Genomic DNA, 72,089 nt, shown 5'->3' with positions numbered 1-72,089 from the left:
GAAAATAAACTGGACTTTCTCTGTCTCACTGAGACCTGGCAACAACCACTGGACTACTACACGCTCAACCTCACCACACCCAATGGATATTCTTACATCAATAAACCACGCTCGGAGGGCCGAGGTGGTGGAATTGCCGTTATTCACCGACAAGACATCAAGACCAACCTCATCTCCATCTCATCTGCTCCATCATTTGAACACCTGGCTTTTAAACTCTCTGGTCACACACAGTCAGTCATGGCTGTTGTCTACCGCCCTCCCAAACCACACCCATCATTCCTGTCTGACTTCTCCTACTTTCTGACCCAGCTATGTTCCCTCTCCCCCTCAATCCTCCTCCTTGGTGATTTCAATATCCACATGGACTCCACTGACTCCACGCTAACCACTGACTTCACTGATTTACTCACCTGCTTTAACCTCACTCAACATGTCAACTTTCCTACCCATAACCGTGGTCACATTTTGGACCTTGTCTGCTCTACTGGACTAATTTTGCACCATCTCTCTGGCTCCGACCTCACTCTCTCTGACCACCTAGCCATCACTCTGACCATCAACATCCCCACCCCAGCACCAAGGCATTATCGCACTATCAACTTCCGTAAGCTAAACGCTCTTTCACCTGCCTCATTCTCATCGACCCTCTCTGAAAAAATGTCCACTTCTCCCTTCGTTGACCTCCACACCCCTTCTGACCTCACTGACTACTACAACCACACTCTCTCCTCCTGCCTTGACCAACTTGCGCCTATAAAAACCAAAACAGTTTCTTTCACCCATTCTGCTCCCTGGTTTACCCCTGAACTCCGCCTGATGAAAACTCGTGCTCGCCAACTTGAAAGACTCAGCAATAAAACAGGTCTCACAGTTCACTCCCAGGTCTACAAGGACCACATACAACACTATAAAGATGCCCTCTCCCACGCCCGCTCCGCCTACTACTCTCAAATTATCCACTCTGGCTCCGGAAACCCAAAAGCACTCTTCTCTACAATAAACAAACTCCTCAGCCCCCTGAACACCACCACCCAGTCATTCACAATAGACAACTGCATCTCCTTCCTTTCATTCTTCCAACGCAAAATTGAAAACATCTACAACAGCTTGACCACCGCCGCACCCGCTCCCCCTCAAACCACCTGCCCCCCCTTATCCTGCCATCCCCTGTCTCAATTCTCCCCAGTCTCCCCTACTGACCTCTCTGAACTCCTCATCGGAATGAAAACTGCCACCTGCACTCTTGACCCCATCCCCTCCAGCTTTGTCAAGGCCTCCCTTCCTGCTCTCTCTCCACTTATCATTGCAACAATAAACTCCTCCCTGTCTACAAGCATCGTCCCACCATCCCTCAAAATTGCTGCTGTTACCCCCATTCTGAAAAAACCTGGACTAAACCCTGACACCCTAAATAACTTCAGACCCATCTCCAACCTACCCTTTCTGTCAAAGGTTTTGGAACGCGCTGTAGCCACTCAACTCAAACATCACCTCTCTGCCAATAACCTGTATGAAACATTCCAATCCGGATTCCGCTCCAACCACAGTACTGAAACTGCTCTCCTCAAAATCACCAACGACCTTCTCCTCTCCTCTGACGCTGGCAACCTCAACATTCTCATCCTCCTCGACCTCAGCGCCGCCTTTGACACCATCGATCACACCATCCTCCTCACCCGACTTGAAACCACCTTTAACATTACCGGCACTGCCCTCTCTTGGATTAAATCATACCTCTCTGACAGACGTCAGTTCATCTCCATCAATAACTGCAAATCCCCCACTGCTCCCCTCCCCCAAGGTGTCCCCCAAGGTTCAGTTCTTGGCCCCCTCCTCTTCATCCTTTACCTGTCCCCCCTCGGTCACTTAATCGGCCGTCATGGTCTCCAATTCCACTGCTTCGCCGATGACATCCAGCTTTTCATCTCCACCAAGTCCATCTCCACCGCCACCCACTCTATCCTGACAAACTGCATCACTGAAATAAAATCCTGGCTTCAAATCAACTTCCTCAAACTTAACTGTGATAAATCTGAAATAATCATCATTGGCCCAAAAACGCTCACCAAGTCCACCCATAACTTTGCCCTCAACATCGACGGTTTCCCAGTATCCACCTCCCCTCACATCCGGAATCTTGGCATCATCTTTGACCAAACCCTCTCCTTCGACAAATACACTAAACAGATCACAAAGACAGCCTTCTTTCACCTGAAAAACATCGCCCGTCTCCGTCCATCCCTCTCCTCCATGGCTGCAGAAACCGTCATCCACGCCTTCATCACTTCCCGTCTGGACTACTGCAATAGCCTCCTTTATGGTTCACCCTCAACAATCACCAATAAACTCCAATACATTCAGAACTCCGCTGCCCGTCTACTCACCCATTCCCAGACCCGTGACCACATCACCCCCGTCCTTTACAAGCTTCACTGGCTCCCCATCTCCCAGAGAATCCAGTACAAAATCTTCCTCTTGACCTACAAAGCCCTCCATAACCTGGCCCCATCCTACCTGGCTGACCTCCTCTCCAGACACACTCCCACCCGCAACCTCCGCTCTGCTGGTACCAACCTCCTGACCCCCCCCCCCATCCGGACCAAATTTAGATCCTGGGGGGACAGGGCCTTCTCCATCGCTGCTCCCACCCTCTGGAACTCGCTACCTCACACCATCAGAGACTCCTCCTCACTCACCACATTCAAAACATCACTCAAGACCCACCTGTTCAACACTGCATTCAACATTTAACCCACAGCATCTAACCCCTGACTATCTCCTCTCCTCATCCCTCCTTTGTGCTTTGAATATTTCCCTATTGATTCTTCTTTTTTTGCAATTGTCTTTATGTTTTGCTATGCATTATGTTTTGCACTCTGTCAAAGCGTCTTTGGGCTTCCTGAAAAGCGCTATATAAAATAAATGCATTATTATTATTATTATTACAGCAGTGAAGATTTTACAATTTCACTGAACTCGGACGATCGTGATGATAGTATTTCATTGAACTCAGATGATAGTTATGATACTAATAGTTTGTGCTCAAATGATAGTTATGAGAGTAGCTTTATTGATGACTCCGAGTATGATTCTGAGTATTCATGTGGTAGTTATGACTCAGATGATTCTGAGTGAAAAAGTGTTTTAGTTTAAGCACAGTGATATATATATATAACAGAGCTGTAAAGCTCAAAAGTGTTTTATTTTAAGCACAGTGATATATATAAAACGGAGCTGTAAAGCTCAAAAGTGTTTTATTTTAAGCACAGCGATATATATAAAACACCACGTTTTCTCACGCTATAAATATGTTTATTGTGATACTTGCGAGAAGGAGGTAAAATATTATAAACAACATATTCTCACCGCAAAACATACATTTAACATTCTTAACAAACTTTCCCCTCTTCCACCTAAAACAAAATATTGTAAGGTCTGTAAAACAACCATCCTCAAGAAGGGGTTTAAAGCCCATCTTAAAACAAGCAAACACTTGTCAAAATTGTTTACTATTAAGAATACTGATGGTGCTTTCAAAAATCATATCAGAATACACATATTTGACTTTCATCCTCCTGGCACCAACTCAATTGTTGAGGGTGTGGATATCATCAAACCCTCTGTGAAAGATTTTATTGAAAAGACTCTTATTGAGTTAAAATCAATCAAGTTCTATATGGGTATTAAAATGAAAATCTCAAAAGAAGATCCATTCACTGGTGATGTTTTCACTGATACAGCTTACATGAGAACAGGCACACACTTTATAACAACATACAATCAGGTTAATCCCGTTTATGACCAACTGATCCAGCAAGAACAAGAACTTGAGCATACTATTACTGGAAGTGGTTTCAATATAGATGGGATACAATTTATTGACATTCATGTTCTTAAATCAGATCCTCTAAACACTTCTTCTTACATTGATTTACCTAGTGTTATCAAAAATAGAAAAGCAGTTATCAATATCAAAAATAAAGACAATAAATGTTTTCTCTGGTCTATTCTAGCACATCTACATCCACAAGATAGTCATGTTGAAAGAGTATCTCATTATAAAAAATATGAGAATACGTTGAATACAAAAGATCTAAATTTTCCAATGACTTTAAATGATATTCCTAAATTTGAAAAGATAAATAATTTATCAGTTAATGTTTATGGTCTGACAGAAACAAACAACATTCAGGTTTTAAAGCTTTCTGAAAATTATAATCAAACTCATATTAATCTTCTATATTTTAATTCAGAGGAAAATTCACATTATACATACATCAAAGATATTACAAAATTAATAAAACCACAAGTATGTAAAATAACAAATAAAATATATATTTGTATGCGTTGTCTTAATTTCTTCCATACACAAGAAAGATTAGATAAACATTCAAATTATTGTGGTGATCATAAATCAACGGTAATCAATATGCCTAAAGAAGGCTCAAATATCTCATTCAAAGATGAAAAGAAAACAATAAAACATCCATTTGTTATATATGCTGATTTTGAAAGTATTCTAGAAAAAATAGATACTGCTTCTCCAGATCCAAAATAATCATACACAAATAAATATCAAAAACATACTCCTTGTGGTTTTTGTTATTATATCAAATCATCCGTTGGTGATAAATATAACAAGTTAGAGATGTATAGAGGCTCAAATACCCCAGAGGAGTTTGTGAAACGACTAGAAAAAGACTGTGTTCGATTAACCAAGATAATGAGAGAAACCAATAAACCAATGTTCTTGATGAGTGAAGAGAAAAGGGAATTTAGAAAAAACAATGTCTGTCATATTTGTGAGGAGAGAATTGGTGAAGGCCTAAAGGTTAGAGACCATTGTCATCTCACTGGTAAATATAGAGGTCCGGCTCATCAAAGTTGTAATATTAATTATAAACTCCCCTCTTTCATTCCTGTCTTTCTTCATAACAATGCTAATTATGACACTCATCTATTTATCAAGGAACTCTCAAAGACATCTGGACACATTTCAGCAATTCCTAACGCGGATCAGAAATACATTTCATTCACAAAAACAATTCATACATCTCCTATAACTCAGATCAGATTTCTTGATACATTTAAATTCATGGCAAGTCCATTGTCTAACTTGGTTCAAAATCTAAAAGAGTTTCCATGTTTTTCAGAGTATTTTTCAGACAAAGATTTACTAACACAAAAGGGAAATTATCCCTATGACTATATGGGCTCATTTGAGAGATTCAATGAAACACAACTTCCTTCAAAAGAAAATTTCTATAATAAATTAAATAATAGTCATATATCTGATAAAGATTATGTACATGCACAAAATGTTTGGGAAAAATATAACATCAAGAATCTTGGTGAGTATCACGATTTGTATCTCAAAACTGATGTGCTTTTGTTGGCTGATGTGTTTGAGGCTTTCAGAACAATCTGTCATTCTGGATATGGATTGGATCCTGCTCACTATTACACTGCTCCTGGATTGGCTTGGAGTGCTATGTTAAAGATGACTAAGCAAGAGTTGGATCTTATAACAGATGTTGATATGCTCTTGATGATTGAGAAGGCAAAGGGAGGAGGAATTTCACAAGTCTGTTCAAAGAGATATGCTAAAGCAAATAACAAATACATTCCAAATTATTATCCATCGGTAGAGAGCTCCTACTTGATGTATTATGATGTGAATAACTTGTATGGGTGGGCAATGTCTCAAGCACTTCCTTATGGTGGTTTGAAATGGGTTAAAGAGAAATATCATAAGAAAGTTCTACAAAATCTCTGTATATCAACACAAAAAGAATTGGATGAAACAAAGAAGGGATATTATTTTGAGGTTGATTTGAAATATCCAGAGGAACTCCATGACCTACACAAAGATCTCCCGTTTGCTTGTGAAAAGGAAAGTCCAAAGAAGGAGTGGTTAAGTGATTTTTTCAACAATCATTTAATGTAAAGGGTAAAGCGTCAGAGAAGCTTCTAACAACACTATACAACAAGAAAAATTATGTGCTCCATCAAAGAAATTTGAGACAATGTCTTTCAAAGGGTCTCCGTGTTGAAAAGATACATAGGATTCTCAAGTTTAATCAGTCATTGGTTGAAAGAGTACATTGATTTTAACACACAACGCAGGATTGAATCAAAGAATGATTTTGAGAAAGACTTTTATAAGTTGATGAATAACGCTGTATTTGGAAAAACGATGGAGAATGTTAGAAAGAGGCAAAACATTCGTCTATCAACATCATGGAAACAAGCATCAAAATTAATCAACAGACCAAGCTTCTCGAGAGTAGAAGTTTTTATGGAAAACTTTTGTGCGATACATTTGATGAGAGAAAGCGTTGAGATGGACAAACCTATTTACATTAGTACCTCAATACTTGATTTATCAAAGTCCTTGATGTATGATTACTTTTACAATAACTTGAGGAAGAAATATCAAAATGATGTTAATCTACTTTATATGGATACAGATAGTTTTATTTATAAAATTAATACTGATGTTTATTCAGACATGAAAAAGGACATTAATCTATCTATAATTCCAGTAATCTCTGTGTGTATGTTTGTTTGTTTGTTTGTTTGTCTGTGACCGCTGTTTCTCGACAACTACCGGTCCGATATACTTGAAACTTGCCAGGTATATTGCTGGGGACCCGAGGATGTGCCTTTTCAAGGTTTCATATTAATCGGACAATTACTTACCGAGCTATGTCCAAAAAACGATTCAACCAATCAGAGAGCAGCGAGCTATCGCGTGTGCCGAACGTGGCGAACACACTCTGCCTCGGATGGCACATTTGAGAGCGTATTCATTTATTTCCCGTCGGCAAACTATGTTGGCGCTATGTTGGCGTTAAACGATGTTTTAAAACTAATTAAAACTAATTTGCGATTCTTTCGCTTTCCTGCGATATGCGACCTTCCGGAGCTCCTGTGAGAGCGTGCGCCATTACGGATAGTACGGGTACGGGCATGCCATATGTTGGCGTTAAACTATGTTTTAAAACTAATTAAAACCATTTCATGTAAATAGAGGGGGGGGGGGGGTTGTCACTGTACTCGCAAGCCGTTCGCCGTTCGCTTTGGCGTTGCGAATGGACCAAAACATTTCATGGACCAAACCATTTCATGTAAAGCGTTCGCCGTTCGCTTTGGCGTTGCGAATGGACCAAAACATTTCATGGACCAAACCATTTGATGTAAATAGAGGGGGGGGGATATAATGTTAGATATATATATAGTACGGGCATGCCCTAGTATCTATGATACTCGTAATTACAGTCCAGAGAGTGAGTTGTTCTCTTCTAAAAATAAAAAGGTGATTGGAAAGTTCAAGGATGAATTGGGAGGAAATGTTATGAGTGAATTTGTGGGATTGAGGTCAAAGGCTTATGCTTATAAATACATTGTGAATAACGTTAAAAAGACTGACAAGAAGTTGAAAGGTGTAAAGAAAAATGTTATTAAAGAAACAATGAACTTTAAGGATTATTATAACTGTTTGACAACAAAGAAAGAAGAGTTTAGAAAGATTAATGGAAAAAGAAGTTATAAACATCAATTATATTCAGAAGAGGTGAATAAGAAAGCATTGGGGGCTCCGTCTACTGTCCATTGTGGCAAAGTGACGCAGATCGCCTCTGAGAGGTCTACTGTCCATTGTGGCAAAGTGACGCAGATCGCTTCTGAGAGGTCTACTGTCCATTGTGGCAAAGTAACGTAGATCGCCTGCGAGAGGTTTACTGTCCATTGTGGCAAAGTAACGCAGATCGCCTGCGAGAGGTTTACTGTCCATTGTGGCAAAGTGACGCAGATCGCCTCTGAGAGGTCTACTGTCCATTGTGGCAAAGTAACGTAGATCGCCTGCGAGAGGTTTACTGTCCATTGTGGCAAAGTGACGCAGATCGCTTCTGAGAGGTCTACTGTCCATTGTGGCAAAGTAACGTAGATCGCCTGCGAGAGGTTTACTGTCCATTGTGGCAAAGTAACGCAGATCGCCTGCGAGAGGTTTACTGTCCATTGTGGCAAAGTGACGCAGATCGCCTCTGAGAGGTCTACTGTCCATTGTGGCAAAGTAACGTAGATCGCCTGCGAGAGGTTTACTGTCCATTGTGGCAAAGTAACGCAGATCGCCTGTGAGAGGTCTACTGTCCATTGTGGCAAAGTGACGCAGATCGCCTCTGAGAGGTCTACTGTCCATTGTGGCAAAGTAACGCAGATCGCCTGCGAGAGGTCTACTGTCCATTGTGGCAAAGTGACGCAGATCGCCTCTGAGAGGTCTACTGTCCATTGTGGCAAAGTAACGCAGATCGCCTGCGAGAGGTTTACTGTCCATTGTGGCAAAGTGACGCAGATCGCTTCTGAGAGGTCTACTGTCCATTGTGGCAAAGTAACGTAGATCGCCTGCGAGAGGTTTACTGTCCATTGTGGCAAAGTAACGCAGATCGCCTGCGAGAGGTTTACTGTCCATTGTGGCAAAGTGACGCAGATCGCCTCTGAGAGGTCTACTGTCCATTGTGGCAAAGTAACGTAGATCGCCTGCGAGAGGTTTACTGTCCATTGTGGCAAAGTAACGCAGATCGCCTGTGAGAGGTCTACTGTCCATTGTGGCAAAGTAACGTAGATAGCCTGCGAGAGGTTTACTGTCCATTGTGGCAAAGTAACGCAGATCGCCTGCGAGAGGTTTACTGTCCATTGTGGCAAAGTGACGCAGATCGCCTCTGAGAGGTCTACTGTCCATTGTGGCAAAGTAACGCAGATCGCCTGCGAGAGGTTTACTGTCCATTGTGGCAAAGTGACGCAGATCGCCTCTGAGAGGTCTACTGTCCATTGTGGCAAAGTGACGCAGATCGCCTCTGAGAGGTCTACTGTCCATTGTGGCAAAGTGACGCAGATCGCCTCTGAGAGGTCTACTGTCCATTGTGGCAAAGTGACGTAGATCGCCTCTGAGAGGTCTACTGTCCATTGTGGCAAAGTGACGCAGATCGCCTCTGAGAGGTCTACTGTCCATTGTGGCAAAGTGAAGTAGATCGCCTCTGAGAGGTCTACTGTCCATTGTGGCAAAGTGACGCAGATCGACTGCGAGAGGTCTACAGCATTGTAGCAAAGCAACGCAGATCGCCTGCGAGAGGTCTACTGTCCATTGTGGCAAAGTAACGCAGATCGCCTGCGAGAGGTTTACTGTTCATTGTGGCAAAGTAACGCAGATCGCCTGCGAGAGGTTTACTGTCCATTGTGGGAAAGTAACGCAGATCGCCTGCGAGAGGTTTACTGTCCATTGTGGCAAAGTGACGCAGATCGCCTGCGAGAGGTCTACTGTCCATTGTGGCAAAGTAACGCAGATCGCCTGGGAGAGGTCTACTGTCCATTGTGGCAAAGTAATGCAGATCGCCTGCGAGAGTTTTACTGTCCATTGTGGCAAAGTAACGTAGATCGCCTGCGAGAGGTCTACTGTCCATTGTGGCAAAGTAACGTAGATCGCCTGCGAGAGGTTTACTGTCCATTGTGGCAAAGTAACGCATATCGCCTGCCTGCGAGAGGTTTACTGTCCATTGTGGGAAAGTAACGCAGATCGCCTGCGAGAGGTTTACTGTCCATTGTGGCAAAGTGACGTAGATCGCCTGCGAGAGGTTTACTGTCCATTGTGGCAAAGTAACGCAGATCGCCTGCGAGAGGTTTACTGTCCATTGTGGGAAAGTAACGCAGATCGCCTGCGAGAGGTTTACTGTCCATTGTGGCAAAGTGACGCAGATCGCCTGCGAGAGGTCTACTGTCCATTGTGGCAAAGTAACGTAGATCGCATGCGAGAGGTCCACTGTCCATTGTGGCAAAGTGACGCAGATCGCCTGCGAGAGGTCTACTGTCCATTGTGGCAAAGTAACGTAGATCGCCTGCGAGAGGTCTACTGTCCATTGTGGCAAAGTAACGTAGATCGCCTGCGAGAGGTCTACTGTCCATTGTGGCAAAGTAACGTAGATCGCCTGCGAGAGGTCTACTGTCCATTGTGGCAAAGTAACGTAGATCGCCTGCGAGAGGTTTACTGTCCATTGTGGCAAAGTAACGTAGATCGCATGCGAGAGGTCTACTGTCCATTGTGGCAAAGTGACGCAGATCGCCTGCGAGAGGTCTACTGTCCATTGTGGCAAAGTGGCGCAGATCGCCTGCGAGAGGTCTACTGTCCATTGTGGCAAAGTAACGTAGATCGCATGCGAGAGGTCTACTGTCCATTGTGGCAAAGTGACGCAGATCGCCTGCGAGAGGTCTACTGTCCATTGTGGCAAAGTAACGTAGATCGCATGCGAGAGGTTTACTGTGCATTTTGGCAAAGTGACGCAGATCGCCTGCGAGAGGTCTACTGTCCATTGTGGCAAAGTAACGTAGATCGCCTGCGAGAGGTTTACTGTCCATTGTGGCAAAGTAACGCAGATCGCCTGTGAGAGGTCTACTGTCCATTGTGGCAAAGTAACGTAGATCGCCTGCAAGTGGTCTACTGTCCATTGTGGCAAAGTGACGCAGATCGCCTGCGAGAGGTTTACTGTCCATTGTAGCAAAGTAACGTAGATCGCCTGCGAGAGGTTTACTGCCCATTGTGGCAAAGTAACGTAGATCGCCTGCGAGAGGTCTACTGTCCATTGTGGCAAAGTAACGTAGATCGCCTGCGAGAGGTCTACTGTCCATTGTGGCAAAGTAACGCAGATCGCCTGCGAGAGGTCTACTGTCCATTGTGGCAAAGTAACGTAGATCGCCTGCGAGAGGTCTACTGTCCATTGTGGGAAAGTAACGTAGATCGCCTGCGAGAGGTTTACTGTCCATTGTGGCAAAGTAACGTAGATCGCCTGCGAGAGGTCTACTGTCCATTGTGGCAAAGTAACGTAGATCGCCTGCGAGAGGTCTACTGTCCATTGTGGCAAAGTGACGCAGTTCGCCTGCGAGAGGTTTACTGTCCATTGTGGCAAAGTGACGCAGATCGCCTGCGAGAGGTCTACTGTCCATTGTGGCAAAGTAATGTAGATCGCCTGCGAGAGGTCTACTGTCCATTGTGGTAAAGTAACGTAAATCGCCTGCGAGAGGTTTACTGCCCATTGTGGCAAAGTAACGTAGATCGCCTGCGAGAGGTCTACTGTCCATTGTGGCAAAGTAACGTAGATCGCCTGCGAGAGGTCTACTGTCCATTGTGGCAAAGTAACGCAGATCGCCTGCGAGAGGTTTACTGCCCATTGTGGCAAAGTAACGTAGATCGCCTGCGAGAGGTTTACTGTCCATTGTGGCAAAGTAACGTAGATCGCCTGCGAGAGGTTTACTGCCCATTGTGGCAATGTAACGTAGATCGCCTGCGAGAGGTCTACTGTCCATTGTGGCAAAGTAACGCAGATCGCCTGCGAGAGGTCCACTGTCCATTGTAGCAAAGTAACGCAGATCGCCTGCGAGAGGTCAACTGTCCATTGTGGCAAAGTAACGCAGATCGCCTCTGAGAGGTCTACTGTCCATTGTGGCAAAGTAACGCAGATCGCCTGCGAGAGGTCTGCTCTCCACGCAGCAAAGTAATGCAGATCGCCTGCGAGAGGTCTATTCTCAATTACGGCAAAGTGACGTGGATCACATGCGAGAGGTTTTCTTTCCATCGCGGCAAAGTAACGCAGATCAGCTGCGAGAGGTCTACTGTCCGTCACGTCAAAGTAACGCAGATCGCCTACGAGAGGTCTACTCTCAATCACAGCAAAGAAATGTGGATCGCATGCGAGAGGTCTTCTCTCCATCGTGGCAAAGTAACGCGGATCGCATGCGAGAGGTCTTCTCTCCATCGTGGCAAAGTAACGCGGATCGCATGCGAGAGGTCTTCTCTCCATCGCGGCAAAGTATTGTGGATCGCATGCGAGAGGTCTTCTCTCCATCGTGGCAAAGTAACGCGGATCGCATGCGAGAGGTCTTCTCTCCATCGCGGCAAAATAACGCGGATCGCCTGTGAGAGGTCTTCTCTCCAAATCACATCGTCAATGCAATCCGCTCGTGGACATAAAGTGAGAGACGTCATGGCAGATGACCGACATGTCAGTCGGAGCCCAGAGTACATGAGTCTTGAAGACTTCAGTCTGCGAATACCAGTTCAATATGAATCAACTCTCATGAGCCCGCGGGGACAAGTGTACAACAGGGGTATGAGAACTCGGCACGACCCTCCATCTGTCGCCTTTGTCACCTCGATGTCATTCCTTTGGAGGCCAAACGTTCTGAGAACTCATGATGTTCCTGAACCGAGAGCTGCAATAATACCAGATCCACATTTCTACATTGCGAACCTGCAAGGCATGACACGTTTTACTCTCCTCAATCTCACGCACCTCCTCGTTTTCTTCCTCCACCAGCTCCTTCTTTCTGATAGATATGTTGATATCAGTCGCTTCCTCGATGTCATCCTCGAACAGGTCCATGTTCCCGCTGGAAATAAGAAGGTCCTCTCTTTCATTGAGAGGATCAATGTCTCCTGGGGGTACGTCCATCTGTCTCAGCGAATCCAATTTCGACTCACCCGGATAGAAGAGGTCCACCTCTCGTTGCACTATGTGAACGACGAAGACTTTCGAGGAAAATAACGAAGGTTAACAATCATTATAAATAAATAAATATTTATATTCTTGGTGCTTGTTGTTTTTTCCCAAAATTCTGGATATTGCTCCAGGGTAATATGGGGGATAGGTTAGAATAGTTATTTCATACATGTGCATGTTGGCGTAAGTGTGATGTTATTGTTGTAATTTGGAAAAGGATTTAATGTTTCCCTCTCTCTCCCCCTCTTGTCTCCTGCTCCCTTTATTATATGTTTGATGTGTTAGCTCTTACATGAGCCTCGACTTAGTATACAAAAAATATTTTAAAAAATTAAGATCAAGTGACAAATTTGCAATTCGATCTGTTTACCGCCCAGGACAAGTGTTTGGGTAAAGAATAATTACTCAGATAGAAATTTCTTTCTTAAAATACTAATGCTATTATAGTATTGGCCAATTTGTAGATCAATTTAGTAAAGTGGACCCAAGGAGTACTTTTTGGAGTATACACTTTAATTTGAGAAGCATTCAAACTATTATTGATTCTATTGTTGATTTTCTAAATCTTCTGAACTCCCAATTTAATGTTATTGGTTTCTCTGAGACATGACAGATACCAACACATTATTGCAGTTTCCTGATTATTTGTTGCTATGTAAAAATACATGTGAGAATGGTGGTGGTGGAGTAGCAATATACAGTGCCTTCAGAAAGTATTCACACCCCTTGACCTTTTTCACATTTTGTTGTGTTACAGCTTGAATTTTAAATCGATTAAATTGAGATTTTTTTTGTCACTGATCTACACATAATGTCCAAGTGAAATTTTAAAAGAAATTTATACAAAATAATTAAAAATTAAAAGCTGAAATGTGCTTCTAATTTGAGCTCCAAATTGAGCTCATGTGCCAACTCAATGAAAGGGAGCTCTAATAGAGCCGCTCTATGGTAGGAGACCCAGGAGGACCTCACTGCTGAGAGAGAGACATAAGAAAGCCCGACTGGAGTTTGCCAAAACACACCTGAACAAGCCAAAATCCTTCTGGGAGAATGTCCTGTGGACAGATGAGATCAAATGAGAGCTTTATAGTAAAGCATATCATCTCTATGTTTACAGAAAACAAACTGAAGCCTTCAAAGAAAAGAAGACCTTCCATACAGTCAAACATGCAGGAGGTTCAGTGATGTTTTGGGGTTGCTGTGCTGCCTCTGGCACTGGGTGCCTTGAATGTGTGCATGGCATCATGAAACCAGATTATCAAGGCATTTGGAGCGCAATGTTCAACCCAGTGCCAGAAAGCTGGGTCTCCGTCGAAGGTCATGGGTCTTGCAGCAGGACAATGACCCCAAACACTTCAAAAAGCACCCAGGAATAGTTCAAGACAAAACGCTGGACTGTTCTGAAGTGGCCAGCAATGAGTCCAGATCTAAATCCCATTGAACACCTGTGGGGTGATCTGAAAACAGCAGTTGGGAGAAGGCACCCTTCAAATCTGGGAGAACTGGAGCAGTTTGCACAAGAAGAGTGGGCCAAACTGCTAGTAGAGAGGTGTAGGAAGCTCATTCATGGTTTTAGGAAGCGCTTGACTTCATTATTTTGTCCAAAGGCTGTGCTACCAAATATTAAGAGTAGGATGTCAATAATTTTGTCAATGCCATTTCTTTTTATTTTCTGATTTAAAAGGATAAATTAAGTTCTGAATCAAAAACAAAGGTCCTGTAATATTAACAGTGAAATAAAGAATTGTGAAGACCAAATAATTTTGTCAATTTCAACTTATTTTTGGAGAAAATTCTGAGTTATTTGAAAAAAGTGCAAGGGTGCCAATATTTTTGGCCACGACTGTATACATATAAAGCCATGAATGAGCATGCACATGCACATACACACACACACACACACACACACACACACACACATATATATATATATATGCAGTATATATATATATATATATATATATATATATATATATATATATAGTGGCGTAATGATGGTTTGTGGCGCTCGGGGGGAAATCAAAAATAGCGCCCGCCCCTGCAGGTACTGACATGGTCAGAAATTCCTATTGAGGGGCTATATGAAAGAGCTCTAAGCTTCCCCAGCAGGCTGAGCAGCAGAGCCCTGGAAACTGTTCAAAATGAGAATAGATTTAGTTATGATCTCCTGAGATGATTAGGGTAATTAAATGCAAAGAATCTGGAAAAATTCCTCTGTTTCGAAACACGCCATATTAAGGTGCATGGAACAGTTTAATAGGTCCTTCCATGGCATGGTATTCCTATTACAAAATAAAAAATAAATACAAAAACAATGATAACATTGTAACAAAGCATTTATTAATACTCATCTATCTATAATTCCAGTAATCTCTGTGTGTATGTTTGTATGTTTGTATGTTTGTATGTCTGTGACCGCTGTTTCTCGACAACCACGGGTCCGATATACTTTAAACTTGCCAGGTATATTGCTGGGGACCCGAGGATGTGCCTTTTCAAGGTTTCATATTAATCGGACAAGTAGTTACCAAGCTATGTCCAAAAAACGATTCAACCAATCAGAGAGCAGCGAGCTATCACGTGTGCCGAACGTGCCGAACAGACTCTGCCTCGGACGGCACATTTGAGAGCGTATTCATTTATTTCACGTTGGCAAACTATGTTGGCGTTAAACTATGTTTTAAAACTAATTAAAACTAATTTGCGATTCTTTCGCTTTCCTGCGCATTTGTGCACGCTATGGCGATTTCTTTACCAAACTCCGCAAGCCGTTCGCTTTGGACCAAACCATTTCATGTAAATAGAGGGGGGGGATTGTCACCGTACTCGCAAGCCGTTCGCTTTGGACCAAACCATTTCATGTAAATAGAGGGGGGGGGGATATAATTTTAGATATAGATATAGTACGGGCATGCCCTAGTAATATTAACAGCAATAATAATATTAGTACCATTTGGCAACAATAAAACGAATGTATAATCCCCGCCCTGGTCCAATCAGACCTGGCTTGGTGAAAGGTAAATTAATGTTGAAGCAGTAGAGCAAAAGCGTTAACAAAAGCTACATCAAACATGCATGCGGCATGGTGTGGTATTTCATTGGTCTGGAGACTAGAGCTGTTGAGACAGAGCAGCAGAGGAAGACAAGGAAGTTAAAGAACTCACTTGACACGTGATCCTGGTCGTTGCCGCTTTGGACATACACAGTGATATATCTAGATTTGATCGACGTAATTACATAACAAACGTCCAACAGTTACACCCCTCCATCCCTTGGGCGGTCTCCACGAGACACTTGGGCGGTCGTTACGAGTGCATATTAAACGTCATTATACAAGACAAGAGATGCACGCAGCAGCAACACCGTAACACGGATTTATTTACTGTGCGAGGTGATAGAAATAGAAATTAGGAAAAAACGTAAATCCGGATGAAAAAGGAGTTTGTAAACATCGACCTGACACATTGACACGTAGAACGGAGTTTAAACTGTAAAACGTGGTTCTGAAAGTTTCTTCTCGTAACCTCACGAGTTCGTTGTATTATAATTTACATACAATAAACAAATGGAGCATGAAAACATTTATTTGAGCATGTCATTTGGCACCCCATGCACTTCACGCCTGGTGCGGTCGCCCCCACCACCCCATCAATACACCACTGTATATGTATATATACATATACAGACTTTTTTTTTTCTTTTTTTTTTTTTTGTATACAAGATCGAGGCTCGTGAAAGAGCGAACATTAATCACACAGAAAGACAAACCGACACATAAAACATATAACATCGGGAGCGGTAGACAAGATGGGGAGAGAGGGGGAAGGACACAAACACAACATTTGAGAGCAGGGACCGAGAGACATGGAGACATCGAGAGATCTGAGAGAGGGCGAGGGCTTTGGGGGGGGGGGGGGCATGGGAAGGGGGCGGTGGGAGAGGTATAAAACATATGGACACTGCCAGGACTTCCAGGAAAGAAGTTGGAATTTCAAACAAGGTGGATCTGGGGTGAATTAGCGGGGGTAGAAAAGATCAAGGTTTTGGATGGGGGAAGATAAGAGATGGTGGTGAACAGCTGTTTTAAAGACCTGGAGGGAGGAGTGGGATTGAAGGGAGTGAGGGAGTTTGTTCCAGAGGCGGGAGAAAAGAGGAATGAAAGAGTGAAGGTGAGCAGAGAGCCGAGATTTCGGCAGTTTAACCATCAGAGGGTTGCTGGCAGATCTTGTGCGACCTGTAGGAATATTTGGGGGACAGAGCACAGAGAGAGCTGGGGGTGCAAGGCCGGAGAGGAGTCGGTAGAAGACAGAAAGACCACCTACCTGTCTGCGGTGAGTGAGTGAAAGGCCCTCAGAGATAGCTTCATCGCGGGAGATTCCAATAATTCTGAAAGCTTTGGTTTCAACAGCGTGAAGCCGAGCTAGGTGTGAGGCAGGAGCACCGGCCCATAGGGGAGAACAGTATTCCATTGAGCTGCGGATGAAAGCCTTGTATGTGGTGAGGAGCTCAGGTGTGCCGAGGAAGGACTTCGCACGACGGAGGATGCCCAGTCGGCGACTGGCTTTGGAGGCCAGCTTGGAAATGTGGTTTTCCCAAGAAAGATCATGGCAGATAGTGAGACCCAAAATCTTGAGCAACAGAACTTCTTGGAGAGGATTGTTGAGAAAGTAGATGGGAGGGTTATGGGAGGGACTTGGCATTTAATATGGAATTTTTTTTTTTCTTGACTTGGGTTTACTTTCTTAACTCAGTATATCAATCTGGTGAATTTCTTTTACACTTTGGTGATTTATTTGTTTAAAGAACCATGTCACCGATTGTCTGTCACAGCAAGAAGTCAACAACAGGATTATATCACAGGTGGCGTGGCAAAATGTACGGACAGGTGCATTTGATGATTGGCTTCACAGTCGGGTATACAAGGGTTGTTGCGTTCTGTATTAGTGGAAAACAACTGCTGCACTTCTCCAAAGGTTATTGCCGCATCCTCTGGAGATGGTCCATCAACTCGACAATGCTGTTTGTCATGGAGTGGTGGCTTTACGAAATTACGGCATGAAACAGCGTGCTATTGCTCGGCAGTATGGCATCACTCAAGGTCAGGTGTCAAAGATCCTGAAATGAAATGCTCAGAGGGGTGTCCCTACTCCAATACCGAGGCCAGGACGTCCCCGCAGAACCACAAGGAGGGATGATCGCCAGCTGCACCGATTAGTCCGCAATGGCTGTACCAAGTCAGCTAATCGGCTTATGGCTGAGTGGCAGCAACTGACAAATGTGCCTGTATCCAGAAGGCTAGTCAACCAACGACTGGTTCAAGCAGGCTATCGTGCCAGGCGTCCCCTGAGAAAGCCACGCCTGACCAGACAACACCGCCAGCGCCGATTGCAGTGGGCCAGAGAGCACCGTCAATGGCAGCCAGGGCACTGGAATCATGTGATCTTCAGTGACGAGTCTAGATTTCTGGTCTATCGTCAAGATGGCCGCATCCGAGTGCGCAGACAAGTGCATGAAGCCTACAACGAAGATTGTATAGTGCCAAGAGTCCAAGCTGGAGGTGGTGGGGTGACTGTTTGGGCTGCTTTTCATGCAGGGGGAAAAAATTGACCTGGTTGTTCTGAATGGAAACCTGAACCAGTTCAAGTACAGGGCCATTCTGGAAGAAACATTGCTTCCATTTGCTCGTGCAGCCTTTCGAGGAAACTTTGTCTTCCAAGATGACAATGCACGGCCTCATCGTGCTCGCATGATCCAACACTTTCTTTTGACCGTGGTGTAGAGCATATGGAGTGGCCTGCCATGTCCCCGGATATGAATCCGATAGAGAACTTGTGGGCAGAATTAACGCGTCAAATCGACCACTTGGACTAGCAGCCGACCTCTGTGCGTGAATTGCAGCAGGCTATTGTCACTGCATGGCAAGCGATTCCTGTCCAAACCTTGGCAAATCTCGTGAACAGCATGCCTCAACGTGTACGTGCTCTCCTGAATGCTCGTGGGGGTTACACGAAGTACTGAACTGTAATTTTACTGTCCGTAATCCGAGTCGTAATTTAACTTTTGTTTTTGTTAAAAAAATTTTTTGGCTAATGTGCAAAATAAAGAGATACTTCTGGAAAACGTACAGAAGTTTAACACAGTACTGTCCATGAATTGCGTTCGATATCAGTTTACATCACTTTCAAGGATCAATTTATTTGTTTCGAAATGTCAAATGTGGTTTTTGTTTCTTTTAAAGGTGACATTAACAAAATCTAGAATAATTTCAACATAATTCCAATGAACTTTTGGTTCTAAGATATCTTGAAAAGTAAGTTCAACCCCACAAAAAAATATTCCATATTAAATGCCAAGTCTGTATATATATACATATATATACATATATATACATATATATACATATATACATATATATACATATATACATATATATATATATATATATATATATATATATATATATATATATATATATATACATATACATACATACATATATACATATACATACATACATACATATATATATATATATATATATATATATATATATATATATATATATATATATATATATATATATATATATTGTAACGAATATGAGAAGTGTAACGGTTTTGGAGAAGTGTAACAATTTTGGGAGAAAGTGTAACGAATGTGAAAAGTATGGTTTTGTTGTGTGTAACACCCTCGTAATGTAAATAATGGTCGCAGCCGTCCTCCTAGTTAATTCCATGAAACTTACACACAGGCCACGATATATCTTTTTAAATAGTTTATTTCCTTATTCTATGTAGGCTAAATATGTGTTTCCCACTAGATTGACTCTGCATTGCATCAAACGAAATAAAGCGTAGGCCCCTCCGATGATCCATGAAAGCTCAAGTGCCAGGGATTCCCCCACTTGAGCTTTCACAGCAAACGTTTATTGCAGTACTGAACTGATGAGCAAAGTGACGGCGCCTTACCTGCAGCTGCTGACCGGTTTTCGCCATTTGCGGCCATTAAGAACAAGGGGAGTGGCTAGAGAAGACGGGTCGCCCCCCTCGTCATAGGGGGGAGGAGTAAGGCGGCCCCGCTCATCCAACCCAGAACAAGGGGTTTGGCTAAGAGAGGGCGGAGCGGGAACCCCCGAGAAAGTGCACGAAGGTTCGGGGAGGAAACCAATATAAGTCGCCGCGGGACGCACTCCACTCTCTTGCCCTCCAGCTCTTGCTCCTCTTGCTCTTGCGTCCTCCAAGCTCTTGCTTTGACCCCGTCCTCTTGCTTGCTGTCCCTCGTTGTTGCTGGAGAGAAGGAAGACGCCTGAACGAGCAGGTGTGTGCGAGCCATCGTGCGACCAGCTGCGCTGCAGCTAAGGGGGCAGCTAAGGGGCCACAGGCCACGAACAGGACGCGCCAGGCAGCAATCGACGCTGGACCCTCCATTGCCTCCCAAAAACAACCATCCATCCTCAAGCTATACCTGCCTGCAATATCCCCCGTGTAAGTGTGAACGTCGTCTGTCCTAATCGTTGTCCTGGGGTTAAGTAAATAGACTAGTATAAGCTAACGATGCACTGTGTGACTGCTTCTTCCAGTTCCATCCATTGCTTGTAAATAATTTTGATCGCTCCTTCCATTCGCTGAATATAACCGATTGCTCTCGTTGCTCTGGCTTGTGAAAATACATAATAAATCCTGTTATTCCTCCGTACTCTGTCTTCTTCTCTCTTCCTTCTCGTTCGGTCGCTTTAGAGGTTTCCAAATTGAATATCTGTGGTGCGATCTGTTCAACGTTTGGGGAGTCGGGCCAATCGGGGATCCTGTAACGGTCGCGGTAATACACCACTGCTCGGTCAATATAACATCTAAACCGCGATCCGTAACAATATATATATATATATATATATATATATATATATATATATATATATATATATATATATATATATATATATACAGTGTATATATATATATACAGTGTATATATATATATATATATATATATATATATATATATATACATATATATATATATACATACACACAAACACACATGTATAAGCACACACACACGTATATAAACAACACACACACACACACACACACACACACACACACACACACACACACACACACACACACACACACACTGAAAGTTTTACAGAATCCAAATCTTTATAAATAAAGAATATTTTCCATCGACTGTGCCACAAGGTTTCGTTATGGAGGTTTTCTTGCACTTTTCTGATCCTTGATTTGTCATCGTAATTGTACGGGTGGTGGTGGTAGACGTAGACAGGTTTACCCGCCTCTCGGACCTCGCCTCGTTTATTCATGAGATGCGCACCTGTTCCCTCCCCCAACGCTGATAACGAGGCGACGCGCTATACCTGGTCGCTTTTTGTGAACTCGGCGTTCAGAGAGTGCTCCGTAAGCGGCGACACCGAACCATCCATTCGACCTTGCCTACTCGGACCGGGGCCATACTCGTCCCGCGCAGACAAAATGGGCAACAGCGTGACCCGCGACGACTTTGAATGGGTGTACACGGACCAGCCGCACACGCAGCGCCGTCGGGAGATTCTTGGTGAGAGCGATAAGTTGTTTAAAAAAAATACAAAAGGTAACGTACCCAGGTAAGTCCATGGCAATCCGACACCTGACACTTAATTATCTATCGATACACACTTGTTACAAAATGTTAAATCCGACGCTTCGCACTCCCTCCTCCACGTCGCTCTCCCTCTTTCTCTGTACGCCCTGCAGGTGACCTTCCTTGACCTTTATTTTATTCCAGTCTTTTCCCAAATACAACTCACTCATCTACCGTTTATATATATTCCCTACCGTCTATATCTCTACCGTCTATATCTCTACCGTCTATATCTCTACCGTCTATATCTCTACCGTCTATATCTCTACCGTCTATATCTCTACCGTCTATATCTCTACCGTCTATATCCCTACCGTCTATATCCCTACCGTATATATCCCTACCGTATATATCTCTACCGTATATCTCTCTACCGTCTATCTCTACCGTCTATAGCTCTACCGTCTATATAACTACCGTCTATATCTCTACCGTCTATATCTCTACCGTCTATATCTCTACCGTCTATATCTCTACCGTCTATATCGCTACCGTCTATATATATCTACCGTTTATATATCTACCGTTTATATCACTACCGTCTATATCTCTACCGTCTATATCTCTACCGTCTATATCTCTACCGTCTATATCCCTACCGTCTATATCTCTACCGTCTATATCTCTACCGTCTATATATCTACCGTCTATATCTCTACCGTCTATATCACTACCGTCTATATATCTACCGTCTATATCTATACCGTCTATATCGCTACCGTCTATATATCTACCGTGTATATATCTACCGTTTATATATCTACCGTTTATATATCTACCGTTTATATCTCTACCGTTTATATATCTACCGTCTATATCTCTACCGTTTATATATCTACCGTCTATATCTCTACCGTCTATATCTCTACCGTCTATATCTCTACCGTCTATATCCCTACCGTCTATATAACTACCGTCTATATCTCTACCGTCTTTATCTCTACCGTCTTTATCACTACCGTCTATATCTCTACCGTCTATATCTCTACCGTCTATATCTCTACCTTCTATATCTCTACCGTATATCTCTCTACCGTCTATATCTCTACCGTATATCTCTCTACCGTCTATATCTCTACCGTCTATAGCTCTACCGTCTATAGCTCTACCGTCTATATATCTACCGTCTATATCTCTACCGTCTATAGCCCTACCGTCTATAGCTCTACCGTCTATATCTCTACCGTCTATATCTCTACCGTCTATATCGCTACCGTCTATATCGCTACCGTCTATATCGCTACCGTCTATATCTCTACCGTCTATATATCTACCGTTTATATATCTACCGTTTATATCACTACCGTCTATATCTCTACCGTCTATATCTCTACCGTCTATATCTCTACCGTCTATATCCCTACCGTCTATATCTCTACCGTCTATATCTCTACCGTCTATATCTCTACCGTCTATATCTCTACCGTCTATATCACTACCGTATATATATCTACCGTCTATATATCTACCGTCTACATCTATACCGTCTATATCTCTACCGTCTATATATCTACCGTGTATATATCTACCGTTTATATATCTACCGTTTATATATCTACCGTTTATATATCTACCGTTTATATATCTACCGTTTATATATCTACCGTTTATATATCTACCGTTTATATATCTACCGTTTATATATCTACCGTCTATATCTCTACCGTTTATATATCTACCGTCTATATCTCTACCGTTTATATATCTACCGTCTATATCTCTACCGTTTATATCTCTACCGTTTATATCTCTACCGTCTACGGTCTATCTCCCCTCACTCTTCTGTTTCTCTTCCTCCGTTCTCTCCCTTTTTCTCACTTCTCGCCTCTTTTTCGCTTTTGTTTCAATGCCTCCCGTGTGTACGTAATAAACAACGTCGTTGTATTTTGTATGTCGTGGTGTTCATTGGTTGTTGTTAAAAGTACATTACTCGTGTAAAAGCTATATGGGTAAGGGTAAGCATTTCTACCATGCTTTTACAGTTAGTGTCGTAAAAAAACTTCTTTTTTTTATCACAGGTACACCTCCACCTCCACCTCCACCTCCCTCTCCCTCCTCCGCCCACCCCGACCAACCCAAAACACGGACTGACAATCTGATGAGGGATATTCAAAACGCTCTTGAAACGAAATAGGCCAACTTGTGTTTCCCCCAAAAACACCATTTTTAAAATACCGAACGAGTTTAATTATTTTATTAATGTAATGAGTAAGAATAAAATGATTTATGGTGAAAAATAAAAACTTCGTATTTTTTTTTTCAAGCATAAATTTGTTCCGATAGGTCTTTGAACGCCCACGTACCCTCGTTTAATGGTGTGCAAACTACGTAACCTCGTTTAAGGGTGTTCAAACTACGTGACCTTGTTTAAGGGTGTGCAAACTACATGACCTCGTTTAAGGGTGTTCAAACTATGTGACCTTGTTTAAGGGTGTTCAAACTACGTGACCTTGTTTAAGGGTGTGCAAACTACATAACCTCGTTTAAGGGTGTTCAAACTACGTGACCTTGTTTAAGGGTGTGCAAACTACGTGACCTTGTTTAAGGGTGTTCAAACTACGTGACTAAGGGTGTGCAAATGACGTGACCTTGTTTAAGGGTGTTCCAACTACGTAACCTCGTTTAAGGGTGTTCAAACTACGTCACCTTGTTTAAGGGTGTGCAAACTACGTGACCTTGTTTAAGGGTGTGCAAACTGTGACCTTAAGGGTGTGCAAACGGCGTGACCTTGTTTAAGGGTGTGCAAACTGTGACCTCGCTTAAGGGTGTTCAAACTACGTGACCTTGTTTAAGGGTGTTCAAACTACGTAACCCCGTTTAAGGGTGTTCAAACAACATAACCCTGTTTAAGGGTGTTCAAACTACGTAACCCTGTTTAAGGGTGTTCAAACTACGTGACCACGTTTAAGGGCGTGCAAACTACGTGGCCTTGTTTAAGGGTGTGCAAACAACGTGACCTTGTTAAAGGGTGTGAAAACTGTGACCTTGTTTTAGGGTGTGCATATTACGTGACCTTGTTTAAGGGTGTGCATATTACGTGACCTTGTTTAAGGGTGTGAAAACTACGTGACCTTGTTTAAGGGTGTGCAAATTACATGACCTTGTTTAAGGGTGTGAAAACTACCTGACCTTGTTTAAGGGTGTGAAAACTACCTGACCTTGTGTAAGGGTGTGCAAACTGTGACCTTAAGGGTGTTCAAACAACATGACCTTGTTTAAGGGTGTGCAAACTACGTGACCTTAAGGGTGGGCAAACGACGTGACCTTGTTAAATGGTGTGCATATTACATGACCTTGTTTAAGGGTGTGAAAACTACGTGACCTTAAGGGTGTGTAAACTACGTGACTTTAAGGGTGTGCAAACTACATGACCTTGTTTAAGGGTGTGAAAACTACATGACCTTGTTTAAGGGTGTGAAAACTACATGACCTTGTTTAAGGGTGTGCAAACTACATGACCTTGTTTAAGGGTGTGCAAACTATGTGACCTTAAGGGTGTGCAAACGACGTGACCTTGTTAAATGGTGTGAAAACTGTGACCTTGTTTAAGGGTGTGCAAACTATGACCTTAAGGGTGTGCAAACGACGACCTTGTTTAAGGGTGTGCAAACTACGTGACATTGTTTAAGGGTGTTCAAACAACATGACCTGGTTTAAGGGTGTGCAAACGACGTGACCTTGTTAAAGGTTGTGCAAACAACGTGACCTTGTTTAAGGGTGTGCAAACAACGTGACCTTGTTTAAGGGTGTGCAAACTACGTGACCTTGTTTAAGGGTGTTCAAACAACATGACCTGGTTTAAGGGTGTGCAAACTACGTGACCTTAAGGGTGTGCAAACGACGTGACCTTGTTAAAGGTTGTGCAAACAACGTGACCTTGTTTAAGGTTGTGCAAACAACGTGACCTTGTTTAAGGGTGTTCAAACTACGTGACCTTGTTTAAGGGTGTTCAAACAGCGTGACCTTGTTTAAGGGTGTGCAAACTTCGTGAACTTGTTTAAGGGCATGCAAACTATGTGATCTTAAGGGTGTGCAAACTACGTGACCTTAAGGGTGTGCAAAGTACGTGACCTTGTTTAAGGGTGTGCAAACAACGTGACCTTGTTTAAGGGTGTTTAAACCACAGGATCTTTTTGGGGAGGTGGGGAAGGGGATGGTGGTGATCTGTGAAGCCCTCCTCTCCTGGAGTTGACGATTTACAAATGAGATAAAATTTAAGGACGGATTGAGACATTTTCATTATTGGAATATCTCAAAGGTACAAAGGTATGCCCATGTATTCCACACGGAGGATAATAGTACGTCAGGGGGAAATAAACGAAAGAAGCCTCTGTCATACTTGATCTTTTGTCTGACAGGTTAACAAACGACAATAAACGGGAATTGTGGGAATGGGAATGTCGTGAAATAAACAAGGACGTGATTGTATCGCTCATTGGGAACAAAGACGCATATCCTACAGGTGCTTTCGCAGGTAGGAAGCCTTCACTGTTCGTGTGGAAAGATAACTTTCTGGCAGGTGGGAGGGCAGCAAAGAGCTTTTATATCCTCGTATACCCCTGTCCAAGGGCATTGGATAACCTGGCAGACATGAAGTTACATCACAATCCACCAATGTCCAAAAACCTGTCTCCTCCAAGGAGGAAAGGTTTAGAGGGTCAAAGTACAATGGAAAAGATAATTTTATTACCTTGTGCGTGAAGCGAAAAGCGGAGTTAAGAAATTGGTTCACTTTGTTCGTCTGTCCACAACCGTCAGTTTGAGAAACTACTTAATTTCAATTTAATGTTGTATTTTCAACATGAATTGGAAAGCAAACCTGTAGCAGTAATTTGGCTCTCAATTCGGAAAATTGGACACCTCTCATCCAGTGCGTAGAAAGCAGAGTAGCAAGGATTTTTTTTTACTGTCTGGCAATCAAACGGAATTGAAAGTGATTCCAAACAGGAAACTATTCCAGGATAGTTTTCTGGGGTTTTTTTTTTTTTTTTTTTTTTTTTTTTTTGAGGACGTCATAATGGACACAAGCAACTGGCACGAAAAACGAATGAAATGTGTTGAATAAAGTGATGTAAAAGCCTCTGCATCAACAGCTATAAAGTTCCAAAGATTTTTTTTTTATACATCCTTTAAAATCTTTATTTTTTTCGATTTAATATATATACTTGGAAAATGTAGAATAGTCAGGGCCCTCAGGGATATTTTGGTTCAAATTTTTCCAAAAGCATCAAATTTGGCGCAGATGTTGCCCATACCATACTCTTTCGATTTTTGACGGGCGCCAAGGGCGGTATGATCCGGGGACCATACCGGTCCATCCCGCCATGTCACCTGACCTATGACGTCATAATTAGGATATGCATCCAATCACATGGCGTACTATAAGTGGTCAAAGTTCAAAATGAATCGATCGAAAAATGAAGGCAGGGATCCATTTTTAAGGTTTTCATAAAATCCAATATGGCCGCCAGGTCACATGACCTATGACGTCATTTATGACATGTATACAATCATGTATACATGAACCCGGATCATGATCGCACAAAAATTAAACACAAGGATATGGCATACAGTTCATAAAACATCAAAATCCGTACCTTTGTAATTAGACTGATGAACTGCATATGCCTGAAAATTAGGAAATAGACATGTAAATATTTCCTCTAATTGTCAAAAATAAGGTCAGAGTTCGATTACCCAACCCAGAAACATAAAATGTTGAACCTCGCGTAAATCTTGACAAAAAACTCAAAAACCGACATGTTTGACTCAAAAATGACCTTTAAGATGACCTTGAGGGTTGACCTTGACCTCGAATCATCAAAATAACATCATAATTGGATTCCTCGACCTCGAAAACCCCTGAAAAGTGGTATCATACATGATTCCAACCCTTTTGGTTATTTAACTGATTTTCCTCTAATCCGGGTGGCGGCCATTTCGTATTTCGCCAATATGGGCCCCCCGGGGGGGGGGGCGCCCGTCTTGGCGCCCGTCAAAAATCGAAAGAGTATGGCATGGGCAACATCTGGGCCAAATTTGGTGCTTTTGGAAGAATTTGAAACAAACGGCCCCAAAATATCGCTAAGGGCCCTGACTAGAACACAAAATCGCGTTTTTAGCACTTTCAAAACCCTTCCGTTTAGCAGTACTTGTACAAAATATTACGGCATTTTACATCATCACAACCAATCAGATTTGCCATTCAATCTCTCAGACAAAATTGCGGCTCGTAGGAAACGTAGATTGTGCTCGGAAACACGAGGTAAGAGTTTAAAAGACCATTCCCACGTGCTTTTTCTCAAGCCTGCATGGGGTAAGGTGTTCTAGGAACTCTAGTTAAACGATATTTCAATTCCTGAGCATCATTTCACAGGTATCTATTCCTGTTTAAATCTGCATTATTGTCTTATATTTTTGCTATTGTGAATCCGGCCACACCAGCAATGAATCACAGGAGACATAAAAGCTTGGTATGTTAAACCAAAGTAAATATCCAGCACATTACAGTGCTTACTACTTCAAGGATTTTTTTGTGTACATGACTGAGGCTTGTGGAAGAAAAAAGTGAGAGATCAAGGGGTGGGGTGGGGGGGGGGGGAGGGGTGGTGCACGTGGGTGTGAACAAACTCCATACAAGCTGAATGAAACAGCAAGAAAAAGAAAGGGGAAAGTAGGGATGAAGTAGAAAAGGAACAAACTAGCAAACAAAAATGGTGAGGGAGCAGGGGAGAAAAAAATCACAATAACCTGGAAAAAGGAGTACTTCGGAATTGGGTAATTTGGGGTAGACAATGTCTTGGGTATGGATACCTTAGGTAGTGGTGAACAGCTGTCTTTTGCAGTCCCGGAGGGAAGAATGGAACTGAACAGACTGGACACGATGGTACAGCTGGAAAACAGAGGAACGAAAGAGTGGAGATGAGCAGTGATTCTGGATTTTTGGAGTTACGTCAGAAGAGGGTTTCTGACAGACCATGTCCTCTCTGTGGAAACCTGTGGGTGGGCGACAGAGCACGATTAAAGCAGAGGGTGCAGCAAGAAGAAAAAGGAGGTGGTAGAATACAGAAGCCATCGACCTGTCTGCGGTGTGAAAGTAACAGGCACACGCAGCTTTGTCGTGTGAGATCCCAGTGATTTTGAGGGCCCGGCTTTCCACAGCATCAAGAAGGGCAAGATGTGAGGCAGGGCCGCCAGCCCAAAGAGAGGAGCAATACTCTATCAAAGTGTGAATGAAGGCCTTGCACGTTGTCAAATGTTCGGATTGGCCAAGAAGAGACCTTGCACGACAAAGGATGCTCAATTGGTGGCTGGCTTTGGAGGCCATCTTGGAAATATGGACTGCCCAAGAAGATTATGGCTGATGCTGAGGCCCAAAAGTTTGAGTTTGAGAGTGACTTAATCTTCAAGTGGTTCAGAGGGTTTACCAGATGGTCCTTTTGGAGAATGTTTAGGATTTGGTGGGGTTGAAAGACATATTCCAATTGTTGAACCAGCTCCTGATTCTATCAAGGTCTTCAGAGGGGGGAGGGGCTGCTGCCTACCTCTCTGAAGGATGGGAAATTATACGGCAGAGGGAGGAACCATCAACAAAGCGATCGGCAGGATTTTTACATGGAATCAAAGATCATTGATGAAGATGAGGCGCAAGACTGGTCCCAAGATACTGCCTTGGGCTACTCCAGCCTTGACAGAGAGGAGAAGAGAGGATCCTGTTAAGAGTCCTGTTAAGTAAGATACGGGAGTGGAGGAAATCTTTGATCCACGAGGCGTGGGCTTGGATGCCATAAGCAGATAGTTTGGAGATTGAGGCGTGGTGCCAGACTGTATTGAGTGCTCGAGATATATCCAGATTGACGGCTGTGATCTCCTGTCTGATATTGAGGGCTTCAATCCATTCTTGAGAGAGTTGAAGCAGCATGTCCATGGTAGAATGACCAGGTCTGAAACTGAACTGATGATCGGATATCAAGCCATTGTAGAAAAGGAAGGATTTCATATCAACTGCGATGACAGATTCCATAATCTTGCTGATGATTAGAAGTAAGCTGATAGGGCTATAGTTAAGAGGATCCATTTTTGCACCATGTTTGGGTATTGAAATGATGTTTGTTTACTTTCAGGCAGCTTGAAACTGACCCAGAGGGAATGATCGAGTGAACAGAGCAAGAGGGTGAGCCAGAGCAGAAAAGCAAGTCTTTTCAGACACATGCACTGATGCTGTATGTCTAGGTTTGCCAGAAACCTCTCCACATTCTCAAGTGGGAAAGACAACATATTCAGGAGCAGTTGGGTATGAGAGCATAGGGTCGATGTAGGGAGTGAAGGGTTGGGTACACAAGATTTGGAAGTACACACAGAATTGAAGCATTCACCTTCTCATGTGGAGAGTCAAATGTGGTGCCATTTGAAGTGGAGGTGGGGGTGAAGGGGAGCATACACCAGAGACAGACTTGACAAGGCACCATCACGTCTTTGAAGGAGACAGGCCTTGCGAGGTTGTCCAGATTTTTTTTTTCTGGCTCTCCTGAGTGAACACATGTTGTGGCCTTTGTGGAATGATCTGAGGTTATCTTCGGTCAAATTCTCGTTCCAAAAAGAGAAGGTTAGACATTTGAAGGCAACTGCCTCGCCACAGGATTCACTGTACCAGGGGTGAGAAGATAGGTATGATAACTCCAGATGAGATGGTTAAATCTGTACATGAGGGAAAGCAAGCTTGGGTAGAAGGATTCCCAGGCAGTATTAATATCAGGAAAGGTGAAAATGAAGGACCAGCCTTGACATGAGCAGGTAGCTTACAGTACCTGCCAGTTAACTTGGATGAACTGCTACACCTTTTTGTGCTGATGTAGCTCTCTGACAAAAACCAGAGATGGAAACTCACACAAGCACATGATCAGATGAACCTATTGGAGCAGAAGAGGAACAGGAGTCATTAGTAGGAAAATTCGTCATTACCAAGTCCAGATGGGGAGGATGTGCCATTGGGAGAAATTCATGTCAGAAAATTCCCTGATTGGGTGACAGAAGTCATTTGCTGCAATGCGATGGCTGGCAGAAGAGGTACCAACACACCCAGCCAATTGGCAAGGTGGCAGTTGAAATCGCCACATACGAGGAAGAGAGAGTTGGGATGGATGGTTACAAGATGGTCCATGTTGGCAGAGAGGGAGATACAAATGGAGCCGTCCCTGTTAAGAGGATGGTGGACAACACGCGGACAAACAGGAGGAGGTGGTTGCGAAGGGGAAATCGCAGGCAAAGGTACCCCTGTGGGTTCAGAAGGGGGTATGGGAGGGGGGGGGAGGTGGCAGCATACGGTGAGTGGGAAGTGGAGTTCATGACATAAATTGCTATTAGAAAGACGTACATAGTTATTTTCTCATTTGTCTGTTTTTTTAAATCTCTCTAATCAAACCTGTTTTTATCCACTTTGAAACCTTCGTTTAAATCAAACTGGTTTTCCAGCAATTCTCTGTAGCCGTACCTGTCGGTTTACTTAGCGCGTCATTGACCTTACACCACACCCATCACTGGCACCACACCCGAGATTTTTTAGGAGTGTAACAGATAGGTATGAAAATGTTTGCCTTCACAGGTTGCGACACATGATCTAAGTAGACCTAAAGGACATTGCAGTTTCAGTTGTTCTTTATGAGATTTTGATCATGGTTTGCTTCTCACTTGGCATGAATTACATATGAGAAATAACGTTGAGAGGTGAAAAGTTGCCTTCTTAAAGGCCAAGACTTACTGTTTCATTGTTATTACAAAGTTATCTTGTCGGAATAATTGCTAAATGATGACATACACACATACACACAAACCCTTCAAGGGTACTTAAATTGGGTACACGCACAATTCTGGATGAAGACTACTCTGGTCGATACCTCAGACTTGAGACTTCCCTCATTGGGCACCTGTATACATACATATATACAGTCCCTATAGAAAGTTGAAACCCCCCTTCAAATTTTTCACATTTTGTTGCATTATAACCTAAACTTAAATTGCATTAAATCAGACTTTTTCCACCTTTATTTACACATCGTAACCCACGACTTCAAAGTGAAAAACAAATTCTACAAATTTCAGAAAATGAATTAAAAATACAAAACTAGAATATCTTGGTTGGATATTATCAATTACAGCTATAAGTCTGTTGAGATAGGTCTCTACCAACTTTGCACACCTTGATTGGGCAATATTTGCCCATTCTGTACAAAACTGTTCAAGCTCAGTCAAGTTGCGTGAGGAGCGATGATGGACAGCAATATTCAAATCATGCCACACATTTTCGATTGGATTTAGGTCGGGGCGCAGACTGGGCCACTCAAGGACATTTCTCTTTTTGTTCCTTAGCCACTCCAGTGTAGCTTTGGCTGTGTGCTTCGGATTGTTGTCATGCTGAAAGGTGAATTTCCATCCATCAACTTTCTTGCTGAGGACGGAAGTTTTTCCTCTCGGATTTTTCTGTGTTTTGCTTCATTCATTTTCCCTTCTACGACAAATGCCCTAGTCCCTGCTAATGAGAAACATCCCCATTGCATGATGCTGCCACCACCATGCTCCATAGTAGGGATGGTGTTCTTTGGGGGATGTGCTGTGTTGGGTTCGTGCCAAACGTAACGGTTTGCCTTTACGCCAAAAAGTTTCATCTTGGTTTTGCCAGACCACAAAACTTTTTGCCACATGGCTCCAGAATCTCCAGAGTGGATTTTTTGCATACCTCACATGGGACTCAAGGTGGGCTTTTTTGAGTTATGGCTTCCTTCTTGAAACCCTACCGTACAAGCCAGACTTGTGGAGTGCTTGGCATATTGTTGTCACATGCACAAGGTGGCCAGTCTTTGCCAAAAAGGCCTGCAGCTCTTTCAAAGTTGCCATTGGCCTCTTGGTGGCCTCTCTGATCAGTATTCTCCTTGCTTGGTCATCCAGTTTGGAGGTGCAGCCTGATCTAGGCAGGGTCTTGGTGGTACCATACGCCTTCCACTTCTTAATGATTGTCTTGACTGTGCTCCAAGGGATATTCCAGGCCTTTGAAATATTTTTATACCCATCCCCTGATCTGTGCGTTTCCACAACTTTATCCTGGAGGTCTTTTGAAAGCTCCTTGGTGCTCATGGTTGAGTCTTTGCTGTGAAATGCACTACCCAGCAGAGGAAACCTACATGAACAACTGATATTAATCTGAAATAATCAGAATCATTACAATTTAATACAGGTGGAGGCCAATGGTGTGTCATTTTGAAGGTGATTGGTTATACCTGAGCTAATTTAAAATTGCTATTATAAGGGGATCAACATTTATCCAACCCAGATATTCTAGTTTTGTATATTTAATTAATTTCCTAAAATTTGTAGAATTTGGTTTTCACTTGGAAGTTGTGAGTTACGATGTGTAAATAAAGGTGGAAAAAGTCTGATTTAATACAATTAAATTTCCGGCCACAAGGCAACAAAAGGTGAAAAATTTGAAAGGGGGTGTAGACTTTCTATAGGCACTGTATATGGTCCTGAAAGAAAGGGTGGGGGGAAGGGGTCCAGTAAGCACTTGGTCCAGCATGGATGTGCCCATCTTGTAGAAGTCCTTGCCCTGCTCATATAAGTCTCTTGTTCACTGACACTTTCATCTTTTATTCTCTTCTGAACGAAGATGCATTGTTTACTGTCCTGTGGACTTTTCATTTGGAAAAGGTCAAACGTCCTGAGCAGACTCACCTTTCCTGCAGCTTTATCCATTCCTACTACATGAAATAAGGCAATTGTATGTATGTACATCTGAAAAATCATAGAAAAAAAAATCACACCTGTGCCCAAAGGAAGCGGTTCAGTTTGGTATTTTTAACTCTTAGATGCAGGCATCAAAAATCCTACATAAATGCAGCCATTGGGCCTCGGAGGCCCAACAGATGAATGTATTCGTGTAATGTTTTTTATTATTTACATTTTTTTTATAGATTGTTTTTCTTTCATATCCTTTTTCAATCCAACTCGATGCTCATGGATGTGTATTTGCTCAGAAAATGTGAATCATTGATCCTATTAGTAGTGGGGCAGCTTAGGTAGTGGATGGGGACATGCCGGATAAAAGCACCAAAATTTTATCAGGCAATCTTCAGGGTCCCAGGTATGATTCTATAACCGGCGCCAAGCGATACGACCACTGTTATTTGGAATTTTTTATTATTTGTGATTTTTTTTTTTGAAGATTTTGGGGAAAAAAAATGTTTTGGGTTTTTGGAAAAGAAATGGTTTTATTGCAGAAATGAGAATCTTTTCCGAACATTTTGGTGTAATTGTTTTTAAAATCGAACATCTAGAAGTAGGTGTCTCGGGTGCATTTCCTCAATTTGGAAATGGTTCTTGCAGAGTTTTGTGGTTCTTGCACAAGGATACCAATGAGGTCTGACTTCTTTCCTTGGCGCAGTTTTCCTCTTTCAGATAGAGAAAGGGGGTGCGGATGATTTTCATGCTGGAAGAAGGTTCCCATATCTGTATCCCTGTTCTGAGCAACTATGTACAGACGAGAGAAGAGGAACACATCTTTCAACAGGGAAACATCCTCTGACTGCTTCCTCTTCCCCTTGGATGGTGACCTGAAGAGAGGCAATGAGTTCCTCTTCACAGGCTCATGGATGGACTGCCTTCGTTCAGTGATGATAGCCTTGTTGTAGCTGTCGTACTGAGCCTTTCCCACTTCTTCTATGGTATCCACAGTGTTGGCCACAGATTCTTCAATCACATGCCGCGTGTCGAGTGCAATCAGCTCGCTTCCTTCATCTAGGAACGGGTTGCTCATCTCGTTGATAACTTGAATAAGGCCCAGTGTTTGCTCGTGAAATGTCTTCTGCGCAGACAGACATTCTTCGTGGTGCTGGCGTTCATCTTCTGAGATGGCAGTGTACTCCCGCTCAAACTCAGTGAGAATGCGTGCCTGCTCAGGTCCGGCGATCATCCACTTCTTGAAGGCTGGTGGGTTTTCAGTCAGGCCGACTGCTCCTCCAGGGCCCTTCACAAGCTCATTATTTTGTTCATGGGCTTGATCGATCGGAATGCTGGAGAACCTTCTGGCTGTCTTCTGAACAACCCAGTTGCCTCTGACAATAAACTCCTCTTCGATTGTTGGAGGGAGGCTCTCCATGTCACGGATGTGGATCGGGACCCATCTGGCATAATTATGGTGGTCAAGTGCGAAGAACCATGGTGCCAGGGCTTTCAGACTCGACATACAGGGGAAAGTCTCTTTCTCTGTGAGCGCGAATGAAGGTGAGTCCCAGGAGCTCAATCCTCAGGATGGTGTCCCAGGACTGAAAGGTTGGACTCTTCGTGATCATGCTTTGTTTCCAGTCCTCTTCTGTCCTATCTTCAGTTGCTGCACCAGCAGCTCCCTTCAGGTAGGCATCATTTTGCAGCTTGGAGAGTGCCAGAGCGCTGACTTGGTGGGCATGCCTGGTTCTCGTCAGGTGTGATGCCTTCAGGAAGGATTCAGCTGTGCCAGCAGAGGCTATGCCTGCCTGGTTTATTGCTGTCGCCCATCCAGATCCGTCTAGGTAGTCTCCAAGTGTCTTCCACACCGCCATCTCCAGGTGGAGTCCGCCGAACATGACAACATACTGGTCTTCACCGTGTGTGGTAGGCCAGTGCCACTGAATGAACTTGGCAAGCGCATACAGCGGAGCATCCATTGCTATTATTGGAATCTGTCCAGGGTTCAGGAACTGTGTAGATTCACGGATGACATCCATTCCATGCTTGATCATTGCAGGTGTGGCTGCCTTCTCATTGAAGAGAGGCAGAAGTTGAGTGATGGCAGTTTCTACTTCTTGAGCAGGACTGTTTTGAAACGAGGCATGGTAGGCGGACCAGGCTATACAATCTCCCTTGACCACCTCTTCTTTTGCCATGCAACATATAGCAACATATAGCAGATATAATTTCAACATATAGCAGATTTAATATAATATGCATGTAATTAAATAAAAATATATAAATGTCTATTGTGCATGCATCTTGCTGTTCGGATTGTTTGGCGCCGGTTCTAGAATTGAAGCTTAGATGCTGAGGAAATGCACCCAAGACACCTAATTTTCAAATATTGTTTTAAAATACTTCTAGATGTTCGATTTTAAAAACAATTACACCAAAATGTTCGGAAAAGATTATCATTTCTGCAATAAAAACATTTCTTTTCCAAAAACCCCCCAAAAAATTTTTTCCCAAAATTTTCAAATTCTTTTTTCACAAATAATAAAAAATTTCAAATAGGAGTGGTCGTATCGCTTGGCGCCGGTTATAGAATCATAGCTGGGACCCTGAAGATTGCCTGATAAAATTTTGGTGCTTTTATCCGGCATGTCCCCATCCCTTTGAAATTCGGTGCTAAGCTGCCCTACTATAGTTGGAAGAATCCCATACAAGTAATGAATCATTATTATTAATTTTTTTGCAAAAAAAATTATTTGTTCTTGGTTTTTCAACCTTTTGTTCTCTAAAAAGTTGAGGCTCATGGAGGAGCATTTGCTCAAAAAATATGATTCACTAATCCCGTTATTTAGAATGTATATGTCCACAACTGTCAAAAATCCTTCACCTATGCAACCATTGGGCCTCGGAGGCCCCACAAATGTATTCGCGTAAAAATTTTAATTTTCATATTTTTGTCACTGAATTATTTGTGACCAGGTTTTAGGAGCATATAATGAGGCTCATATCAAGAAAATAACTATATAACATAGTAGTACAACAACATTTATGCGGGGCCTCGAATGCCCCAGGCCTGCATTCTTGTCGGATTTTCAGGTTAGAAGTGAAGAATGAAGATTTTCCCACGAGCCTGAATGATTTTTATTTATGTCACTGAATTTTGTGTAACAACATGAAAGTCGGTAAAAATGAGGCTCATTCCAAAAAAAAATTTGTGCAGCATAGTTTTTGCAACAAAAAAAACGTTGTGGGCCTTCGAGGCCCAATCACTGCATCCAAGGGTTAATATAAAATATGCAAAGCTGAGAAACGAACAAAACCTATCAGAATTACCCTTTAGAACTCAGTAGAAATACCCTTCAAAACCCTTCAGAGTTAACCTTTAGAACCCATTAGAATTACGTTTAGAACCCTTTAGAAATACCCTTTAGAACCCTTTAGAAATACCCTTTAGAACCCTTTAGAATGACCCTTTAGAGTTTAGAACGTATTAGAATTACCTTTTTAGAGGGAGGGGGAGGCGTGATGACATACGATTTTTGCCAAATCTCCACCAAGTGCTCATACATGTTGGTACTACTCAGGGCGACACCCTCCTCCATCCGAGGGGGACGGGGAACTGGGGGATTTGAGGGACGGCGACGACGACTTGCCAAAGCTGCAGAAGGGAGCCGGTGTTTCTAGTTAACGCCCTAAAGGCCGAAACCAACCATGGCCTAGTTGTACCCCCTTCGGCCCAGTGGTCCTGTGAAAAGGTTTCTTTGTTTCAGAACTAGGTGAAGGTTCTGCCGGTTTTTCCTGTTCTCTTTTTTCTTTGTAGCCCGTCGCATTTGTTTAGGGGTTTTTTTGTAGGCCTTGTTTGGGGCGAATTTGAACAAATAAATAAAATGTGCAGGAGGGAGATCTCTTTTTAACTTTTGAACATGATTTTCCTTTTGTTCCATCTATAATCCTAGCCTGTGAATATATTATTTAATATTGCATGATCTCTTGGTTCCTTTCCTGTTGGGTTGGGTGTTTTAGACGTACTGATTGTGCTTTGCCAACATTAATATACAGTAAAGTATACCTTTGTACTCAAACGATAAGTCATGGCAGGCTCTGTAGACAGCTGATGTATTTACATGTTCTTAGTTCTGGTATCATTAAGAGGAAAAGCAAACTCTCCTTTATCTGCCCAATCAGTTCTGCCTTCACACTGAAATAATAGAAGCTGATTCAACCAATAGGTGAACGAAATGCGAATACCACACAGGTGCAATGGGCCGAGCAACCCGCAGGTTGGTTGGGAAAACCAGTGTTAATGATAGCAAGAGTTCTGACCACCCTGGTCTGGCTGCTTTACACTATGTACACAAGCAATTGATCTGGGAGTGGAGCAACGGTAGACTTTGGGCATGTTTCCATGGCCATTGTGCAAGTACAAAAGTTAAAGTGCAAATACGAGCATGAGGGAAATAGTCAATTAATAGGTGGAATGAATGAGTTGATTTCCGGGATGTTGAGCAAGAACAAAACATTGAAGAACAATTGCTTGTTCTTCAATGTTTCAAGGACACCTGTCAGCCTCTACGCAAGCTTTGCAATATTGGACGTAAAGCTTTTCAAATGCAAAATTCTGTGCCAATCCATGAAAATTAAAGAAGCTAAAAGAATGATCATAAAATCCCCCAAAAATTGGTATTTTTTTGTGCAATTTTTCACTGTTAGCCTTGACATGAACCCAACTCGCCTCCTATCGTTTGGAATCTCGCTGTCGTTTGTTGCTGCAGAGACAGACAGAGACACAGAGTGACAAGAGGGAAAGGGCCGGTCCATGGCGACCGATCAGCACTGACCATGACTGCGTTGCCTTGACGAATCCGGGCAGCAGGGATGAATGGGGAAGTTTGGTCCCCGACTTGCGTTTGGGGTTTACAACCACCGCGAAGAGGCAGGTAGTTGTACAAATGCAAAGTAGATTCTGTTGCTAGCATGCTCGTTAGGTCGGGAAAAAACAGCCACCACCATGTTGGAAGGGTGGGAGGAGGATTTGGTTGGGGTTTGGGGGGTTCTGCATTTGCCACCACAAAATTCAGGTTTTCGCTGCCACAATTTGTACTTGGCCACTTGAACATAGATCCAAACATTGTGATGCCTTGTTTGGGGGGGGATGTGATTGGTTATGTAGCAACAGCGACTAGCATGTCACCTACTGTCGTTGCAAAACCACTGACCTACCTCTTCTCCCCCCCCCAACCCTCGTTTCCCACAGCCAAGTATCCTGAGGTAAAACGCTTGATGACACACGACCCACGACTCAAATGGACAGTCACAATGATGGTCATGGTTCAGATCCTGGCTTGTTTTCTTGTGCAAGACCTGCCATGGAAATGGGTTATCTTCTGGGCGTACGCTTTTGGAGGTTGCATCAACCATTCGCTTACGCTCGCCATCCATGACATATCGCATAACGTGGCTTTCGGTAACAAGTCAGCTCGATGGAATCGATGGTTCGGAATCTTTGCGAACCTGCCTGTCGGCGTGCCCTACTCCACATCATTCAAGAAGTATCACATTGACCATCACCGTTACCTTGGTGGCGACGGGCTTGATGTGGACGTGCCAACGGATTTTGAGGGGTGGTTCTTCTGCACTCCTGCACGAAAAATTGTCTGGCTGTTTCTGCAACCACTGTTGTATGCACTTCGGCCTCTGTATGTCAATCCCAAACCGGTGTCCAGCATGGAGATTGCTAATGCTGTTGTACAGATAATATTTGACTTGACACTTTATGGCCTCTGGGGTGTGAAGCCCATTGTGTATCTCATTGCGGGCTCCTTGCTCTGCATGGGAATTCATCCCATCTCTGGACACTTCATCGCGGAGCACTACATGTTTCTCAAAGGCTATGAGACGTATTCGTACTACGGGCCTCTAAATCGGATCACCTTTAATGTCGGCTACCACATGGAGCACCATGACTTTCCCAGCATCCCTGGCAGCAGACTTCCTCTGGTATGAAAACGAGCAATGTTTATGTACGGTTGGCCTTTCGGAATTACAAATTTACATTTGGCGATTTATTCAATGATTGTTAGTTACTCCCGCCAGGGAGTTGTGTGTGTGTGTGTGTGTGTGTGTGTGTGTGTGTGTGTGTGTGTGTGTGTGTGTGTGTGTGTGTGTGTGTGTGTGTGTGTGTGTGTGTGTGTGTGTGTGTGTGTGTGTGTGTGTGTGTGTGTGTGTGTGTGTGTTCGTGTTTAGGATATCTGGAAAAGTTCTGAACGGATTTGAATGCAAGTTGGTGGGATGATTGCCCTTGGGATAAGGAAGAATTGATTAGTTTTTGGTGAAGCTCAGGATATTATTCCGGATCCAGGAATTTTTTTAAGGATTTTTTTTTACCATTGGAAGATAGGGCTCATTTTTTTTAACATTATCTTCTGTATATTCTATAATTAACATTGTGATATGAAAATAGTTTTCATATTTGTTGTAAATGTAGTTTAAACTCGTGGTTATGCATTAGAGCGGTGTATTTTTTTCGCAGCGTCGTCTTCAATGTTCATTTTTTTTTCTTCTAATAAAGACATATTCTGTCATTTTAAAACCACCAGTGTGTATTAGGTTTCCCCATTTCATAAAACGTATCGTTTCATACATATAATGCTTTAAAACTGTTTTTTCTAAACCTCAGAAGAGATATCAACATTTAGCTCAGTGAATGTCATTCGCGGTGTCAGTATTTGATGAACTTATAAAGACTCAGTTCCAGATTTGTCAATGGCTGAGGTATATTAACAAACGAATAAAACAGATTTGGCAAAATTCCAACTTTATTTTTAAAGATCGCATATTCACCCAGGGTTGTGAGAGTCTGAAGAAGAAGGAGAAACCTCGCATGGGCTTCCCAGACCAAATAAATAATTCTGGTTCTGGCTCTGCGATTTTCAGGTTGATTACTCCCGCCAGGGAGTAATGCATTCGATCGTGTCCGTTCGTGTGTGTGTGTGTGTGTGTGTGTGTGTGTGTGTGTGTGTGTGTGTGTGTGTGTGTGTGTGTGTGTGTGTGTGTGTGTGTGTGTGTGTGTGTTCGTGTGTTTGTGAACAAGATATCTGGAAAAGTTCTGAACGGATTTGGATGAAGGTTGGTGGGATGATTGCCCTTGGGATAAGGAAAAATTGATTAGTTTTTGGTGAAGCTCAGGATATTATTCCGGATCCAGGAATTTTTTGAAGGATTGTTTTACCATTGGAAGATGGGGCTCATTTTTTTTTTTACATTATCTTCTATATATTCTATATTTAACATTGTGATATGAAAATAGTTTTCATATTTGTTGTAAATGTAGTTTAAACTCGTGGTTATGCGTTAGAGCGGTGTATTTTTTTAGCAATGTCGTCTTCAATGTTCATTTTTTTTTCTTCTAATAAAGACATATTCTGTCATTTTAAAACCACCAACGTGTGTATTAGGTTTCCCCGTTTCATAAAATGTATCGTTTGCTACGTATAATGCTTTAAAACTGTTTTTTTTAAACCTCAGAAGAGATATCAACATTTAGCTCAGCGAATGTCAATCGCGGTGTCAGTGTTTGATGAACTTATAAAGACTTAGTTCCAGATTTGTCAATGGCTGAGGTATATTAACAAACGAATAAAACAGATTTGGCAAAATTCCAACTTTTTTTTAAAAGATCGCATATTCAACAAGGGTTGTGAGAGTCTGAAGAAGAAGGAGAAACCTCGCATGGGCTTCCCAGACCAAATAAATAATTCTGGCTCTGCGATTGTCAGGTTGATTACTCCCGCCAGGGAGTAATGCATTCGATCGTGGCTGTCGGTGTGTGTGTGTGTGTGTGTGTGTGTGTGTGTGTGTGTGTGTGTGTGTGTGTGTGTGTGTGTGTGTGTGTGTGTGTGTGTGTGTGTGTGTGTGTGTGTGTGTGTTCGTGTGTTCGTGTGTTCGTGTGTTCGTGAACAAGATATCTGGAAAAGTTCTGAACGGATTTGGATGAAAGTTGGTGGGATGATTGCCCTTGGGATAAGGAAAAATTGATTAGTTTTTGGTGAAGCTCAGGATATTATTCCGGATCCAGGAATTTTTTTTGGGAAAGATTTTTTCTGTTTTACTGCATTAAAGCTTTTATTCTTATTCTTAAATGATGTTTTTCTCCTCTAATTCCGAGATATATCAAAATTAATTCTCTGATAGTTAGGGCTTACTTTCTTTTTCATTTATTGTTTTGGGGAGAGGGGATGTTAAACAAAACTTATTATTCCAACTAAACCCATGGCGGGAGTATGCGCTCTACTGAGTTGCGTTCTAGTTTTATTTGTTTTGTGGGATTGCTCGTTACCCTCGCCAAAATCGAGGTTATTGCATTTGAGTCCATTTGTCTGTTTCTATTTGTCTGCACATAATGTGCTAATGTAGGTCACAAACGCCACCTAGTGGTAGCCAGTAGTGCATGCTCTCGTTTTTCAACCAGTACCTCCATAGAGTACTATATGTATAATTAGAATGTATGTCTATAAAGTATGTACAATTAGAATGTGAGTACGTCTATAAAGTATGTACAATTAGAATGTGAACAAATCTAGAATGTGAATGTGAATAATGTGAATTAGAATGTGAATTCGTCACTTCCGTTGTGGTGGTTTTCATCCACTGTAAACATTTTTGATTCCATGTACTATTATAGTTTTCAAAAGGTTTATTGTTTATGAACTGTTTTCAAAAGGTGAAAAAGTTAGTTTAAATGAAACCGGAACCGGATGACGAAGAAGAGGAGGAGAGAGAGAGAAGGCGGAGCGAGTGGAGTCGGACAAGAAGCATAGTTGCTTTGCGGTCTGGAGCGAACATTGGCGAACGACAGTCACTAGCGAACTTTCGGGTTTCCCGGGAAAGGGATTCCTGCGACAGAGTTGTTATCGCTGTGACAGATCAACCTGCGTGTCAGGTTTTGCGATTGATTCCGAAGAGAATCACCGAAGGGCCGTTACGTCTCGAGAACGGGCGGTCGGCCATTTTGACTCGCGCGCTTTGCGCGTCGAGCAAGGTTTCTTTGCTTCGCTTCAGCCTTTGCGCGTCGCGCAAGGTTTTTCTTTGCTTGACTTCAGCCGTTTTCACCGCATTCAGACATATCTGGTGTGTGTGTGTGTGCAACGCGGATTTTGAAGGTAAATCTGAGGTTCGCCGACTGTGAGCCTTGGAACGTCCATACCCGAGGGTGTGATTTCCCAGTCGCCTGGAGGGCGCCTTTGGATTTCCCAGTCGCCTGGAGGGCGCGTTTGCACAGCTTTGACAGCAGGACTGTAACTGCCAACCCAACGGGATTCTGGTCACAATTGGACATTGATCTGACGATCGCTGGATCGAAACAACTTTGGCTGGAAGCCCGGGAATAGACATTGGGAATCTTCTTCTTTTCGCTCACTTGGAGCAGAGTGAGTTATATTGTACGAACCTGATTGTACCATCATAGGAATGATATACTATTTGTTGTACAATTGATTACTATTGTTTTTGTACTGTTATTCTTGTGTGATCTTAATACAATATTTGTTTGTTGGTAACAATTGGTGTGGCTTCACCATTGATCTTTGACATACAGAATAACACATTTTTCTGCCGTCGACTCCTCTCGGGGCTCGGAGGTACACCATGACCAGTGGGTCGGGGAGGAGCACGTAACAGAAATTGGGGGCTCGTCCAGGATAGAATTCCCTAACATTCCCAAAATTCCCAAATTTGGAATTTTTCTAACATTCCCAAATTTTTCAAAAAAATTGGGAAAAAAAATTTGTGTGAAGGTTAAAAGGTGTTAACTGATAGTCACCATGGTGTTTGATGCAGAAAAGTTTGCGGCGTCCCCTAATGAGGCACAGTTCCAAGCGTTAAAAAGATCGGAACTCTTGATATTGGCCAAACATTGTAACTTGGAGGTCCGAGCTCATATGAAGAAAGCAGAGATGCAGACATTGGTGGTAGAATCTTTGGTGGGACAGGGAATATGGACAGAGGTAGCCTTGTATTGGTTACCCGAGGAAAAAGAAAATGTGGAGCTCCGGAAAATGGAGATGCAACTGCAGAGCCAGGAAAGGTTAAAAGAGTTGGAATGGAAAGCCGAGGAGAGAAGAGCAGAGCAAAGGAGAGCTGAAAGAGAACTCGAGGAAAGAAGAGTAGAACAGGAACGAGAACTCGAGGAGAGAAGAACAGAGGAAAGGAGAACTGAAAGGGAACTCGAAGAAAGAAGAGCAAGGGAAAGAGCAGAGGAAAGGAGAGCCGAAAGGGAGTTAAAGGAACGTGACATGGGGTATCAGAAGGAAGTTAAACTCAAGGAGCTGGAATTAATGGGAGAACGGAGAGAAGTCGTATCCATGCCGGCTAGTTCGACAACTAGTCGGAACACCTGGGATGTTGGTAGGCATGTGAGGCTGGTTCCACCCTTCAATGAAAAGGAGGTAGCCAAGTTTTTTTTACACTTTGAGAAAGTGGCTCAAATGCTAAAATGGCCTGTGGGGTCCTGGACTATGTCAGTGCAAAGTGTTCTGTGGGGTAAAGCTCAAGATATCTATTCGGCTTTACCGATTGACCAATGTGCAGATTATGAGATAGTGAAGAATACCATTCTCAAAGCCTATGAATTGGTCCCTGAAGCTTACCGGCAAAAATTCCAGAATGCCAGAAAGAGGGAGAGTGAGACCCATGTGGAGTTTGCCAGAATGAAGGAAACCATGTTTGATCGGTGGTGTGATTCGAAAGGGATTGGGAAAGACTTCAAACTGTTACGACAATTGATCTTGGTGGAGGAATTCAAACAGTGTGTCCACGCGGACATTAAAGTACATCTGGATGAAAAGAAAGTACCAGAGTTGTATGAGGCAGCAACCGTGGCAGATGCCTATGCCTTGACACATAGGATGGGGTTCCACAAACCTAACTTCCCACCTAGAGTTAGCCAGGGGAGTTATGGTAAATCAGGTGCAGAGAACAAATATTCGTGGAGGCGGCCCAGAGATGACTATGGGGACAAATCTGATACCGCGACTTTAGGGGATCAGAAGATTACAGTTCCAAGACAGACTTATCTTCCGGGGGGCCCGAGGCAGACCACGAGTTTTTCCTCTGGGCCTAATTGCGCTTTTTGCAAGAAACCTGGACATTTGATGTCCCAATGTTACGTCCTGAAAAGGAAAAATCAGGAGCGGAGTCAGACTAGTACAACTCCGAAGCGAGAAATCGTCCTTGGAGGACAGTGCCTTGTGAAGGTTCCCATGCCAAGTTTACGGCATCACAGAACGACCTTGTTCAAGAGGGTTACAAACCTTTTATTTCAGAGGGGTTTGTGTCACTGGATGGAGACTTGACCAACCAAAGACTTGTTAGGGTATTGAGGGACACAGGAGCACATCAATCTTTGATGCTTGAAGGCATTTTGCCATTGTCAGAGAAGACGGCAACTGGTGTTAGTGTTCTTTTACAGGGGGTTGGTGGCTATGTTAAAGCTCCACTTCATGTCATCCATTTAATGTCTGATTTGGTGTCAGGACGGGTCACCGTAGGTTTACAAGCCACTCTACCTGTAGAGAGAATATCTTTTGTTATCGGGAATGATTTGGCCGGTGGTCAAGTTTCTGGTAACCCAGTGTTTGTTTAAAAGCCTAGTATGGAAAACAACACTGCACAGTTAGAGCAGGAGATTCCGGGTATCTTTCCATCCTGTACCGCGACTCGTGCTATGGGTAGGAAGCGCTCTGAAGAGAAGAGGAAGGTACTGACGTCACGCTTTGCACAGACACTTCTTGTCAAGTACCCTGAAACTAAGTGTCAGCGCACACAAGTCATGAATGGAGGCAATGTTGGCAAGCTCTTTGTAGGTGGACTGAACTTCAACACAAGAGAAGATGTTCTGGACTCTGTCTTCGGCAAATATGGACCACTCTTGGAAGTGCTGCTGATAAAAGACAGGGAGACGCAAAAGTCGAGAGGGTTTGGCTTTGTCACGTTTGAAAACGCAAAGGACGCCAAAGATGCAGAAAAGGATTTGAATGGCAAGGATTTGGATGGTCGGACCATAACAGTAGAGAAGGCAGGCCATGGGCGTCGAGGGGGCTACAGAGGAGGAAAACGTGGAGGTAGTTTCCGGCGTGGCTATGGCTCCCGGGGTGGGAGTAGTAGTTTTGGTGGTGACCCCAGTCGAGATTACTATGGAGGCTCCCAGAGTTACGGCAGCTCCCGAAGGGATGATTATCAGGGTAGTGGCCGAGAGGGAGACCGCTACTCACGTGACTACAGCACCCGACTCCACAACTGTGGTTATGATTTTTATGATCAAGAGAAGAGTTGGAAGCACTGAGGGTTCAGGAGCAGCCGAGCCAAGATTCCTACATGGATTAACCGTGAACTCCACGTTCCTAAAGGCGTCCATGTAGTGAATACTTCCAGGCCTCACCACCCAACCACCATGAAACCTGGCTCTCAGCTCGGCCTCCTTCAAAAAGTGCTATAGATTTGTTTTGCTTTGGATTTTTGATCACAACTCCTTAACTTTCATTCAAAAAATGAAAAATAAAAACCAGAGGTTGATGAGATGGAGTTTGGCTTTGCAGGAGTTCAACTTGGAAATTGAGCATGTAAAGGGCAGGGACAATGTCGTTGCTGATGCTTTGTCCAGAGTGAACTAACTTTGGAAACCTCTGTAGGTTGTTTGGAAGTTTGTTGCTTTATTTTTGGGAAATATTAATTACTAGCCGAAACCCGTGGAACATCCACGGAAGGGAGGATGTGGTGTATGGATAGAGTGTACCAATATGGATGGCATAGGGGATTTGCTTGTCCGAGTAAGAGTTAGGAAGAAAGATGAGAATGAAGAATGCGTATATGAACAACGTACTTATGGCAATCTACTTAAATGACAACGCTACGATATACTTTTGAAAAATGAATGGATTCGTAATAGGAATCGGCATAGCACCACTCTGGCCATTTTTTATGAGACTATATGGTGTGGGTTGGATTTGTGTGAACAAAATCAAGAAAAAGGCGACACTTTGTAGAATCCAACTTACACTGTGTATAAAGTGTCACCTCCTGACTTTGTATTTTATATTATTAGAGACAAAACAAACACTAAATAACATAGCCACATACCAAAAACGTGTATTTTCAATTTTCACTTGTGCAAAAATGCTACTCACAATTACATCGCCTGTGCGTCGGCCTGTGATTGAGCCAGAGAGTTGGCCTGTGAGTCAACTTCCTTTCCAATGTCTGCAAGAATTGAAATACTGATTGTGAATGTGTAAAATTATATGAAAGAAGAACATGCATATCAATAGACGATGCCATTGAAAAGGAGCGCAGCTGTCAATAGAAAAGGATGTCTGACATCAATTTGACATTATTGCACAGGAAATGACAAACAAAGAAACAGTTCATTTCCATCGGGTAATATTACGATGAGAGATCAGCCGATACCTTTATTATGTCCATCAGCATCCATGGCACTTAGGGAAAAAAAAAACGTGGCATCAGCCAGCCGCAGCCAACTATCACGTACCGTCTCGAAGTCAATGCCATCCTTTTATCTCTTCGTATACACCTCACTGATTTCTACCTTATCGTGAACAGGGTAAAGCCTACTTTGATAATCATGAACGGTGGCAGATGCAGGAGCGAAACGTAGGCATAGGCCTCGGCCCTACCTATCCAGTTGTTGTTTCCGTTGTGTAAGGGGGGAAAAAAACAAACATTTTGGCCTCAGACCTTTGAGAGTACGTCGTTCCGTGAACTTTTTGAACGGGCCTCGTATGCCATGCTTCGTCAATGTTGGGTTGTTTTTAAATGATTTGAAGGATTAAATTAAGCACCGTGAATAGAGCAGATACTGATGGGCTGCTGATCGGTTTCACTTCGTTGTTATCACAGTATATGGAAGAAATTATGGTAAACCCACCTGATGAGGTTAGCGTACACCGCCATCGATGACACCGGCACAAATGGCGGAATAGATGGATTCTGCTTCATCGCATTGCATCGCATTCTCTTCCTGTGAAACTGTTTCATAGAACTGTGTCGTTTATGTACATTTTAATTTTATTACATTCACGTAGTTTCACATTCTTGACTTCGTGGAGCTTCAATGTGGTTCAAAAAAATAAAATAAAGATGGATTCTTCTTCATCGCATCGCATTCTCTTCCTGTGAAACTGTTTCTCCATTTAACGTTTCCAAAATCAAAACTTCAAAAACTTCTTCACTTCGATTCGAAAAAACTTCAAACTTCAAAAAACGTTTCCAAAACGTCACTCCATTTAACTTTATTAAAATGACGATAAAGACCATTTGGTTCACACCACCCATCACACCACGCATCGCCTTCGCCCAGCAGACGCTAATATGATGGTGTCGTAAGATGGCGTCGTATCGGCCGATAATCGGATGCTTTTGGGTCCCAAAGTCGGCGAATTCAGATTTTTAGAGTATGGCTGTACGTGATAAACAAAGAGCGCGGTTCGTAGATGGAAAATGCATTAGTGCCGTGGGCATTGGGTCACTGGGTGAGGCGTAAAAGGGATAACAAAGTCGAGTCCTTACGGTATTATTATATAGATTGTTGCTCACGTGAATTGATGATTTGGGTGTGAGTTTTACTTTTGTTTGTTAAAAGAGTTTTTGCCTGCAAAGAAAGTTTTCACTATGTTCAAACTTTCTTTCTTGAGGGGGGGAAGTGTTATGGATTCGTCACTTCCGTTGTGGTGGTTTTCATCCACTGCAAACATTTTTGAATTCCATGTACTATTATTGTTTTCAAAAGGTTTATTGTTTATGAACTGTTTTCAAAAGGTGAAAAAAATAGTTTAAATGAAACCGGAACCGGACGACGAAGAAGAGGAGGAGAGAGAGAGAGAAGGCGGAGCGAGTGGAGTCGGACAAGAAGCATAGTTGCTTTGCGGTCTGGAGCGAACGTTGGCGAACGACAGTCACTAGCGAACTTTCGGGTTTCCCGGGAAAGGGATTCCTGCGACCTAGTTGTTATCGCTGTGACAGATCAACCTGCGTGTCAGGTTTTGCGATTGATTCCAAAGAGAATCATCGAAGGGCTGTGACGTCTCGAACGGGCCGTCGGCCATTTTGACTCGCGCGCTTTGCGCATCGAGCAAGGTTTCTTTGCTTTGCTTCAGCCTTTGCGCATCGCGCAAGGTTTTTCTTTGCTTGACTTCAGCCGTTTTCACCGCATTCAGACGTATCTGGTGTGTGTGTGTGCAACGCGGATTTTGAAGGTAAATCTGAGGTTCGCCGACTGTGAGCCTTGGAACGTCCATACCCGAGGGTGTGATTTCCCAGTCGCCTGGAGGGCGCCTTTGGATTTCCCAGTCACCTGGAGGGCACCTTTGCACAGCTTTGGCAGCAGGACTGTAACTGCCAACCCAATGGGATTCTGGTCACGATTGGACATTGATCTCACGATCGCTGGATCGAAACAACTATGGCTGGAAGCCGGGAATAGAGACATTGGGAATCTTCTTCTTTTCGCTCACTTGCAGCACAGTGAGTTGTATTGTACGAACCTGATGGTACCATCATAGGAATGATATACTATTTGTTGTACAATTGATTACTATTGTTTTTGTACTGTTATTCTTGTGTGATCTTAATACAATATTTGTTTGTTGGTAACAATTGGTGTGGCTTCACCATTGATCTTTGACATACAGAATAACACATTTTTCTTCCGTGACTCCTCTCGGGGCTCGGAGGTACACCGTGACCAGTGGGTCGGGGAGGAGCACATAACAGTATGTACAATTAGAATGTGATTATGTCTATAAAATACGTATTATAAAACCACACAAAACGGTCTGGGTGAGGGTATGCAATCTTAAATTGCTCATTGTACTTTCATTTGTTTTGTGGGATTGCTCGAGTCTGAACTATAATTTTACATGTGTGTTGGCAAGCAAGATTTTGAAGTAAAGTGTGTGATTGTCTTAACAGGTACGGGAAATTGCACCTGAATACTACAATAACCTACCGCATCACACGTCTTGGATAAGAGTTCTCTTCGATTTTGTGTTTGATCCAACAATGGGCCCTTATGCTCGTGTCAAGCGTGTCTCCAAGCCCATGAAAGCCGAGTGACTTTTGGTGAAGCAGGTGGAGTTGGACAACAGTGCAAGATCAGGTTTAGGGGTGGGAAAGGTGGGGGGCGGGGGGTAAGAGGGCAGCTCAAATTTCAATTCCTTGTTGTAGTTGTTAGCAGCCGGGATGGCTGCCTTGCTTATGAGGGGAAGGAATACCCCATGAGGTGGGATGGTTTTGCAATTCTCCTCATGAAGGATGTACAGTAGGAGAACTATTACATTCCTACCATGTTGTTGCTTACAAACTGTTGCGTGAGCCAATGCTGATGTATTTATTGAGTTGTAAATATTCCTTTTGAATTTCACCAAATATTTAGTGTAGTTTGGTTGTGGAGTATGTAAAGTCTTGTTGCATCACATTCCATGGTGTGGGTTCCATTCCCATGACAACTCAATAGATCTTTCCCCACCCTAGGATGGAGTGACCACCCATACAGGAAAGATTCTTATCCGTGGGATTGCTCACAAAAGAGTATAGGCCACGACTACCACCACCGTCTCAGCTTATAATTACAGGGGGTGAAATACTTCGATTGGAGTATCTGTTATGTCCTCCTCTTGCTATCATTCTTCCCCACATCCCTCATTCCTCCAAGTCAACCCCTATTTTGTTCCCCTACCCTACTTGCTTGTTGGCGTTCTCCTAACCCGGTCATACTCTTCTTTTCATTCTGTTACTTCCTGGTCCGCTCAGTGTTCTCGCTCCTCCACAAGCCTCGACTCTGTAAACAACCTTTTGCCAGTTTGTTATTCTTCAGACTTTCCCCTTTTTTAACTGTTGAAGGCTCCGGTCATGGGCTATCAACCCTCACTGAGGCTAGGCCTTACATAAAGGAACTGCATAGATAGAAAAGTGAGGAAAGAGAGAATAGTCTGAGTTTTTAAAGAAGTAAAAAAAATAAACTACTTATTTAAAAGTTGAAGGTCATAAGTATTTGTAAAGACCTGAGAAGGTATAGAGTTCCAAACTTTGGCAGTGGAGGGGAAGAAACAAACATCACAACAGCTCACCCTTGATTTACCAATGGGCACACAATGGTCACCTGAATTGAATTGGACAGTAAAATGATTGATTTGAGTATGATTTGCCCAATGCCAAATGGCTCTTCATCGTGTTGGCCCGGGCCAAGATGATCTATTTTTAAAAGGGACACCCCAAACGTGCCGAGTTTAATTTCACCCCTTTTGTTACAGCAGACACGAGATCGGTGTACCCAGATCGGAGAATGACATGAGACATGCACCGCAGCTTGTACTGACCACTTCGATACTCGCTTATCTGCACACATGATCATTGCAACTTGCAATGTTAAAAATGTAGCAGCTTTTTATTTACGTATTACCTATTTCTCATGTAAAAGTATTTCCTCCAGCACAACTTTTCATTCCCAACAATCCCTTTCCTGCTCCCATCACTCGAAAAATCTCCTCCATATTCATCGTGTTCTTGCCTTACAATTGGCCTTATCGATCTGCCTTTCTTCCATTGGAGTTATTTATGTGTATTTTTAAAATCTGTTAGTGTTTAAGTTGTTTTTCATTTGCTATTTTGGACAGTTGTGACGTGTTTAGTGTTTTTTTTTTTTTGCCTTTACTGTGCTTGAAAAATTTTCGATTTGTGTGCAATTTAAGCATTGCTCATGCTATTTGGCAACATTGTGTCAGCAACATAACTCGACTTTGTTCCACGATTAACTTCCTTCTACCTGTGTTTGCCTATTCTTGCATCTTTTCACCAAACAAGTGATATGTATTTTGATTTGTTTGGTGTAACTGATATAAATATAAATGCACATTCCTCATGTTCTGGCAGCTTTGCTAGACTTCCAAATAAACTTGAATCTTGTTTGTGGAATGCATCGTATTTCCTTTCTGTGATCTACTGCTTGTGTATTGCTTGTACATACACCTACAGTGCCTTCAGAAAGTAGTCACACCCCTTGACTTTTTTCACATTTTGTTGTTTCAACCTGAATTTAAAATGGCTTAAATTTAATTTTTCTTTGTTACCAATTGACACAAAATACCCAATAATGGCAAAGTGAAAACAGGTTTTTCGAAATTTTTACAAAATTATTGAAAATTAAAGACATAAATATCGAATTTACATAATTATTCAGCCTCCTGAGTCGATACTTCGTAGAAGCACCTTTGACAGCGATTACAGCAGCTTCGAGTCTTCTTGCTTGCTTTGGCTGAGCCACTCAATGACTTTCACGTTCTTGTTTTGAAGCCATTCCAGTCCTTTGACTCGGCATGGTGTCATTTACGTTGGAACGTAAATGTTCACCACAGTCTAAGGTCTTTTGCACTCTGAAGCAGGTTCTCCTCAAGGATTTGCCTGTATTTGACTCCATTCATTGGTCCCTCTATCCGTACAAGTCTCCCTGTCCCTGCCACTGAAAAGCATCCCCATAGCATGATGCTGCCACCACCGTGCTTCATGTTAGGGATTGTGTTGAATGGGTGATGAACTGTGCTCGGTTTCCATTCGATGGAGCTCGTTGCATTCAGACCAATGAGTTCAATTTTCATCATCAGACCACATAATCTTTTGCCTCATGCTCAAAGTCCTTCACGTGCCTTTTTGCAAACACCAGGTGTGCGGTCATGTGCCTTTTTCTCAGGAGTGGCTTCTATCTGACTACTCTCCCAAAAAGCCTGGATTTGTTAAGTGCTGCAGAGACTCTTGTCCTTCCGGCAGGTTCTCCAATCTCAGCCAAGGAACTCTGTAGTTATGTCAGAGTGGTGATTGGGTTCACGTCGCTGACCATCATGGTGCGATTCGACGGACGGGAGGGAGAAGGGGGAGAGATAAATTTGTGTGAGTTTGGTTCCAGGTGTTTGGCCAGAGAACACGCCAACCAGTGTTTCGTTACATTAAAAAAAAAAAAAGTGTGTTGGATTCTGTGTTTTGTGAAATACCATATGCCATTTCGACTTAGACAGGTTCGCTTGAGATATCGCGAGAGCTCACCACATAGCTATAGCCTGATGAATAAAGCAGTTATCTTACATGGTGTCAGAAGTTAACAGAACTCACTGCTTTCCAAAAAAAAAGACCATCCATAAATATGGTATGGCGTTTCCGAACTTCGAATACCCAGCTATCAATTGGGATGGTGCAAATTAATTTGGAGAATTAACTCACTTTCGAGATCATGTTCAATTCGTGTTCGCAGGCCCATTATCTGAATTAACCCCAAAGCAAAAGGCCAGATGGCTGGGAACTTAGATCGGTTTACAGTTTACAAGACGTTCAAATGGTAGGAAACTGAGAAAGATGATTCCAGCAGGGTGCTCAGTCATTTAGAAAGGTATGGGCATCCAAGAAAGAACAAGCGGATTGCCCAGCACTAACTCAGACAGTGGAAACAAGCGAGTGAGGAGACGTTTGATAACTTTGTCAAGGACCTGAGGATTATTCTCATTTACTGCGAGTACGCCGATCCCGAGCACATTGTAGTTGCTGCAATCATTGCTGACATTTATGAACCCAAGGTATAAGAAAGGTTACTGGACCAATTTGAGGGACTGACACTAGCAAAGGCTCTCGAGATTGGACAGTTTGAGTTGTTGCAAGTAAATTCGCATAGTGCAGGAGGAAGATAACTACCAGCCTGGGTGTCAGCCATTACAGCTCAGAGGAAATCGCACCCCAAGCCTCGTTCTTCGTCATCGCAATCAGAGGAATTCAAAGTGTGGTGTAAGTGTGGTGTAAGTGTAGCAAGAATGAGCAGCATTTGTGGAACCAACAGAAATGCCCTGCAGGAGGTTCCTATTGCAAATGCCCGAACTACTAGATGTTGATGTGTGGTAGGCGATAGCAACTGGGCAAAACACACCTAATAGATGCTGGAGAAAATAATGAACATCTACGGGAAAACAATTCAGAGGTTCTTCAGATATACTGTATGTAGTATAATGTTGACAACATCGGCACTCTGGCAGGTGACAAATGGTCCCAGACTGTCTGTCAGTGGCATTGCAAACATTATCTTCCGTATTGATGCAGTGGATGCTTCTGTATTGCTTATTGACTGGCTTCCGGTCCCTCGAGCAAGGAAGCGACTTCGACCTCTGCACGGCATTAAAGTTTAAGTATTTTCCCATTTGTGTCTTTGTCAAATTTCCACTCGTTATTTTATTGTGTATGTGTTACTGTGTTTTTCTAGTTAGTCTTGGTTTGCAATTTGTGCATACTTGTGTATAATTAATCGTTTTCTGTTCGCATCGCGTGCTCGGCCTGGTAACTTGAGGCTTCCCTCCCCCCGTCGGTGTTTTGTAAATTTAAGTTCTTTCCTTCGCTGTATTGCTTATTTCTTAGATTTTCTCTTCTCCCCCTAACTTCCCCGAACATCTACCCTTTGTCTAACGTTTTAAATACAATTTATTTTTTATTTTTTTCCTTCTCCGTGCTTGTTGTCTCGCCCCACTCCCTTTATCTCCTTTTCTTCCACCTCTTCCTTCCATCTCCGGCCGATACTCGCCTTTCCAATTCTAGTTTCCTCCATCTCATTTAACCCTTTCTCCTTTCTCTGATCCACGCCCTCACTTCAGTGACTTTCTCAGATTGTTTTTCACGGTTTTGTTTAAATATGCTTAAACTTTCCCCTGCAGTGTTATATTCAGTGGTATATTACAACACGCTGTTTTTCTTCCTATTTAAAAGGCTTTTTTCAATTTCCTCATCAAATCATTCCATTTCAGAGAAAAATTAAATCTTAGTCATTCCTTTCTACATTCTCTAAACTCGCCTTCATTCCACCCCTCTTCAATTGTTTTCAAACGGATCTTTGACATGAAAATCACAATAAACCCAGTTTGTAATAAATGTTCCTTTTTCATAAATCATCCACTTTCTAAACTCCCCCCTCACCCCTCCCCTCCTAAACTCACCCTCACCCCTCCCCTCCTAAACTCACCCTCACACCTCCCCTCCTAAACGCCTCCTCACCCCTCCCCTCCTAAACTCCTCCCTCACCCCGCCCCTCGAAAACTCTCCCCTCACCCCTCCCTTTCAATTCTACCCCCTTCACCCCTCCCCTCTAAATCTCCCCACTTGCCCCTCCCCTTTAAAACTCCCCCCATGCCCCTCCCCTTCAAAACTTCCTCCTCACCCTTCCCCTTCAAAAATCCCCCCACTCCTCCCCTTCAAAACGCTCCCCACCCCTCCCCTTCAAAACTCCCCAAACCCCTCCCCTTCTAATCTACCCCCTGTACGATTTTCCTCCAATTCTCCACCTCCCCCTCCCCCTCCTCCTCAAAGCTGCCCCCTCCCCACTTCCTCTCCCTTCCATCACATACCTCCACCTCCTCCAACCTTCGACTTTGCTCTTTGCCCCCCCTCCTCAAACAACACCTCACTGTGCCTCTTCCCAGCACCATCAAACCTTTTGTCCTCATCCTTCCCTTTCTCCTAATTCTTCTGCAATCTCTGACACACGATCAACAGCTCTCTCTACCACCTCCTCTCTCCCCTCATCTTACCCTACCCCTCCCCTGTCCTGTACCCGGTACTCCCCCTCCCTCTTCCTTAATGATATTGTCCTCCAACATCAGGGGCCTACGCTCAAACCTGATTTATCTCTCCATACAGGTTGCTTCTGACAAACTAGACGTAATCTGCTTAACAGAAACGTTCCTCTTTCAAGATGTCTCTCATTCCTTAATTTCTCTTCCTGGTTACTCCATCCTCTGGTATGATAGACCTGAGCCTCGTCCTGGTGGTGGGGTTGCTATCTTTATCAAAAACTCTCTTCCTTACTCTCCTTGCACTGCCCTCTCTTCACCCTACCCCCAGGAGTACCTTTGGCTACGGCTTCCTCTCCGGTCCCACCTTTTGTTCATATGTGTTTTGTACCATCCTCCAAACAGTGATGACAACATTTACATCTCCCTGTCTGACAACATGGACCAACTTGTATCCACTCATCCCAACCCTCTCTTCCTCATATGTGGTGACTTCAACTGTCATCATACCAGCTGGCAGGGTGTGGGTTCCTCTCCCACCAGCCATGGCTCCTCAGCAAAGGACTTCTGCGACTCACTGGGACTGACACAATCTGTCAATTTCCCAACCCGGATCTCAGTCAATGGGGTATCTTCTCTTCTAGACTTTGTCATGACTAACTTCCCTGCAAATGTCTGCTGCTCTTCTTCTGCTCCAATCGGTTCTTCTGATAATTTCCTTGTTAAAGTGGACACCGTTCTGGCCATTCTCAGAGAGCCTCCTCAGCGTCGTCGAGTCTGGCATATCACTCAGGCTGACTGGCACGGTCTTCAAGCAGCTATCATTCATCTGGACTGGTCTCCCATCTCTACTGCCTCTGACATCAACTCATCCTGGGAATTCTTCCAAAGTAAACTGCTCTCTCTCATGCACAGATTCATCCCATCTCATCTTCAGTTTTCATACCCTTTCTCCCGTCCATGGTACAATGAAGCTTGTGGTGAGGCAGTTGCCATGAAGCAACTTGCCTTCACCTCATGGAAGGCTAATCCAACTGAAGGTAATCTCGGTTCCTTTCACAAAGCTCGGAACAAGTGTGTGTCTACCCTCAGGAGGGCCAGGAAACAATATCTCCCCACACTCAAGATTGAACTCTCAAACCTATCTCCCTCCTCCAAATCCTGGTGGCGTCTGGTCAAATCCGTTTCTGGTGTTTGTTCCCCTTCCAGCCCCTCCCTTACTTCAAATGGCTACACAGCTGACACCGCACATGAAAAAGCCGAATGCCTCAACTGTGTTTGTCTCAAAATCTTGTGTCCCGAACCCATCTCTCTCTGTACCCACCTTTCCCAGTCAAACCCAGCTGCTCCTGGACTCTGTGTCCTTCTTTCCTGACAAGGTGGAGAAGTTTTTGTCAAACCTCGATTCTGCAACTGAACCAGACTGCATCAGCCCATGGGTCCTAAAATCCTGCTCTGCCACTCCAGCTCACCCTCTCTCTGTTCTCTTCACCCTCTCTTTTGCTGAAGGTCATCTGCCATGTGATGGGAAATCAGCCAACATTACGGCTTTACACAAAAAATGTGCAAAAACAGATCCTTGCAACTACAAACCAATCAGCCTGCTCCTAATTATCAGCAAAGTCATGGAATCCATCATTGCTTCGGATATCAAATCCTTCCTCTTCTCCAATGGCTTGATCTCCGATCATCAATTTGGATTCCGACGAGGTCATTCTACTCTGGACATGTTGATTCTGCTGTCTCAACAATGGATGAGGTCCTTAATGCCAAACAGGAAATCAGAGCTGTCTCCCTTGACATATCACGTGACTTCGATATGGTCTGGCACCCAGCTCTGCTCACCAAACTCTCCTCCCATGGTATCCATGGAAATCTCCACGCAAGGCTTGCGGACTTCCTCTCTGGTCATAGTCAACGTGTGGCCCTGAATGGTTTTCTCTCATCTCCCCTTCCTGTGCAGGCTGGAGTTCCCCAAGGTAGTGTTCTGGGCCCTGTGCTTTTTCTGGTCTTCATCAATGATTTATCCGACTCTCTGGAAAATCCTCTCTATCTCTTTGCTGATGACTCCACTCTCTGCCGCTCCATACTTCATCCCTCAGATCGGCAGTCTGCAGCCTCCTCAGTCTCTGCAGACCTGGACAAAATCAGACTGGTCAAACAAGTGGAACATGTCTTTCAATCCTGACAAATATCACGCTCTTAAAATGTCTCTGAAAAGATTGACTGGGCAACCCTCCCATCTACTTTCTCAACCATCATCTCCAAGAAGTTCTGTCACTCAAGCTTTTGGGTCTCACTATCTGCCATGATCTTTCCTGGGAAAACCACATTCCCAAGCTGGCCTCCAAAGCCAGACGCCGACTGGGCATCCTCTGTCGTGCGAAGGCCTTCCTTGGCACACCTGATCTCCTCACCACATACAAGACTTTCATCCGCAGCTCAATGGAATACTGTTCTCCCCTCTGGGCTGGTGCTCCTGCCTCACACCTAGCTCGGCTTCACGCTGTTGAAACCAAATCTTTCCGAATCATTGGAATCTCCCGCAATGAAGCTATCTCCGAGGGCCTTTCACTCACTCACCGCAGGCAGGTTGGTGGTCTTTCTGTCTTCTACCGGCTCCTCTCCGGCCTTGCTCCCCCAGAACTGTTTGTGGTCTGTCCCCCAAATATTCCTACAGGTCGCACAAGATCTGCCTGCAACACTCTCATGGTTAAACTGCCAAAATCAAGACTCTCGATTCATCTTCACACTTTCATTCCTCTTTACTCCCGCCTCTGGAACAAACTCTCTAAAATCCTACTCCTCTCTCCAGGTCTTTAAAACAGCTGTTCACCACCATCTCCTATCTTCCCCCATCCAAAACCTTGATATTTTCTACACCCATTAATTCACCTCAGATCCATTTTTTTGAAATACCGACTTCTTTCCTGGAAGTCTGAGCAGTGTCTATGTGTTTTATACCTCTTCCACCCCCTCCCCCCTTCCCATGCCCACTTCCCCCCCAAGCCCTCTCACTCCTACAGATCTCCCGATGTCCCTGCTCTCAAATGTTGTACTTGTGTGCTTGCCTCTTTCCCCATCCTTGTCTGCTGGCTAGGGATGTTCTGTCACACGAAATATGAATTAAAATGTAATTCATATCGCACAAAATCGACACAAAACATGATCGCATAAAGGTGAAAAATCGCAATCGCTTTTCGCCCTGAATTACGTGCAAACGTGTGACGTGTGACGGGATGGAACATCACGTGATCGCTCTGAGCGAATCAGCGAGCTCTGGCACCGGCTGAGATTAGCGGGTACTTCGCTGAAATGCGCTGAGGTAAATATGAATAAAAAATATAGATCTCGTCAAATATGGTCTCGGCCATGTTCGTCCCAAGCTCAATGGCCATGTCTATGCCAAATATCAAGCACGTGAGCCTCTCCGTTTCGGAGTCTATCAGTAACATTACACACACACACACACACACACACACACACACACACACACACACACACACACACACACACACACACACACTGTGTTTTATATATATAGATTTCGTGTTTACGAATTCGAATACGAAGGATTTCCCCTTTCCCCTTTCGATTTCGAATACGAATCGAATACGAGTTTGAGTCGAGAGGGCGAATGTACGGGTTGGGAATGTACGGGTCTCCCTTCCCCCGCCCGGCAACGCCGGTCCTGCAGGGCGTGGGTCACAGGATCGGTGAGTCTCCAAAATCCGCTTCGTGCTCCTGCGAATATGCAGGACGATGTCGCGATTGTTGTGCTGCTCTCTGACCATGAGAACTGCAACGTCATTGTTGACTGGCCCTCCCCTTCCCTCCCCCTTCCCCCTCCCCCGTCCGTCCTCCCCTTCCCTTCCCCCTCCGTCCTCCCCCTCCCTCTCCCCTCCACCCCTACCTCCTCCCCTTCTCCCCTCCCTCCTCCCCCTCCCCCTCCATTTCCCCCTCCCACCTCCCTCTCCCTTTGCCCCTCCCCCCTTCCCCCTCCCCCTCCCCCTCCCTTTGCCCCTCCCCCCTCCCCCTCCCTTTTCCCCCTCCCCCTCCCCCCTCCCCCATCCCCCACCCACCCCCTCACCCTCCCATCCCTCACCCTCCCCCCTCTCCAACACACAATGTGTGTTTTCAAATATCTTCAAGTGGCAAAAGGCACAAGTTTCATCAAATTTAATCAGTATTTGTGACTTTTAGAGCTTGGACGTCATCCAAACTGATGTTTATGGGTCAAGTCATGTCATAGGTCACGACGAGGTCATTTTTCGACATCGTCAAAACCCGTAATACAGACTTGGCATTTAATATGGAATTTTTTTTTTGTGGGGGTGAACTTACTTTTCAAGATGACTTCGAACCAAATGTTCATTGGAATTATGTTGAAATTATTCTAGATTTTGCTAATGTGACCTTTAAAAGAAACAAAAAACACATTTGACATTTCAAAGCAAATAAATTGATCCTTGAAAGTGATGTAAACTGATATCGAACTCAATTCACGGACAGTACTGTGTTAAACTTCTGTACATTTTCCAGAAGTATCTCTTTATTTTGCACATTAGCCAAATATTTTTTCAACAAAAACAAAAGCTAAATTATGACTGGGATTACGGACAGTAAAATTACAGTTCAGTCCTTCGTGTAACCCCCACGAGCATTCAGGAGAGCACGTACACGTCAAGGCATGCTGTTCACTACACGTCAAGGCATGCTGTTCACGAGATTTGCCAAGGTTTGGACAGGAATCGCTTGCCATGCAGTGACAATAGCCTGCTGCAATGCACGCATAGAGGTAGGCTGCTGGTCCAAGTTGTCGATTTGACGCGTTAATTCTGCCCACAAGTTCTCTATCGGATTCATATCTGGGGACATGGCAGGCCACTCCATATGCTCTAAACCACGGTCAGCAAGAAAGGGTTGGATCATGCGAGCACGATGAGGCCGTGCATTGTCATCTTGGAAGACAAAGTTTCCTCGAAAGGCTGCATGAGCAAATGGAAGCAATGTTTCTTCCAGAATGACCCTGTACTTGAAGTGGTTCAGGTTTCCATTCAGAACAACCAGATCACTTTTTCCCCCTGCATGAAACGCAGCCCAAACGGTCACCCCAACCACCTCCAGCTTGGACTCTTGGCACTATACAATCTTTGTTGTAGGCTTCATGCACTTGTCTGCGCACTCGGATGCGGCCATCTTGACGATAGACCAGAAATCTAGACTCGTCACTGAAGGTCACGTGATTCCAGTGTCCTGGCTGCCATTGACGGTGCTCTCTGGCCCACTGCAATCGGCGCTGGCTGTGTTGTCTGGTCAGGCGTGGCTTTCTCAGGGGACGCTTGGCACGATAGCCTGCTTGAACCAGTCGTTGGTTGACTAGCCTTGTGGATACAGGCACATTTGTCAGTTGCTGCCACTCAGCCCTAAGCCGATTAGCTGACTTGGTACGGCCATTGCAGACTAACCGGTGCAGCTGGCGATCATCTCTCCTTGTGGTTCTGCGTGGACGTCCTGGCCTCGGTATTGCAGTAGGGACACCCCTCTGAGCATTTCGTTTCAGGATCTTTGACACCTGACCTTGAGTGATGCCATACTGCCGAGCAATAGCACACTGTTTCATGCCAGAATTTCGTAAAGCCACCACTCCATGACAAACAGCATTGTCAAGTTGACGGACCATCTCCAGAGGAAGCGGCAATAACTTTTGTAGATGTGCAGCAGTTGTTTTCCACTAATACAGAACGCAACAACCCTTATATACCCGATTGTGAAGCCAATCGTCAAATGTACCTGTCCTTACATTTTGTCACGCCACCTGTGATATAATCCTGTTATTGACTTCTTGCTGCGAAAGACAATCAGTGACATGGTTCTCTCAACAAAGACATCACCGAAGGGTAAAAGAAACTCACCAGATTGATATACTGAGTTCAGAAAGTAAACCCAAGTCAAGAAAAAAAAAAAATCCATATTAAATGCCAAGTCTGTATATGTGTTGAGGTTTTTTACATACTGTCTACACACCAAGTTTCAGCCTTCTAGCTACATTAGGAAGTACCAGATTGACAAAAATTGATTTTTCAATATGGCCATTTTTGGGCGTGCAACACCCAAATGCAATCCCAAACTAGTTTATGTCTTAAAGATGCTGCATAACAAGTTTCATCAAATTTCATCAATATTTGTGACTTTTAGAGCATAGACGTCGAATTGTTTACAGTCGACAGACAGACGGACGACGGACGACGAACACTGGGTGTCGACAAAAACTCAGCTGGACATAGTCCAGTTAAGTTAAAAAAGAAAAAAAAAGTGTAAGGTGCAATGTACTCACTCTCAAGGATTTTCAAAGACTCCTGATTAACACTGAACTTCACAAGTCCATAATAACCCTGAGAACCTACTCCAACCATATCATTCAGCCGCCTGCTTTCACCGATCTTTCCGTGGAATTCAAGAGGATGTCCATAATGGCTTCATGCGAGCTGTTCAACCTGAACCGGGAGAACGTGATATCTCGGGAGACTGTTGAGAACCTTGGCCTCATTGCTCAGTTGAGTTCCCTGGCGGAGGTCCAATCAGCGGATGGCGAATCTGTTCCCCCAGAGCTATGAGACTTTCCCGACATCATTGTACTTCAGGTAAGCCTACTCCACCTGGGGTCTACCAAATCAAAATAGACCTGGCAGCCAATGTTGTACATGTTGCACGTCGCCAACCCACAGCGCTGATGCCTAGAATCATCAAGGAACTGAACAGTATGGTCGATAAGGGTTTCATAACTCCAATGGAGGAGCCAACCGAGTGGGTCAGTTCAATGGTAGCTGCAGCCCACTGGATGGGGTAAGCTGACAATATGTTTGGATCCTAGAGATCTCATCAAGGCCATTAAACGTGAACACTATCCCATGAAGACGATTGAAGAGGTGGTCTCCGACATACCAGAAGCCAAGTTATTCTCGGCATTGGATGCAAAGAGTGGATTTCTGCAGATTCTCCTGGATGAGGAGTCGTCACAACTGATGACCTTCAATAAACCGATCGGTCGTTTTTATTTGCTGAGGTTACCATTTGGGTTGAAATGTGCACAATAAATATTTCACCATATTGTAACGAATGTGGAAACGTTACAATGTGAACGTTACAAAAGTACGGTAACACCCTGTTAATGTAAATAATGGTCGCAGTCGGCGTCCTAATTAATTGCATGAAACTTACACGCAGGTCACGATATATCTTTTAAATAGTGTATTTCCTTATTCCATGTAGGCTAAATATGTGTTTTCCCACTAGATTGACTTTGCATTGTATCAAACAAAATAAGCGTAGGCCCTTCCAATTTCCCCAAAACCTCCCTTCCAATTGCCTTCCGCATTTTGGCCGGTTTTCTTCAAACCACCATTGGCCACGAGGTAGGGTTGGGGAAGAAAGGCGTGTCTCCACCTCGTCATAAGAGGGAAGGAGTGAACCAGCCCTAACAGCCAATCAACACCGCGGTGAGTGACCCGGTAGGCGTGCCCTCGGAGTCGGCGGCTTGATTTTGCTCGAGGTGATAAAAGCGACTGTAAGGGACTGCTTTACCAGAGGCCTTGGGAGATGAGCAAAGAGACTGCACCAAGAGGCGGTGAGATGCGAAACGCTCCAAGCCAAAGAGGAGAGGTACTCGGCAAGGAAACCAGCTTTGGAGAGACGCGCTGAAAGGAGGGAGACGGCTCCACCCCAAGAAAAGGAGCAGGTGTGCCGAACCAGCGCGTGACGTCTACCTCAGCGGATACACGACGGAGGGTTTCCCGCCAAAACCGCGAGGAATTGCGAACTGCGGCCTCCCGACCTTGCCTCCCTCTCAAGCACTCCACCTCAAGCCTTGCCTGCCTGCATTATCCCCTGTGTAAGTGTGAACGTCCTGTCCTACTCATTGTCTTGGGGTTAAGTAAGAATGAATAGTGTAAGTTAACGATTCGCTGTGTTACTGCTTCTTCCATCCATTGCTTGTGTGTGTGTATAATAAAATCTGTTCTTCCTCCGTATTCTTCTTCTTCTTTTTCATTCTCTTTCGGTCGCTTTAGAGATTTCCCGATTGAATATCTGTGGGGCGATCTGGTCAACGTCGGGTGGAATCGGGGAGTAACTGTTCGGACGCGGTTAAATACACCACCGCTCGGTCAATATAACATCTAAAACCCGCGTCTGTAACATTTGGTGTCGAGGAGTTGGATTCGGACCTGGGACTAAATTTGTTAGGCCCAAATTTTGGAACACCAATTGTACTATTAGAGTAACAATTGGTGTCGAGGAGGGAGATCGGACCCGAAATCGGACCCGAAGCGCGCTTAACGCGCTCAAAATTACAAGCTGCCGAAATTTATTTTGTTTTATAAAGCAAAACCCGAATTTTGAGATCGCGCCATGGACAATCAAGGCGATCGGATGTCGGTGGGAGAGATAGACAGGGTGGAATCGACCCAGGACCTCGGGGAAATGTAAGTGGGGAAAATGGTGGAGGAGAGTAAAGAAGGTGTGGTTGAGGGAGTATCAGACGCACAAAATGGCGTCCTCGCGCACGTGGTTGTAGCGGCACCAAATTTTGCCGCGCCCGTGACCGAAGCAGCACCAAATTGCGCTGCGCACGTGGTCGCGGCAGCCGAGCCGGAGATACCAGGGTACATGCGATTTTTTATGGACCAATTGATGAAAAAAATGGATGCTCATAGTGAGCGAATGGAAGCTGACAGTGAGCGATTGTTAAACCAAATGGAAGCAATAACGAACAGAATGGGTGACCGCATGCAAAAATGTGGGGAGACCATGGATCGCATGGTGGGCGAAAGGCTCCCAGGGGTGCACGAGGAAGTAACGCGGGTCGAGAAGCGCTGGTTGAGCGAAGCGGAGGAAAGCACGGGTACAATGACGGGGGTAGAAATCGCGACACGGGGTTTGGAAAAGCCGGCGACCGATGAGGTAGAGGAGGGTATTTTATTAAAGCCAGCGGTCGTCGAGGTGAATAAAGAAAAAGCAGTGCTGGGAATTAAAATTGAAGAGATGACGGAGGTAGCCCGGGAATTGCAGGGAGAAATGGATTATGTACAAAGTCCCTGCTCACATCACGATGCTGTGCTTAACCCGAATGGAAGTTTGCAGGTTCGCGTGGAGAAAAGGATCCCCCAGGTGAGTCGTGCTGTTGTGTATTGTGCGGGGAGATTTTGTAAGAGGATGTTTGGCGACAAAAGAATTGTCGCGCGATTGGGATCGATATGGCACCCGGGCGTTGGTGAAGGGTCCCGTGTGAGTGGAAATGGCACGCGTGTGAGGAAAAAGTGTGCGTCGGCGAGTGGGTGTGTTATAAAGTGTGGGAGTGAAACCGAGTGCGAGCGAGAATGCACGTCGGGGTGTACGGAGTGTGACACGAATAGTGAGTTGGTGGTGGCGCAGGTGCGAGAGGGCACATCGGAGCGCGAGTGTGAAATCGAGTGCGAGCGAGAATGCACGTCGGGGTGTACGGAGTGTGACACGAATAGTGAGTTGGTGGTGGCGCAGGTGCGAGAGGGCACATCGGAGCGCGAGTGTGAAACCGAGTGCGAGCGAGAATGCACGTCGGGGTGTACGGAGTGTGACACGAATAGTGAGTTGGTGATGGCGCAGGTGCGAGAGGGCACATCGGAGCGCGAGTGTGAAACCGAGTGCGAGCGAGAATGCACGTCGGGGTGTACGAAGTGTGACACGGAGAGTAAGGTGGTGGTGGAACGTGTGCGAGAAAGCACACCTGAATTGGTCATGGCGCGGGTGTGGGAGAGCCCAAGTGAGCGCGTTAGTGGGTGGATGCAGAAGTGCACGCCCATGGTGAGTGTTACGGAGGACGTAACGGAGGAGAGGTGTGGACCAAAGTGTGCGCGAGAGGTGTGGTGTGTAACAGGGAGAGCGTTGGTGGAATGTACGGACGGCGTTGGAACGCCAGGTTTTGTGAGGGTGAAAGGGGTAGCGTATGCTTGTAAGCATGCAAGTAAAGCATCGATGGTAACCAGGTTAGTGGTTAGAGCGACGGATAGCCGATGCGAGCACGCGGGGTGCTTGGTTGGGTGCGAGGCCCGGCGCCGATCGAAGCTGCGTCGTTTCTCTTCGAAGCGTCGTTGCCGATTCGGGCTTGGCCCCGCCCCGCACGGTCGAGTCCGGGCTTTGCCGGGCGAGGCGACCGGTCCGGTTCGAGGGCGAGTGGGAGGAAGCGGAACGGTGCCCCCTCGTGGGGACGGGGTTCCGACCGGGGGAGATTGAGCCATCGGGCCCGGGACCGCAAGGTGCCGCGCCGAGATGGTGCGTGGAGCCTCGGTCCAACCAAACCACCTCCCTTGAACCGAAAGCCGGACGGATTCAACCTGCAGGCGACCAAACCACCCGAATTCATTGCTCGGCTTTACGAAGCCGAGTTTAATGATGTCATGACGCACCGAGGCTAGGATATAGCGGACTGTGATGATGGTGATCGTGATAGTGATAGTGATTTAAAAAGAAATTTAGAAAAGTGAATAGAATTGGCAGTAAATGGAAAATTTTTGAATTGGTTGGAATCTGGACGAACAAAATTGATAGTGAGAGACCCCCGATGTGGTGGGATGGCAAACCCACCATCCCTCACAGACGTGGGGCAAATGCGCAATAGTTTATGGGGTGGCTATGACAACCGAGCCAGGGAGGGCTTGGATAATTGTAGGGATCTTGCGAAGATGACATTAGGTGACGTTAAGTTTAGTTAGTGACTGATACCTGTAGTGGGGACGCAGGTAGATTAGTGTGGATTATAATGACGTGGGAGCGCAATAGTTTAAAGGGACGACTGGGAAGCGCAAGTTTCAGAGGGGAGTAGTTAGCTGAGATGATGCCGTGTGTGTGAGGATTGAACAGGTGAGAATGGAACAGGTGTGATTGCACAGGTGTGCAACTGAACAGGTGTGTGGAGCAGTGTATGAGGGAGTAGTGGTGATTGCGTGTTGTGTTGACCAAATGGTCCAGGAAGAAAGGAGGGTGCAGGTGGCACCAGGTATGATTGCACAGGTGTGCAACGACAGGTGAATGAAGAACAGGTGTATGTGGCTGTGTGGAATAAATGGTAGTGTGGAATATCTGGAGTAGTGGAATGGATGGTCGTGGAGTGAGAATGGTGGAAATTGTGGAGTGGAGTGGATGGTGCGAAGGTGTGAATGGGGGAAGAGTGGACCCCCATCACGGATACCCGGGGCGGGTAGTGTAAGTGTTAGGTAGAGGGTACAGGTAAATTGTGGTTGGATATTGGCATCTGTGGTGCGGGTGGCAGAATGGTATGTGGATGGGTGCATTAGTGTTGTGGAAATGGCTGGGCGTGTAGCCTGTTAGTGTGTGTAGTTGTTTGGGCGCTCCACCACTGTAAGGATGTCGGCCAGGTGAGGCCGCAGGTGGGCTCTGGGAGCCGGTAGTAGTTGTTGTGGATGGGGCCCGAGGATCCGGAGGACGGACCCGGGTAGCCCAGTGCCAGAGGGCACCATGGGGTGACAGAGCCAGGAGAGGGGCTGTCCCCAGTTAGTTAGGTTAGGGTGAGGAGCTAGGTAAGCTCGGGTGGCAACTACAGTGGTGGAGGTGTGCAGGTGGGTAGACCTGTTGGGAGAGCTAGACGTCGCAGCCCAGAAATTGTGCGAGAGCACCGGGAGATGAATCGGGGGAGTGAGACCCCAAATTGAGAAGCACCACAGTTTGGTCAATGGGAATTGGTTATTAGAACCCATAGTGTAAGTTGGCCAATGGATTGGCAGGGAAAGACCCCGGGTAGTGTAAAGGGTGTTAAAGTCATTTAGAGGATAGTTAGGATGAAGGATCTCCTCGCACCATCTGCATCCACTCACCTGAGGTGACAGGTACTCCACACCATGCCATGTTTTGATTATTTTTTATGATGCAAATGTTTGGATTGTGAGACGCATCATGACGTGGGTGTGACATTGTGCGTAATTCCATCTCTCCCTCCTTATGAGGATTGATGATGAATTGGTGATGGCAAATTTTGAAGTAAAGGGATTGTGGAGACGAATTTGGTATAGGGGAAATATGGGGAAGACGTGACAGTAGTGACGAATTTGTAAATGGGTAGATTTTTGTACATATGGGGTAAGGTAGGTGACAGGGGGGTGACGTACGGTAGGGACGAGCTTTCTCACTTCGCCCTCCGTACGCATTTCACCTTGCATTGCCTTATTGACGTGTCCCCTTGTGACCTTACCCCTCGCTCAATTGTCTTTCTTTTGTCTCCCACATGACCTGTGCGCCATTGGGTGCCGATGGGAGCGTGCGTGAGGTGGCCATTGTGCGCCCGAGATTCCCAGAACCAGCATGCATTGCGTTGATGTACCACTGTATGGACCGCTGTTCTGCGGCCAAGTACCACTTGATGGACCCCAGGTTCTGGGGCAGGGCACCTCTGTTGGAGACCGGCCATAGTGGCCAGGGAATCTTGCTTGCGGACCTCGGTAAGGTGGCACCTATGCCAAACAGGTGGACCACCCTTAGTTGGCCCCTGAGGCCCTAAATAAAAATGGACACAAGTTGTGCTTTTTATTATTTCCAACTAGGCCGCATGAAGCCAGAAGACGTCGGGAAGAACATCGGCCCAGCAGAGAAAGAGAAGACCACCACCAGTTGTTTTGTTGTGTTTATTATGAACCATGGTGACTGCGCACCGGATGGTGCTTTTGGGTGCTTTGTGGTGTTTGGTGCTTTTGGGTGCTTTGGTGGTACTGGTGCATCGATGCAATGCGTGCTGTCTCCTCCCTCCCAACAGGAATTTCTTTCTCTTGTTCCCTAAAAAAAAAAAAAAAAAACACAGGTCCTGGGTTGCGTTGTAAATAAGAAATCACGTCATTGTAAATAATGCTCCCCACCGTAAATGTATAGTTTGAGAATAATTCCGTAATTCGGTTAGCTGTGGGCTTGAGTCTGTCAGACAGGGTGCAATGCAATAGGGGGACATACTTATTTGTGTTTTAAGATTGTCACACTCAGGGTCAGGTTAATTGTAGAGGGAATTACACCTACGTGTCACACTAAGTTAAAGTTTAATAGGCCCGAGGACGGGCCTGGAGAAAGGAGGGTGCCGTGTAACGAATGTGGAAACGTTACAATGTGAACGTTACAAAAGTACGGTAACACCCTGTTAATGTAAATAATGGTCGCAGTCGGCGTCCTAATTAATTGCATGAAACTTACACGCAGGTCACGATATATCTTTTAAATAGTGTATTTCCTTATTCCATGTAGGCTAAATATGTGTTTTCCCACTAGATTGACTTTGCATTGTATCAAACAAAATAAGCGTAGGCCCTTCCAATTTCCCCAAAACCTCCCTTCCAATTGCCTTCCGCATTTTGGCCGGTTTTCTTCAAACCACCATTGGCCACGAGGTAGGGTTGGGGAAGAAAGGCGTGTCTCCACCTCGTCATAAGAGGGAAGGAGTGAACCAGCCCTAACAGCCAATCAACACCGGGGTGAGTGACCCGGTAGGCGTGCCCTCGGAGTCGGCGGCTTGATTTTGCTCGAGGTGATAAAAGCGCCTGTAAGGGACTGCTTTACCAGAGGCCTTGGGAGATGAGCAAAGAGACTGCACCAAGAGGCGGTGAGATGCGAAACGCTCCAAGCCAAAGAGGAGAGGTACTCGGCAAGGAAACCAGCTTTGGGGAGACGCGCTGAAAGGAGGGAGACGGCTCCACCCCAAGAAAAGGAGCAGGTGTGCCGAACCAGCGCGTGACGTCTACCTCAGCGGATACACGACGGAGGGTTTCCCACCAAAACCGCGAGGGATTGCGAACTGCGGCCTCCCGACCTTGCCTCCCTCTCAAGCACTCCACCTCAAGCCTTACCTGCCTGCATTATCCCCTGTGTAAGTGTGAACGTCCTGTCCTGCTCATTGTCTTGGGGTTAAGTAAGAATGAATAGTGTAAGTTAACGATTCGCTGTGTTACTGCTTCTTCCATCCATTGCTTGTGTGTGTGTATAATAAAATCTGTTCTTCCTCCGTATTCTTCTTCTTCTTCTTTTTCATTCTCTTTCGGTCGCTTTAGAGATTTCCCGATTGAATATCTGTGGGGCGATCTGGTCAACGTCGGGTGGAATCGGGTTTTAATCGGGGAGTAACTGTTCGGACGCGGTTAAATACACCACCGCTCAGTCAATATAACATCTAAAACCCGCGTCTGTAACAATATCATAGATCAGATGTTGGATGGCATTGCTGGAGCCACAGCGATCATGGACGATATCTTGAAAGCAAGTCATGGAGAGGGCTACGTCCTACAATCTCAAGTTGAATATGCAAAAATGAAAAGTTTGCCAAAAGGAGGTTCAGTATGTCGGGCATCTACATAATACAGACAGACCCTTCAATAAATTTAAGCCCTCCGTAATATGCCAATTACATGGAATAAAGAGGATGTGCAGCATTTTATTGGATTCATTGCTTATCTGGCTACATTTATTCCCAGGCTGAGTGAAGTCAATGCACCACTTCGAGCTTTACTGAGCGCTGATGGTGTTTTTGACTGGCAACCCACACAGGACCAAGCTTTCCGTAAACTATTGGAACTCTGCTGTCAGCAGCCAGTACTGAGGTACTACAACGTGAATGCACCGGTATAGATCCATGTGGTGCTGTCAATGCGGTCTGGGTGTCATCTTAAAGCAAGAGGGGAAGTCTGTTGCATATACTTTGTCATCCTTCTTGGAGGTGGAACAGTGGTATGCACAGATTGAAAAAGATAAGCTTGCAATCCTCCACACATGTATGAAAATTAACTGCTACATATTTGGCAAGACAGTGACTATTCACGGACCACAAGCCCCTTAAAGAGATTTTTTAAAAACGCTCCTGTCTGCTCCCATGCACTAAAAGAGGATGATGTTCCGTCTGCAGTGGTACGACGATCTCAGTCGAGGGGAGGTTGTGGGGTGGTCGTGGGTATTTTTTTAGCTAGGATGACGGTTGATAAGGGATTGTGGTGGGATGGTGGAGGGGGGAGGGGGGGGAGAGGGAGGATGTGGGGTGGTCATGTGTATTGTTAGCTCGGACAACGGTTTACGGGGGGATTGGGAGGGAATGGTGGAGTGGGGGAGGGGAGAGGGAGGTGTTGGGTGGTCGTGGGTATTGTGAGCTAGGATGACAGTTGATAAGGGATCGTGAGGGGATGGTGGAGTGGGAGGGGGGGGGGGGAGAGGGAGGATGTGGGGTGGTCATGTGTATTGTTACCTCGGACAACTTTTTATGGGGGATTGTGAGGGAATGGTGGAGTGGGGCGGAGAGGGAGGTGTTGGGTGGTCGTGGGTATTGTTAGCTAGGATGACAGTTGATAAGGGATTTTGAGGGGATGGTGGAGTCATGGGTTTTGTCAACTAGGGAGACGGTTGATAAGGGATTTTAAAGGGTGGTGGAGTGGGGGGGGGGGGGGGGGAAGACAGAACAAAACTCAGCAAGAGTAATATTACCAAAGGAAATCAGCAAGAAATGCAAGTCAAAGCACTTGTGTCAGCAGAAAATATCCGATGGCAGAAAAATGTGTTGCCCGCTTGGAACAAGATCGCCGTGGGGTGGGTACTCTGCTCGTGATAATAATAATAGTAGTAGTATCATTTGGCAAGAATAGTAACGGACGTTTAATCCCCGCCCTGGCCCCAGGATATCTGGGTTTGGTGAAAGGCAAGGTGATGCTCAAGCAGTACGGCAGGCAGGTATGCTACAAGGCCGTGAAGACCAATGAAAATTTGGTCCAATGGACCAATGGGCCCCCTAGTATATAAAACGAGCACACACACACACACACACACACACACACACACACACACACACACACACACACACAGATTTTCTCTGGATAATGAAATCTTTTTAATCGTTTGCCCATGGCTAGCTAAATGAAATTACTAAATGCTAACTAATTACTAAATGCTAACTAATTACTAAATGCTAACTAATTACTAAATGCTAACTAATTACTAAATGCTAACTAATTACTAACTGCTAACTAATTACTAAATGAAAAAAAATCAACAATACAAACAATGTGAAATAATGCTCTTACAGAAACAAAATATCCAGCAGTTTTGAAATAGTGAAACAACTCAAGGGAAAAGTCAAAGGTGGTCAGGATGTGAAACAATATACTGTATTGTACTTTATTTTGTTTATAATAAAATAATTTTATTGAAGTGAAGTACAGTATGTTACTTGTGAGATTCAGCTACAACACAGTGCATTGCATGAAAACAACTAGCAGTGTCAAACTAAACTTTTAATAAGTCCCTTGAGGACCTCAAGCTGATTTTGTGAAACCAGGATCTCCATGTTCGCCGCTGTCCCACGACCTGATGGGCGTGGCCATGTTAAATGTCCCTCTCACCTCATCATATGCCTTTGCTGAGCAGAACTGCAGTGTCATGGCAAATGGTTTCAGTTCTTGAGGACGGGGCACCAGAGTGTTTCTTGCTGTTGCATTTTTGAATTCCCTTATGGACTTCTTTCGAGACTCCACTGAAAGTTTCCTCCTACAACTCCGCGCAACTTGTTGATATTAGGTTCTTTTCTTGTAAGGAAGTTATAACTGAGCCCAAGTTTGTGACTTTGCATTCCAGGCGTCCTGATTCCTGCTGTTCTCCTTTCAGTTTTTTCCTGCATTTTCCAGCTGCACAGTCACATGATTAAGCTTACGTTTCAGCTTCCTCGGAGACTCCATAGTGGCATGGAAGTGTTCTTGGTGGGTACTGCTGTCAGAGGCTGGTATTTTATCGTGGCATATCGACGAGGTGAGTCATGATCCCAGGCATCAACATGACGGTGTTAGTGTTACCTTTCACCTTGATGTTATTTTCACCACGCCCCGTTCCCAGTTCCACGCCCCATTCCCAGTTCCACGCCCCATTCCCAGTTCCACGCCCCATTCCCAGTTCCACGCCCACATCTCAGCTGTCCAGTCTTAGGCCCAGGCAGGCGGTAATCCCGGTATCCAAGCCAAAGTAGTTTGTTAGTTGTTGTTACAAATATTCATTCGTGAGTTCATTGTGTAAGACCTCACTCATCTCACCCCTCATGAAGCTCAGGAGTATCTCCAGGAGTCCTCATTCACAGGGGGCGTCGCAGACCCACGTGTCGCCGCTTCAGGGTGCTATGCAGATGCGCGGGCAGCGGCGAAGCTCCGGCATGACCGTGTTGGCCGAGTATCGGGCGGGACAGCTGGCGAGGCGTCGTGGTTTATCCCTCGCTGGAGGTTTGCTGAGCCTCGCAGCTGCGGCTCTCTGTGGACTCGAGTTGTGAGTTTTTATACTCGCTTTGCATCCCATTTGTTACTTCATCGAAGCCTAGGCCTTCACCACCGATACGATAGCGATACGCTCCGACTCCATCCATGGTTCAATAAAATGTTCTTATTTGTTGGTGTTACAAGATTATATAATCTCTATGTCTGAGATGATGATGTCAAGTGACTACGATAAATATCATTTGTAATGCGTGATGTTAAAATTGGGGTTTTTGAAGTCATCTATTTATTACGTACGCACGTTGCCCCTCTCCCATAAATTATTTCACTCCTCTCTCCTC

General features: G+C 44.5%; 2 protein-coding genes across 6 annotated transcripts in view; both read left to right on the top strand.

The window, feature by feature from the left end:
- Positions 1–20,902: 20,902 nt before the first annotated feature.
- On the top strand, positions 20,903–50,873 carry LOC137437017 (sphingolipid delta(4)-desaturase/C4-monooxygenase DES2-like). 4 transcript variants are annotated; one of them, XM_068131323.2, is made up of 3 exons: positions 20,903–21,119; positions 38,149–38,891; positions 48,873–50,873. In XM_068131323.2, exons 1-3 carry the CDS (start codon positions 21,038–21,040, stop codon positions 49,014–49,016), a joined length of 969 nt encoding a protein of 322 aa, XP_067987424.2. In that variant the 5' UTR covers positions 20,903–21,037; the 3' UTR covers positions 49,017–50,873. The 4 variants fall into 4 exon arrangements, with proteins under 4 accessions (XP_067987424.2, XP_067987427.2, XP_067987426.2 ...); XM_068131326.2 differs by lacking the exon at positions 48,873–50,873 and adding an exon at positions 41,614–41,751 and having other exon boundaries at positions 20,915–21,119; XM_068131325.2 differs by lacking the exon at positions 20,903–21,119 and adding an exon at positions 37,604–37,827.
- Positions 50,874–71,447: 20,574 nt separating this feature from the next.
- TMEM209 (transmembrane protein 209) overlaps positions 71,448–72,089 on the top strand; it is a 25,014-nt gene continuing 24,372 nt past the window's right edge. For both annotated transcript variants that reach the window (XM_068131328.2, XM_068131329.2), the window contains exon 1: positions 71,448–71,800. In XM_068131328.2, the coding sequence (XP_067987429.2) occupies positions 71,580–71,800 (221 nt within the window). In that variant the 5' untranslated portion in view covers positions 71,448–71,579. The remainder of the gene's footprint in view (positions 71,801–72,089) is intronic.

Source organism: Myxine glutinosa, chromosome 11 (assembly GCF_964187855.1).
Source record: "Myxine glutinosa chromosome 11, kmMyxGlut1.1, whole genome shotgun sequence".
Classification (NCBI taxonomy): domain Eukaryota; kingdom Metazoa; phylum Chordata; class Myxini; order Myxiniformes; family Myxinidae; genus Myxine; species Myxine glutinosa.
The sequence above is the reverse complement of the archived record's forward strand: the minus strand, read 5'-3'. Positions and strand labels throughout refer to the sequence as shown.

What these genes read in the sequence shown, in the direction of transcription:
- LOC137437017 (XM_068131323.2), top strand. Translation starts at nt 21,038, where the DNA reads ATGGGCAACAGCGTGACCCGCGACGACTTTGAATGGGTGTACACGGAC. An exon ending in GCGCCGTCGGGAGATTCTTG is followed by an intron (nt 21,120 to 38,148) that starts GTGAGAGCGATA and finishes CGTTTCCCACAG; the next exon opens with CCAAGTATCCTGAGGTAAAA. An exon ending in CTGGCAGCAGACTTCCTCTG is followed by an intron (nt 38,892 to 48,872) that starts GTATGAAAACGA and finishes TTGTCTTAACAG; the next exon opens with GTACGGGAAATTGCACCTGA.